At 38.8% G+C, this 68,805-nt stretch overlaps 9 protein-coding genes across 14 annotated transcripts; 6 read left to right on the top strand and 3 right to left on the bottom strand.

The window, feature by feature from the left end:
- Nucleotides 1-3,756: 3,756 nt before the first annotated feature.
- Nucleotides 3,757-8,980, top strand: LOC135614153 (uncharacterized). Its single transcript, XM_065111193.1, has 7 exons — nt 3,757-4,109; nt 6,040-6,175; nt 6,654-6,735; nt 7,376-7,551; nt 7,963-8,100; nt 8,215-8,354; nt 8,485-8,980. Exons 1-7 carry the CDS (start codon nt 3,992-3,994, stop codon nt 8,736-8,738), a joined length of 1,044 nt encoding a protein of 347 aa, XP_064967265.1. The 5' UTR covers nt 3,757-3,991; the 3' UTR covers nt 8,739-8,980.
- Nucleotides 8,981-9,854: 874 nt separating this feature from the next.
- On the top strand, nt 9,855-13,808 carry LOC103986589 (uncharacterized protein At2g34160). The gene is made up of 5 exons (XM_009404617.2): nt 9,855-10,067; nt 10,405-10,453; nt 13,071-13,133; nt 13,251-13,315; nt 13,399-13,808. Exons 1-5 carry the CDS (start codon nt 9,945-9,947, stop codon nt 13,480-13,482), a joined length of 384 nt encoding a protein of 127 aa, XP_009402892.1. The 5' UTR covers nt 9,855-9,944; the 3' UTR covers nt 13,483-13,808.
- A 735-nt stretch (nt 13,809-14,543) lies between these two features.
- Nucleotides 14,544-22,524, top strand: LOC135614150 (peptide chain release factor 1, mitochondrial-like). 4 transcript variants are annotated; one of them, XM_065111191.1, is made up of 12 exons: nt 14,544-15,548; nt 16,347-16,566; nt 17,493-17,593; nt 18,078-18,176; nt 19,341-19,524; nt 19,650-19,698; nt 19,775-19,853; nt 19,961-20,035; nt 20,141-20,218; nt 21,238-21,396; nt 21,977-22,072; nt 22,141-22,524. In XM_065111191.1, the coding sequence occupies exons 2-12, from the start codon at nt 16,401-16,403 to the stop codon at nt 22,330-22,332; spliced, it is 1,278 nt and encodes a 425-aa protein (XP_064967263.1). In that variant the 5' UTR covers nt 14,544-15,548; nt 16,347-16,400; the 3' UTR covers nt 22,333-22,524. The 4 variants fall into 4 exon arrangements, with proteins under 4 accessions (XP_064967263.1, XP_064967261.1, XP_064967262.1 ...); XM_065111190.1 differs by having other exon boundaries at nt 14,545-15,548; nt 16,369-16,566; XM_065111189.1 differs by having other exon boundaries at nt 14,544-16,566.
- Nucleotides 22,525-28,560: 6,036 nt separating this feature from the next.
- On the top strand, nt 28,561-30,360 carry LOC103986743 (transcription factor HHO6-like). The gene is made up of 5 exons (XM_009404836.3): nt 28,561-28,839; nt 28,916-29,148; nt 29,232-29,628; nt 29,779-29,855; nt 29,943-30,360. Exons 1-5 carry the CDS (start codon nt 28,629-28,631, stop codon nt 30,162-30,164), a joined length of 1,140 nt encoding a protein of 379 aa, XP_009403111.2. The 5' UTR covers nt 28,561-28,628; the 3' UTR covers nt 30,165-30,360.
- Nucleotides 30,361-31,810: 1,450 nt separating this feature from the next.
- Nucleotides 31,811-34,120, top strand: LOC103986587 (LOB domain-containing protein 36-like). Its single transcript, XM_018827278.2, has 2 exons — nt 31,811-32,447; nt 32,557-34,120. Exon 2 carries the CDS (start codon nt 32,577-32,579, stop codon nt 33,441-33,443), a length of 867 nt encoding a protein of 288 aa, XP_018682823.2. The 5' UTR covers nt 31,811-32,447; nt 32,557-32,576; the 3' UTR covers nt 33,444-34,120.
- A 3,823-nt stretch (nt 34,121-37,943) lies between these two features.
- LOC135614148 (uncharacterized) lies at nt 37,944-45,332 on the top strand. Its single transcript, XM_065111186.1, has 3 exons — nt 37,944-38,616; nt 40,866-41,053; nt 44,390-45,332. The coding sequence occupies exons 1-3, from the start codon at nt 37,998-38,000 to the stop codon at nt 45,152-45,154; spliced, it is 1,572 nt and encodes a 523-aa protein (XP_064967258.1). The 5' UTR covers nt 37,944-37,997; the 3' UTR covers nt 45,155-45,332.
- Nucleotides 45,333-49,752: 4,420 nt separating this feature from the next.
- Nucleotides 49,753-52,469, bottom strand: LOC135614149 (tubulin alpha chain). Of its 2 annotated transcripts, XM_065111188.1 has the most exons (5): nt 52,188-52,469; nt 51,111-51,345; nt 50,654-51,024; nt 50,119-50,577; nt 49,753-50,030 (listed from the first exon to the last, which is right to left on the bottom strand). In XM_065111188.1, the coding sequence occupies exons 1-5, from the start codon at nt 52,278-52,280 to the stop codon at nt 49,917-49,919; spliced, it is 1,272 nt and encodes a 423-aa protein (XP_064967260.1). In that variant the 5' UTR covers nt 52,281-52,469; the 3' UTR covers nt 49,753-49,916. The 2 variants fall into 2 exon arrangements, with proteins under 2 accessions (XP_064967260.1, XP_064967259.1); XM_065111187.1 differs by having other exon boundaries at nt 49,753-50,577; nt 52,188-52,468.
- Nucleotides 52,470-53,392: 923 nt separating this feature from the next.
- Nucleotides 53,393-57,313, bottom strand: LOC135614147 (equilibrative nucleotide transporter 3-like). Its single transcript, XM_065111185.1, has 10 exons — nt 57,138-57,313; nt 55,632-55,695; nt 55,460-55,564; nt 55,063-55,218; nt 54,843-54,986; nt 54,628-54,733; nt 54,371-54,546; nt 54,086-54,246; nt 53,742-54,000; nt 53,393-53,668 (listed from the first exon to the last, which is right to left on the bottom strand). Exons 2-10 carry the CDS (start codon nt 55,671-55,673, stop codon nt 53,561-53,563), a joined length of 1,257 nt encoding a protein of 418 aa, XP_064967257.1. The 5' UTR covers nt 55,674-55,695; nt 57,138-57,313; the 3' UTR covers nt 53,393-53,560.
- A 6,281-nt stretch (nt 57,314-63,594) lies between these two features.
- LOC103986583 (receptor-like serine/threonine-protein kinase SD1-8) lies at nt 63,595-66,909 on the bottom strand. 2 transcript variants are annotated; one of them, XM_009404607.3, is made up of 8 exons: nt 65,558-66,909; nt 65,314-65,454; nt 65,072-65,235; nt 64,784-64,994; nt 64,463-64,700; nt 64,231-64,381; nt 63,847-64,147; nt 63,595-63,770 (listed from the first exon to the last, which is right to left on the bottom strand). In XM_009404607.3, exons 1-8 carry the CDS (start codon nt 66,837-66,839, stop codon nt 63,766-63,768), a joined length of 2,493 nt encoding a protein of 830 aa, XP_009402882.2. In that variant the 5' UTR covers nt 66,840-66,909; the 3' UTR covers nt 63,595-63,765. The 2 variants fall into 2 exon arrangements, with proteins under 2 accessions (XP_009402882.2, XP_009402881.2); XM_009404606.3 differs by having other exon boundaries at nt 63,595-64,147.
- Nucleotides 66,910-68,805: the final 1,896 nt, after the last annotated feature.

The following is a 68,805-nucleotide window of genomic DNA, read 5'->3' as shown; positions in this document are numbered from 1 at the left end:
TGTGCATCTCTTTGAAGCTTTTCTTTTGTGATCTATTAAATGCAGGACACATCCTCTATTATCAGTCCTAGATATATTACTAAAATCTAAAGCATTTACAATTGTCTATGAACAGTAGAGTCCATCCTGAACCAAACCAATGTAATGGTTAGTACTTAATAACTGTTATCTTTATTTAAGGGAATTATAAATTATAGTGCATTTTATAATGGTATCATGGCTTACATCACAACAATAACACAAAACAAGAGACGTGCTTACACTTATCTTCGATTTTATTTCAACTAGGGCTTGACTTTGTGTTTAAGTACCATCATCTCCTGGATCATATTAAATTTGTGGATGTGTAGCCTGAGAAAACTGAAAGGGATGTTTTTGATACTCACAGTTTCTGCTAGAAGATGCATAATTTCTTACTTTTTTCTGCATGATATGAGAGTGGGAAGGTCTTAATCAGAATCATCTATAGACCATGCGATAATAACATATTGATTCTGATTTTTTATTTGTGTGATTTAGTCGATCATAATACTCAATATGTCATGACCCAATTTGATAGGATAATTGACCCATTAACTTAGTAGGTCTGAATCACTGACACAAGTTAATAATAACAGACACTTTGATCCCATACACCAACTTAAATATCCTTTTATGTTGATGTGGGTCTAAACCAAAGTAATATGAAGCCTAAAATGTCTACCGGTTGCTCCATGCTGTCGAACCAATAGGCTTAAGTTTAAGTCAATACTTGTTTAGATCCACTGTATCCTATAAATCAACTGAGACCTCCATTCACATTCATTATGAGATAAATCGGGGAATAACATAACAAATACCCTATCTATGTCTAAAGAATTCTTGATGCAACTGATGAAAGCGAAGTATTCTTGCTCTACAGATGCAATTTTATTGCCTTCACGAACTATAGATATCAAGAGCCATGTTATATCAAGTGTTCCACCCATTCTTCGAATGTGAGAATCATTTACTTATGGCCTTTGAATTTTCTTGTTATCTGTTATATTGATTGCTATTGAATTTGTTTATCTTGGCCAATACCTAAAAATAAAATGTTATTATTTGATTTATTTATTGTTTATAGTAAAATTTTATTATGTTATTATGAACCAGAAAGTCCGACTTGATCTCTCGTTAACAAGGAATTTTTCTGGTAGCTGGTGGTTAAGCTGGTGATGACATGAAGCTCTCCAGGAATTGAATTGATTCCTTCATGCTTTCTTTAGCCCTCAAAGCTCTCTCCAAGCTGCATCCTCTTCTTATCCTTCTTCCTCGTCTTTGCTTGTCTCGTATGGGCCACCTTACATTCATGAGTCTGCTCATTAATTATAATCTCTGTTACAACAATTTGCCAATTTTCTTCTGTCATTCGTTCATCCCAGCCACTTGCTATGGCGGAGGCACGAGCTCGATTCCTGCAAACAACTCATTTGTGATTATTTGTGATGACAGGCGAAGCAACATGGATAGTGGCTCAACTGGCAAAGAGATTACTATGGAATGATGGAGAAAGAGGATAATAGTCTTAAATCTTTCAATAGGACTATTCATCTTTACCAAAATATACATAGATTTTCTGAAATGACAATCTTATTTTCGTTCTAAAATGGTTGCATCACCATCTATGCATACTGGTCAAAAGACTCAGATTCATTCAGCCAAATCAACGGCATGTGTTGCACTCCAAGTCAAAGTCAATGAGCATGCTAAACTCAGTGCTCTCCACGGATGACATGACAATGACCCCATCAAATGCTGAAATCCAATGAGTTCAAGTCCACCATCCATGTCAAATTCATATGGTATGTGTTTTCTTGCTTCTACTCATGTTCTTCGTCGCAATTCATGGATATGAAGGGTAGACGATTATTTTCTGTTTGCTTTGACAACGTCAGCTATTGCATATTCCTTGTTTGGTTCCTTACTTGGTCAGCTTCTATTCATTATTTGTCAGGATTGACAAATTTTTCTGGAAATTATTAATTAAATATATGTATACTTGTATAAAGATTTGAAAGACAAGTTTGCTTGTATGATTAGAAATTCAAATTTGTAGAGGTTGCTACTGGAAAAAGAAATAAGGATTGGTTATTCTATAAATACATTATATAACATAACATCAAATAACATTTTGATGGTAGTATGAAAGATCTAGACTTTTCTTTAGTAGATATAGAGAGGTGAAAGAGATTTTTTCCTTCTTTGAGGATTATGTGAGAGTGCACATGAGTTTTTGGACTTGAGTTGGAAACAGGGTATGTATGGTCATCAAGTGTACAATACAATGCAAGAAAGTTTACTCTCACTCATGCCAAGGAAACTCTTGAAGGGCAAGGCCTTCGATTGTTGGTACAAGAAGGAAATTGCCAAATTGACTGCCAAATATTTGACATTACAAACTGCATCTTCCAGCAAGCAAAGTTCATAGTATTGCTATCAGAGATTCCAGTAGCCTTGGGGGTGTCAACAAGCCATCTCAAGATTTGTGATGTCAAGGCCTTTTGCATGGCATTGTTAAGAGCGTCTTATATGTAGTTTAGCATATAAATTGGTTGCATACATGCTGTTTTGGTGGGAGATGATAGATAGACTTCTTTGCATATGAATAGGTTGCATACACTCTGTTACGGTGGAAGATAATATACTTCTTTAATATAATAGAATTCTTTGCATATGAATATGCATACATTCTGTTTTGGTGGGTTTATTTTATTTTGAATTGTTAGCTCACAATTCTTCTAGAAAGTACTTTTTAAATTCTTATTTTACAAAAAGAGCCCCTTATACTTATTTTAAGTTTTGTCCTTTGACATTAGTGCAACCAAACCACTCGGTCCAATAAAGTCATTAAGCTTAATTTTGTAAATAATAGTTTCTTTACGATTCATACTTTCTCAAAACCCATGTCGTTTTCGATATCTCCTCATGTGCTAGTATTACATTTGCTCCGCGGCTAATTGTATCCAATAGATTCATTTATCCAGTAATTTATATATAATGTTCAAGGTATTAAGGATAAGTTTGTCTGTTTCATTACACCATTAGAACCTTTCCCTTTGAATCTGAGACTAATCGAGATACATAATCTTCCCCACTTTGAGAGATAGGTATTGGGTGTATAGTACGAAGTCAATGACCGCTCTATCTCATTTGCAAATGAAATATCCAAAATGTCCAATAAAGTAAAATTACGAAAATGCAGTCAAATAATCGATATAAGCATGATTAAATGTATTGCGTTTAATTTCTTTATCCATTTCAAACCCGTTTAATGAATATAAATGTATTATATTTAGTTTTTGCAAGGTTATTATAGTGATTAACGTACTCGATAGATTGCACGTTCGAAGCATGCAAGTGTGTCTTATAAGTAACTTAATATGATGAATGAAAATTGATTTAAATATCATATGTAGGTATAATTATATAGAAGACTTCTTTCTGTTCTGGTGGAATCAGCCTTGAAAATTTTCCGAGTGGTGTGTCCCTCGGGCCCCAGCCCTCCGCATCAATTATTAGAGAGACCATGTCACCCCGGAAATTTATCTCGGTGATTCGATCGATCTCAGGTAGCATTTTCCCGTTTCATATGTGGCAATGAGAGCAAGTAAAGTTATAATTATTGCGATCATGGTGCGATCGGTGGGCCGTTTAATGTAATCAAAGCCGTTAACATCCATCGGACGGCTGGTGTTTCATTCTGTTCTTTCTCTCGTCCCTCATAAATAAGAACACCCCATTCGCCGTCGCTCCTCCTCTCTTCTCTCACTCCGTTTAAGATTGGCGATGATGATGTAGATAAATACTGTTCTCGGTGGTCTTTATAGAGAGCATTGTTGTTGATTTCGATCTTCGTTTCTTTTTTCCATTTTTTGTGTCGGATTTCCGATTAGGGTTTGTTGGGATAGGATTAGGGTTTAGTGGTTGGTTGTGATTCTTGAGTGTGGACTCTCCTTGCGTTGTTGAATCGATGGACAAGAAGAAGGTGGCGGTTCCTCTTGTGTGCCACGGCCACTCCCGGCCGGTTGTCGATTTGTTCTACAGCCCCGTTACGCCGGACGGGTTTTTCCTCATCAGCGCGAGCAAGGGTGAGTGATTCTTCTTCTCTAATCTGATCTTATTCTTCTTCTATTTTTTTGTGTTACCCGATCTGTTGGTGTGCACTCAACTGCTATTTTGCTTTTATAACGAGAAGAGAAAAACTTAATTGTGAGAAAAGACTGTAAACTGTAAATTGATGTTGGTCATATGTTGTTTCGGAGATCCTGCCTAGCGGTGATTGGTGGAGAATTTCTCACTGAGACAAATCATCGTACAACAGAAAAATGCTACTGTTTCTCCATCTTTGCTTGGGATCTAAATCTACCATTATAAATTTATTAACTGATAGGAGAAATCATAGTTGCCTTGAAGCAGAAATATGGAATTTCATGTCTATGACGATGGAGATGGTGCTGCCATTTCTGAAGAAAGCATTGAAAAAAGAACATACTCCTTACAGTTGACATGTTTGCATAAACTGTTGCTCAGCTTCTTATTTTTGGTGATATTATCCTTCTTTGCACCCATTTGAGCATGGCCTCAAGTGAATGTAGCAGAAGTTTGTTTCACTGATTGGATTTTTCTAATATCCTCTGAAGAGAAAGGATGCCATAACGAGATTGTTGAATACTTGTATGTTCATTGTTTCATGTGAGTGGCCCGTTTTGATGTAATCTTTGTTTTCAGAAGCCCCAATAAGGCTTTGAGATCCAGTATTAAATGGGTTAGATGATTGTTCGGATTGGATTATACAATTAATGATATAAGTATGATCTAAAGGGTTAACCTTGCTGTTAAGAATAAGACAGTAAGATCAAGAAGTATATGGGGAAGATGGCAGAGTGGGAGTAGGGTTTAGTTCTGAATTATACCAGCAAATAGCATAAAATCAATCTTATTCTGCCTCACCCAATTATTTTAAATAATGAAAAGAATAATTTGATTATTTTACTGCATTACCATTTTTCATGCCAGATTGACTATCACTTTTCATGCTAAATTGATGAAGATAATAGGTGGCTTCTTTTATAACTTATAACATCATTGCTAAATCTGAGTTAAAAGCAATGGGCTATTGAATAATTCAAGATTGAAGGGACTCTAATGGTACAAATAAGCCTAATTTTACGTGTGGCACAAATTAGAATGGTCTCGAGAACATGATAATTTCAAGGTTGATTGTCACATTTGTTTTCAAAACATTGATTCTCTTTCAACAAAAAAAGAGAGAGTAATTGATTCTCTTTAATTATATTCACTTCTTGCTTTTGAGTACAAGAGTTCTTATAATGCACAATGTCTCTTGGAACAAATAATTTTAATGTGCTTTGATTTTGTGCTATTAAAGTATTTAAGATAATGGTCCATCTTTTGTTGGTTCTAGTAAAGACTTTATATGGAACTGCTTCAAGTTATGTTTCCATCTTCTAACATTTAATAATTGGAGTCTCATTGTCTATCCTTTTATTCTCCTTTTGTTTTTAATATTTCTGCAATCTGCAACGATTCTTATTAATTTTCTTCCGTGGAACAAATCTTCTTTCCTACCATTTGATCCCAAATTTCAATCCAAAATTTTGTTTTGTACCTTGATGTTATTATTTCTTTGGATTCATAACCACTCTAGTTCTTGAAGAGAATTCTTAAAGCTCGTAAATATATTCATTCACATTTGAAATTAAACTTTGACTACATATGAGCCTCTAAATTAGGTCTATTTACAATTTAACTCCTGTCTTATTGCTCTTTACACAATGGCAGGTTATAATTTTCTTTTCCCTGGATAGGTTTGATTAGAAATGCATTTGTCATGTGTTGATCCTATTAAAGAGGAGTTATTGAATAAAGTCTTTGTCCCTCTGCGGTTAAACAACTTATAAAGTTTGGAGGAAACTATATATTAATCTCTTTTTCTTTGAATTTTCTAAAACTTTTAGCAAGATATTTTAGATTGTTAATTAACTTTTAAATATGTAGATGCAAGTCCAATGCTGAGAAATGGTGAGACTGGAGATTGGATTGGAACTTTTGAAGGGCACAAAGGTGCAGTCTGGAGCTGTTGCCTCGATACCAATGCTTTACGTGCTGCTAGTGGATCAGCTGATTTTTCAGCGTATGCCATCTTATTCTAGAATCTGTTCGTTTATCATAGTTTATTTTTCAAAATGTATGAAAATTGTAACAATTTAGGCTGGCCTTTTTTACGTTGTGCACAATGAAGCTACTGTGTCCTATAATATTTTGTTATTGTATATTTGCATGGTAGTTTGGTCCTCTAGTTAATAGCTTGGGAGGCTGTTCAAAAGAAGTATCCCAATTTTTTCCCTTGCCATTACAGTTTCATGACCGAGTATTTCCATGACTTTTAAACCTATGATATTAATTGTACAGCCATTTTCCAGGTCAAACTACAGGATGCTTTTTTAATGTGTTGCTACATCAGATTCTGGATGCAATACTTATATGAACATAGGCATTGAGATTTAAGAATATGTCTTCGGTCTAGTGTTAAGCAGCTTTCCTTGCTCTTATTATCTTCTTTTGTACTTAGTAGATTGTCATGATATGTGATTATATTTCACGTTTTGCAGAAAAGTATGGGATGCCATAATTGGGACTGAATTGCACTCCTTTGAGCATAAGCACATAGTCCGAGCATGTGCTTTCTCTGAGGTAATTGAGTATCTTGCTTCTTGTCCTTAAGTAATTTTTTAATCCACTTTGCACATATGGCTTGATTTATCATTAATTATGCATTGTTTTACTTTACCTAATCTGCCAAGTGTCTTGTGGTGATTTCTTGACTGACTGTAGCATTCAAGTAACAAAGCCTCTCTTTCTATGTGCTAGGTGTAAAAGTATGTTTAAGTATGAATTTATGTTGTAAGATGCAGCAAATTTGTAACTGTTATAACTGTTAATGTGGTTCAGTATCCTGTTAAACAAGAAGACATTTGTTTGCCATATGACACAATTACAGCTAATATTACACAAATCTGATAATAATGAGTGCTACAGATGGGTCAAATTTGCATAGTTTTGGCCCTTTTTAGCTTCCACATACAACAACATTCATGTATAAACTTTGCATGCTTGAATCCTTAAAACAGGAAAGGAACTGAATTAAGTAGTTCTACACACACACACACACACACACACACACTTTTGGGTGGTTGTCGATCTATGTTCTTGGTATGTATATAGTGCTTTGTTTTGTCAGGTTTTGCTAGTGGTTTCTTTAGTAGACTATGCACGTGATTCTGTATCTTAGTCTTCTGGCATAGTCTAAGACAGGCAACAATGTTTTTTCCAGGATACACACCTGTTGCTGACAGGTGGGATTGAGAAAATTTTACGAACATTTGATTTGAACCGTCCAGATGCACCTCCACGAGAAATTGATAAGTCACCTGGCTCGATTAGAACTGTCGCTTGGCTTCATAGCGACCAGACAATTTTAAGTTCCTGCACTGATATCGGAGGTGTGAGGTTTGTTTCTGTTTATCCCTTGTACTTTTTTATTTGACTACTGTATCCTTCATTTAAGGCATGACACTGCAACATAAAGTGGTAGACTGATTATTCCTTGCGTCCTTTTTGCTTGTAGCTTGTGCTTAGGTGTGCTTCTGGATGCATGTTGTTCTAAAAATATGACAAGTTTATTATATTAATGAAATAAAAGCATACTGTTAGGATTTAGAAGACTGTGTAAAAGATATTATTTTTTATTTTAGTATAAGATGGACCGTCGAGTGTATTACATATAAGTTTCCATGTTCTAATTCGCTTGTTTCATGAAGATCTTCTACACTTTTATTTGACATTTTTGCATCTATGAAGATTAATTAAGTTTCTTTTTAAGTTTTTTTTTTCATTTTTCTGCCAAAAATTATCACACAGGTTGTGGGATGTAAGAAGTGGAAAAATTGTGCAAACACTTGAAACCAAGTCACCTGTTACCAGTGCTGAAGTTAGTCAAGATGGTCGTTACATTACTACTGCTGATGGCTCTAGTGTCAAATTCTGGGATGCAAATCAGTAAGCTAGTCTGCAATGCATTTGGAATTATCTTAGCTCATCCATTCAAATATCCTGCAATTGCTTGAGAAATCATTTTATAATGGAAGCCATATCTTGATACTTGTTCTCCAGTTTTGGACTTGTAAAGAGCTACAACATGCCATGCACTGTGGAATCAGCATCCCTGGAACCCAAGGATGGGAACAAATTCGTTGCTGGAGGAGAGGACATGTGGGTTCACGTCTTTGATTTCCACACTGGCATAGAAATCGGTGAGGCTTTGGGTCTTAATTTAATCGGCATCAATTGAATGCACTTTGTTTGAATATTTATCTCTTGCATTAATGGTTTTGATCACATATATATATATGTTATCATGGGGATTATTTTTTCCATATGCAGCTTGTAACAAAGGTCACCATGGACCGGTTCACTGTGTGCGCTTCTCCCCGGGTGGTGAGTCATATGCCTCTGGATCCGAGGATGGGACCATCAGAATTTGGCAGATGGGTCCAACCGCAACAGATGATAATGAGCCTTATGGCACAAATGGGCCAACCGGGAAAGCAAAAGTTGGGGTCAACGAGGTTTCTCACAAGATTGAGGGCTTCCACATCACCAAGGATGGTCCCAGCGAGAAATCAACAGTTACCTGAAGTGCCTTATTCCACTGGGTACGTTTACATGCTATGGTTTATCCACTGGTTCGCATTATCTAAGTGCCTTATTCCACTGGCTCTGATGCGTCAAGCATGATGGGATTTTTAGGTTAAGCAGCCCCTACGAGATAACTGATATCTTTCGCTTTTGATATAAATTTGTTGATTTATGTGGTGATGTTCTGTCTGGATAACTCTGTACCTCCTCTTTTACGTTGTCAAGAAGCTTACTTTGTTAGCGTCGTCTGTGCCCAGTGTTTTAACCTGATAGTTAATTCGAGAGCAAACAGTAAAATGTTCCTGATTTAACGAGAGATATCATGGATATTGTTGACCGTTATTATCTATCAATTTGTATGATAAACCATAGTACTTATAAGAATTGAATAATTATGGATTAGTTTCTGAGGCATAATCGTTGCAGAATATTACGATTTATTATTGTCGTTATAGAAAATCGCCACATTGGGGTTTCTCGTCTCTCCCATCCACAAGTGGTAAATATATTTGACGTATAGATGTTTCTCGATTTCAATCGTTCTTCTCATATGCGATTTTTTGTGTTTGGGAAAGTGAAAACTAGGCGTTTTTTGAATAATGTTTCATGAAATTTTAACGATCCAAAAAATAAATCACCTAAGTTGATTTTTTTAAAATCAAATCGAACCAATTAATTTGTTAAGATTATATATATATATATATATATATATATATATATATATATATATATATATATATAATAGAAGAAAAATATGACTATGCATTTCTATGTATTTCCCTTCTGAGTGACTTGATAAATACAAACATATGATAAAAGAGATTTATTGTGTTTGAAGAAATGCATGCGAAAAAAGTTGAAATAATTTTAATTTTTAACAGAAAATGATTCGATCATAATTTATTATAACCCCACTTAGCTTACGAGCATTTTTTACCTTGTCCTTTATTAGACAGAAGGATTCAACTTATAACGGGCCCCAAGGAAACTCCGTGGTTTTGCCAATCACAGAGCAGGTATGTGATTTGAGTTTTTATTATTTTTTCGTGGCCCATGTCGAGTTCTTTGGTGCAACCCGCTTCTTATAAATGCTTCGGAACACCCCCCCGCCCGCCCGTGTCTTCTTGTCTTTGGCTCGGCGCCGCGAAGGTAGAGGGTCTTTCGAGGACTAGGGTTAGGGTTTCGGCTGCTCTTTTTCTCTTGCGATGGAGGAGATCGCGGAGGGTGTGAACAACCTCCACATCGCTGCCCCCGATTCCTACAAGAACAACAGGATACAGGTGTCGAACACCAAGAAGCCCCTCTTCTTCTACGTCAACCTCGCCAAGGTACGGAACCCTCTTGAACTGTAGCCCTTTGGTGTCCGGTGGAACAGCCACGATTTGCTTCTTGTATTTGAATCGGAAGCTCGTTTTTCTGTTTTCCTTCTCCCTTTTTGGTTTTCATTTTGGTTTCCTTTACCTTGCGTTTGTTAGTATATAGGCTTTCTGGCGGAGACAGAATAAATTTTTTTAATGCGACTTTCATCTTTCAGTTGATTCCTTTCGGCTTCAAGTCCGAGTTCTAGGTGTCCTTTCTTTTTTACCTGTAATTTTATTCATATTTCTTTGTTATTTAATTTTGAATTTATTGACGATGCTGCTATATTAAAACTTTGGAATGCAGAGGTATATGCAGCAACACAATGAAGTTGAACTGTCAGCTCTTGGAATGGGTACTGTTTCTCCTTTGCTTTGTGTACTTGACTTCTTTTATCATGTGAACGTATTCTCCTTTACGCTTGATCATCACTTATGCTTGTTGTTTATGGCTGTCTCAATCAATCCTCTCTGAGAGCTAACATTGACAAACGTTCGTTAACATTAATTACACAGTTGTGCATATATCTGAATAGTGAAATCCTTCAGAATTCACATTGTTGTTTGCAAGCAACCAATCATACTGTTAAACCGAGTCATCGTGACTTTGATTTTCTTCAATACCAACTTTACCAAAAATGGGTGTGGAATATGTTTCATTACTCTTGACCTTTCTCTTCAGCATGTACTCCTCCCCTAAAAATTTGCACTCTTAAAGGAGGAGGTTGCTTAGGTCAATAAATTCCACATTTTGGGATTTTTTTTCCCTGTAGATCATGAGTCCAAAATGTATGAATTATTTAGAAACTTCCTCTTATAACTTCTTTATTGCATCATTGTGTTATCAACACTTTTGTTTACTTTCTAAATTCTCATAACTAATCAGTTGTTGACTAATCGAATTTGCAATAACAAAGATGAAGGTGAACAAAAAGGAAACATGGATGAGACGGAAAAAGATAGAAGAGAAAGTAGTTGAATGGCTATTTTTTGTGTCTTTATTGTATTTAATCCCGGCATTTGTAAACTTTATAGATTAAAACTTTTGAGGTTGTGTGTACTACTATTTTTTTAAATTATTTACGTTATAAAAGGCCCATAGACAAAACAAATTTATGTTGTTGCAAGCTGTTATATTTTTGTAACTCATGCTCTTGCATATAAGGATACTGTGAACACTTCAACGAAAAGGGCTAGAGTTAGTTGTTATGATGATCAGTTGGTAGGTTTTAGTATATTGGATTTACTCTTCAAAATGAAGGGAGACTGGTGAAGATGTTATCCATAAAATCAAAATATGTTGTCTTAGTAGAGAGGAGAAAGTGTCATGTGATTGTTATGTGCCTTTTGGAGTAAAAGAAGATATCTGCAAGGTAAATCTATGATAAGCTATGCTTTATGGATTAAAATGTTGAACAGTTGGCAAATAACTTGTATAACACTGAGTAGATGAAGTGATGATGTTGAGATGAATATGAGTTTACTAGATAAGGATAGGGTAGATAATATCTTCATTCATGAACAATTACGATACAAAAAGCATATGCTAGTTAAATGAGGTGAATGATTTAGGATTAATTGCAGAGGGAGTTGTAGATGAAACCTAGAAAAACTTTGTTAGAAACAATGTAAAGGGTTCTGTTGGTTCTTAATTTGACTAGTGAGAATGTCCTCGGTTGAGCTCATTGGCGAGAAGAGATCCATGTAGCTCATCCTAAATTGTTGGGACCTTACAGCATTCTCCAGATGGCTTTCCAGGTTATGCCTATGTGAAGCTTGGAGAGGGCATATCCTAAACGGGAACCCAGTGCAAGTCACTGGGGGAGTTTCAGTTATGTTATAGACTTCATTACTTTTTGGAGTAAATTATTTGCTTGAACATTCTAGAGCTAGCAAGTAGGAGATTGTAGATGGCAGACATAATAATTTTGGGCTGCCTTTCATTTTTCCTTTTCATTCTCCTTAATGGTGAATTGCATAAATGTTGAATTCTTGATGTGGTGATGCCAAAGGAATTTGATAAGCAGTTAAGGCTGTGTTTGGTTTGGGATTACTATCCTGTTAAAATTTCCGAACCCATAACTTCACCTTTTCCGTTTTAGATCTTTGGGATGAGTTATCTGGATTAGTATAGAAAATGAGAGGGGGGTTATTTTAACCATTTAGATGGAGTTGTTTCATCCCATGTTTTCCAAATTAAAATACTTTTTGATGGGTTATTTTAACTTAACTCTATAGTGTTTGATAGGTTAAGTTAATGACTACCACCTGAATCCTCCTTAACCCAAAGAAAATGCAGCCTGAAGGTTCCTTTTTGACATAAGAATCATAAGCAGTGGAATTTGAGAAACTCAAACAAAGTTTACCCCTTTTTTTGCTTTTCAATATCCAACAAAGTGCCACCATAGTGTACCCAGAAAGACTGATTCCTTTACTTGGAAATGATGAACTTGAACGAAGTGCAGCCTTAAGGATTCTTTCTGGCATGAGAATTGTAAGCAATGGAATTAGATGATCAACAACATCTACCCTATTTTGCCACCATAAATACCTAGAAAGAAGGCTCTGAATCATCTACTGATTGATAATGATTAGGGAAGCATACAAATTTTTTGAACTTATGGAACCATACAACGAATCTGCACAGGTTGTCATCGTTATGGTTAGGTCAAATACCAGCATGAGAAGTAAAAAAATGAAACATTGCAACAATTGACAATTCTATATGCTTTGACATTGAACACTCAGCTTGCCTTTAATCTGGTTCCTTTGGTGGCTGTAGGTGCGTCTATACTCTCTGCTGCTTTCAAATTGTATATCATGTTATAAATAATTGCTCGAGCACGTTTTCCCATCTTTTTAAAAGCTTTGTTTACATGTTCCTGAAGACTTGCTGTTCCGAGTTAACATTTAAAACTCATAATAGTTTAAGCATATTCACAATCATTTGTTCTAATATGTTGAACTTTTCAGCAATTGCAACTGTTGTCACCATTGCGGAAATTCTGAAAAACAATGGTCTTGCTGTTGAGAAGAGTAAGATTCTAGGATCTTCTATGCTTTGCCCTTTTTAGATGAGACAATGTTTGTTTTCTTTTCCCTTCTCAAGTTAAAAATTGGGCCTTAATTTATTTGATGAACAATTTTGTGCAGAGATTACAACGTCCACAGTTGATGTGAAGGATGAATCCAGGGGCTGGCCCATCCAAAAAGCAAAGGTAACAGTTAAGTGGTTATCTATTCATTGATTTGAGCCTTGTTTATGTGGTTATCTATTCATTGATTTGAGCCTTGTATTCAGATCGAGATATTGCTGGGAAAGACTGAAAACTTCGATGAATTAATGGCTGCAGCAGCTGAGGGGGATAATAAGGAACAAAGCTGAGAAAACGTCAGTTTTTTATTACATATCATTTCATCATGTCCCTGCTAAGTATACAGTAGATCGCTGTGGAGTCGAAACATTGCTTGCATGCTTTCTCCTAGTTTGCGGATTTGGTGAGTGGTAGATTGCATTGTAGTGCTTACCAATAATGTTTTAGAATTTAAGCTAACCTCCTTTTATTCGGCCGAGGTGGCATATTGGTGTGACATGATTAATCGTTTGAGGTGTCATGTTGGATCCTCTATTAGGAAGCTTCACTGTAGAAATTGAGTTACATGTGGGTGCTGCATCTTTGATCCAGTATGATTGCGTTGTGCTTTCTTTCATCCCTTCATCCCCATGGATTTTGGATGTGCTTAGATTATTTTTGCCCAGAATCCTGTGGGTTATAAAGCAGCTTGTTAACCACAGTCCATTTGTGTTGCAACAGGGATTGTGTTCTCTCAATTTGGTACTTGGAAGGTTTGACAAAAACACTAGCCATGTGGAATCATTATTCTCTCAATCCAATTGAGAATATTCTTAATTAGACCATTATAACGATGCAAAATGTCAGTCATATGTTTTATATAACTGTATTTAAAAGGTTATCAACTTTAACTTGGATTAATTTTATCCTTTGATCTTTTAAGTATTTTGGTTTTTAAATTTAAAAGATATATATTAAAATTAAAATATTTAATTTTATTTATTCTAATGTTGTTGGTTTTATATACGAAAATAATAGATAAAAAGATAATTTTAATATTGTAATCATGATTTTTTATTATGTCTTAATTAAAATGTTTTAGCCGATTGTTGTGGTAGTAATGTGGAATCATTATGCTCTGCTTTATATTTGTGGCTTTGGCTTTTGCTTTGTATTGTCCTGCTCAAATATCATAAATGATATTTGATTTTTGCATGCATAAACAGGTAAGGACAAATAAATTGCATACAAATAAATAGTATAAATGGTATTTGCTTTGCATTGTCTCTTGGTATTGCACGTGCTTTTCTTAAAGTCAGGGAGAACCACAGGGCTTCTGTGAGGAAAGAATGTCTTTTGACAAGAGACTCTCGAGTCGTTGAAAGGAAGAAAGTTTGTCTTAAATTGGCTCGAAAAGCTCTTCAATATCCGAAGCATTGAAGCTCTAAAATTTGGCCAACTTTTGGTAACTGAACTTTGTTTCTTGTAAATATTCTTGCTTACTACTTAATGTAACCTACCTACCTAGTCGACACAAGCTTCCATGTCGCATTATTTAAATTTTGGATTGAAATCTAATTCTTGATAAGAAACTGATTTCTTCTTGATAAAGCAAGTAAGTAATCTTGGTTAAAATAAAATTATGCATTTTAACTTTATTCTGCTCTAAGAGTAGACACCATCCAGGAAATCAATTGGTGACATCCGGCTTGGCTCTGGTCCGACTCTGATAACTATACTGCCATGTCATGCATGTTTCCTTGTACTCTTAACTTGATGCCTCTATATGTACTCCCCAAAGGAAAGCACTCCCGGCGGCAGAACCGCGGCGAAGGATCGGGCGGTGCATGGCGGAGGCCGAGGAACGACAGACTCCCTGTTGCTGCCTTTTAGCCCTTTAAAGGAGCTCAGGCCGTGAATGTGGGTCACACTGGGCGTGGAGGAGTTCAGGCTGGAACATGACACTGCAGCTGCCGCTGAGATTCCTGTTGCCATTGGGATATATGAGACCCCACAATTCACATTTCCATCGTCTTCCCGATCCGAGCAAGATGACGAATGGAACTTGACAAGAGTTGCAAACTTGGCACAAGTATACTTACTCTCTCGTTGTCGTTTACTCCATATACCATTTGATTACGAAATCGACGACGAACTCAGCCGGGTTTTGGTCGAAAGTGGTCCGGTTCACGAGGAAGGTGACTCCGGCTCGCTTCGGTTCGGATGTGAGCTACACTTTAATAACCCAACCCGGAGTTCGGCTTTGTCTCGATCTCATACGTTGTCGACTCCCCGTCTCCGCTTCGCCCAAACGCCGTTGAGGCGTCGACAGGTTTCCGTCTCTTCCGCGAACGAAGCAAGCGACCGTCAAGAGAGGGTAATTGTTCGTCCTCCTCCTCTTCCATCTTCTTCCGCTCCTTTTGCTTCGCGTCCCGTTTGGGTTGCTGCCGAAAGAGGGAGGATGTAGTTGATGCCTACTATGTGTTCGACTTCTGTTCTGTTTGGAAGTACCGTGAGCAAAAGGAGAAACGTTTTGCTGATCCACGTTTCATTTTGAGAATCTTAATGATGGTCCGTTTTCTTTTTATTATATTACGGGGCCGTACTTTGGGCCAGTCTCTAATTCTTGCGATGAAATATATGAATGGATCAACTCAGTAGCTATCCTTTGAAGATAGGCATTATTTGAAGTATGTATAATATTCTTCTGTTCTCATCTTAGTGGTTTGGTTTGATGAGCATTATCCATCTTCTAGAGTTTATAAAGTACCAGATGTTAACAAAAGATCTGGAAGCATCGTAAAAATAGCTACTCATCCTTTTGAATAACTTCATCTTTTCAATTTCCACATCGCTTTAATCTTTGTGTTTGAAGGATTTGAACGTGATCCTAATACTGCAATTTGACATGCATAAGATGTATCAATGTATTGTTGCTTTGGGCTTTAACTAACACATTATTTAAAGCGAACCATCCAACATGCATTCATCCTGTTTTATCTGTGACAGAATGCACGGAAGTATGTTGTTTGGAACATGACAAATGGTTTTTCTTTCGCTGTTTCAGAATTGTTGCTTATCATTTTGTGGTCGGACTAATTGACCATGTTAATTGGACTAATAGCCCATAAAACTAACCCTTGGTAGGGTCATAACTTAGATTTAGTCCTTGTAGCTTCGTTTTTTTTGCTGTTCAGATAAGGTGAAGGCTCACTGAAGGGAAACAGAGATGAGAAACTTGGGTTTCCAATGGGGAAGGAACCTTGTTCGAAGGTACTACCAGAGATATGATTTTCTCATCTCCTCTTCTTCAATCCCGGTTCTCCGCTTGCATCCTTTGCAACCTTCTATATCCAGAGGGTTATTTCTATCAGCTCAACAAGCATACTCCACTGGTACAGTCTGCTTTCGTCCTCTTTTTATCATTTTCGTGTTATTTTTTCACTGCTTCTGGTCTTGTATATCTTCATCAAGAGAAAATCTTTTAATACAGAAACTAGTTGAGTAAACTACCTGTCTAGTTGTTTCTCGGTAAATGGTAATAAAAACTTTACTACTAAGCTGTACACCTCAATGCCTCTTTTACCGAAGTTGTTGACAAGTGTAGTGATAACTAGTAATCTAAAGCTGTGGTATTTTCACAAAAAATAACGGGAAAGCAGGATTACTCTGAAATAAGTGGGACTCTTTCTTGTTTATACTGGTTATTCAGATGGTCCTGTCCATCACACATAAATTGTTTAAAAAGATTAGATAGTTATATTCTCTAACGCTGCTGATTGTGGCTTTATTTAATCATTTATTGGCATTTCCTATTGTTATATAGGTTTGATATGTCAAATACTCTGAACATGACAGAACATGTTATTGAGGCCTACTTAATTTAATGTCCAAGTTAATCATGTATATTCATGTTTAGTTCTAATTGTTGTGGATATTCATGGCAGAAAGATAGTTTTGTTGATTATGCTTAACCTATTATGGCAGAAAGATAGGTTAATTTATGCTTAACCTATTATATAGTCTACTTTATTTAATGTCCAAGTTAATCATGTATATTCATGTTTAGTTCTAATTGTCGTGGATATTCATGGCAGAAAGACGGTTTTGTTGATTAATGTATGCTTAACCTATTATATAAAGATGTACCATAATGTGATTCAGTCATTGGATCCCACTCCAATCTTAGGCCTATGATATGAAATTATCTGACAAACACTCAAAACCATTGCTATAATTTCTGATATGCCCAGATAAGTTCACCTTTTTTTGTGTAATCCATCTAGATGAGTCTTATGATGATGCTCCTTTCAATTGATAGAATCACATTCTGAGCTTCCAGTTGACCTCCTGAGGATTATGGAACAGAGAATGATAGCAATTGAACAGAGAAGTTCCTACCTTCAAGAGCAAATTAACCAGGTAAAGAAATAAGTTCTCACATTATCATCATTATGGAAAGACATTCCTGGCTGCAGACGAGTCACGTGGTTTCAGTCTAATTAACATTACATGTTCCTGAACTGTCAAGTTCAATATTCCTACTTCAATGATTCTTTTTCCATGGAGTTTCCACCTTATGTAATTGTTATACTGTTGTTAAGGAGTGTATTATTCTTACTATTGTTTCTTTCCAAGTTTTTAACAGTCTCATGGGCTTTTCTTCAGTTCTGAGTATTCAGTAATCCCTGAGTTTTCAAGAATGCATAAACTAACACTTACTATTGCTTTTCCATTTTGGAGGTTCCAGGTTATCTTTTTGAAAATGATCCTTAACAAGCTGTTTGCACATTTCCAGTGCTCCCATGGTTCACATGATGCTTTAATTCTTATGATGATGATACTATCTGGACATCCAGAAACTTAGCTAATTGCTGTTTGTGTTGTTTTTCATGTGTGAAGACAGGCAACGGTCTCGGCAGTTGATTATTCAAGAGCTAATAAAGAGCTTCGAAAACTTGGAAGCTCGATGGAATTAATAAAGGAGCTAAGGACCAAAGAGAAGGTTTTAATAAAACTATGTCCTTTTGTGATAAATGTTTTTGTTATTAAAATTCATAACCTGAATCTGAACATGCATGGGTTTGTTTCATGCTTGATTTTCCCCAGTTTGCTTCATTTCCGAGACAGCAATCTGATTGTTTATGATATACACGGAGGTATTGCATGACAGTAGTGCACAAGTGGCAAACAGCTACGTAAAAAGAAATGTGTATGTACCATGACCATCTCTACATTAGTCAGCTTCATGTTGCCTTATCATTGCACCTTTAACAAACTACCTAAGGTTGCAGCAGTTTATGGCTAACATTTTTGGAGGCCTGTTGGTTGTCCCTTCCAGCTAATTTGTAGTTACCCTGCCTTCTTTCCCATTTGCATGCCTATTGTTTTAGTGAGTATGTCTTTCTCTCTTTCACCCTTAAATGAAGTAGCGGTAGGCCACTTGTTAGTCCTACAACATTATATCTCTAAAATTTTTCCATCTACCATCAATATGAGAAACAATCTCTGAGAAGTTATTTTCATACCTCTATTATGACCATGTAACCTTATTTTGTCTGCTTCATTTTGTACTTATGGATCTTACTGACAAATAAAACAAATTTAATGTGCCAATGATGTCTGTAGAAGCTCTTTTGGATCCTTTGTTGCCCCCGTCTATTGATTTTAAATGTGGTCTCCACTTTTGCCCATTCTCAAGTACCTGCAATTCTCAAGTCAAGCATTTCCGTTGTCTCTTGGTAATAAATTTCAACTAGCATCTTGTTTTAAACAATTTATGTTCCTAGTATGGTCCTTAAGTTTCCTTTATAGTTTAAATCTCTTCATTTCAGTCAGCAATATACCAATGCTTAACATTGATAAGAGAATATGACATATGCTTCTCTTTTAATCACTAGATATTAGCAACAAAGGCCTTTAGTAGTTTTGTGCTGTAACTTATATATTTGATTCCCCATATATTTGTGGTCTTGCTTTATTATATATTTGCATATTTCTTACAACATGTATAAATTCAAGACTTGTAGGATTCTTGCTTGTTTATCTGACATTCTGAATATCTGTCATTTTGATGCTAAAATAAGAGTTTTAAATGTGATTATTTATTTTATAAATTGTAGCTTCTGATTTGTAGATTTAGTTGGGGGAATAATGATTTAGTTAACAGGAGATTGATGGTCTTAAATCAGTGATGTCTGACTGTGTTGAAGACAAAGACATGTGGAACATGGCTGATGAGGAATTAGCTCAAGCTTTAGTGGAGGAGAGAAGATTGCAACATTTACTTCTTAAATCATTGCTTCCAAAGGATGATGCTGATGAGAGAGATTGCATATTGGAGGTGAGAGCAGGTAACATGGCTTTAATATTGTTTTGGTAGAACTTGTTTGTGCACCTTGGGGTTCCCTCGTTCCCAAGTTCATTTATGCCTTTCCGCTTGGTTAATTTGTTTCATAGTTATGATGTTATGTGGCAGGGACTGGTGGTGAAGAAGCCTCATTGTTTGCAATGGACATATTCAAAATGTGTGTTCTTTCCCTAATTGTTCAGACTCTTAAATTGTGATTGGTTCGTTAGTGAAAAAAGGGGTCTGTGTGACAGGTATGAAAAATACTCGCAAAAGAGGGGCTGGAAATTTGATGTTATAGACATTATGGAGTCTGATTTAAAAGGATATAAGGTAATTCTTCTTTGCTCTATAACTAGTAAAAGATTATGGTTGGATCTTCAATAACTGAGAAAGGGAAATAAGATTCCTTTCACTAATGCTTTTAATCTGTCATATAGGAAGCTAGTGGAACAATATCTGGACCTGGTGCATATGGTAGACTGAAATTTGAGAGTGGGGTTCACAGAGTTCAGGTTTAAGAAAGATTGTTGTTGCCTCTATTATATTTTGTTGGCAAAGATTTTAAAGTAATTTATTTGAGTGCTTCCAAAAGTAATATTTTGCTGATGTTTTAACAGAGAGTTCCAGTGACAGAGAAATCTGGTCGTGTGCATACGAGTGCAGTATCCATTGCTATACTTCCTCAGGCTGATGAGGTGGCTATCATTTCATGCAATCCTGCTGAGATTTTCCTAAGGAAGTTGTATATTAGTTGGATCTGAACTACCTTAATTTTAGCATATCTGTAGTTGAGGGCACTACTTTCTTTTCAAAGAAAAATATGATCTATATCGCTTACCCGTTGGTGGTAGAAGATGAAGTTCCAGATACCAAAAAATGAGCTGTCATCAGCTCCCCGAGAGTGGGAACATTCTGTACTCTCCCAAAATTACCAAAAAGATGTGCCAAAATAGTTGCATTCTGGTTAGTACAAGAAAATTTAATAAAGTTGAGCTGTCATGCCTTAAATTCAATGGTTTCCACTATGGCTTTCCGGCTCCAAGGAATGCCACTTGTTCCATTTAGCCCATTTACCACTTCTTGAGCATCCGAATGAACCCACAGCTTCTTTGGTCCATCCTCCGCAGATCTTTTAGGTCCTTCAAGGCTTTCGGCAACCTTGACGCTATTCACCTGTGCAAGAGCAGCCAGCAGCAACCACCCTCCGATGTCTGTCTCTGATGACAGACCCTGTTCCTGCACAAACATAATTGTTCTGTGACGAGCCATCACACTCTATAGAATAGGCATGATCTACACTAGTATCTGCTGGAATATCTGCTCCTCAAAGATAAGCCCTCAATTTGAAGAGTTTTGGCACAGTAATCTGTGCCAGCAGCACACCATCAGGAGTACAATTTGATGGCTTCGCTTCTTTGATCAAGTTTGTTGATAATTCTTGTTGAGTGCAGCTTCTTATAGTTGTACTGCCAATATCATGATGGAACAGTGTTGTTATGTTCCAACCACATCAGTTAGCTACAAATTCAACAAAGTGGTGGCTCTGTCTGGCTTCAATTTTTGAAGCATTCATAAACTCTGGTAACTTAGGCAGGCTGTTAACTGCTCCTAAGTTCTAATAATTGGTGATAAGGCCTTGTTTTCTTATAATTTTTTTATTTAATTTCAACAGGAAGTTTTATTCATATGATCTGTTTCTTTGGTTTGTCTGCAGGTCGATGTCCAGCTTCGAAATGAAGACTTGAAGATTGATACTTATAGATCTGGTGGTTCTGGAGGTCAATCTGTAAACACCACAAACAGTGCCGTCAGGATTATGCATATTCCAACAGGAATTACTGTTGCAATACAAGATGAAAGATCACAACACATGGTATGGTTGCACATGTCATGTTATTTCCTCATCAACTTGAGAAAAGAAAGTTTTCAATATGACTCTATATAAGTAATCAATCAGGGATTTCATATATATTTACTTATGTTTTTGGATCTGAGACTGTCCATGTGAAAACAACTCCCAAATAGAAAATCAGTTTTTTCAGCAATTTAAATTTACTGCAAAACAATTCTTAAGTTGCAAGAAATTTGTATACATCAGAATCGGTGTCACAGGGATAACCCATGTGCCAACAGGAATGACGGTTCTGGTAGAAGATAAAACATTGCATCAGATGGTATGGATTCGTCTCTTACAATAATCACCTTATGATAAAACACAAAAGATTGCATCAGGTGGTATTGAAGCAGATGTTGCGGATCTCATCTTGAAAGTTATTGTTTGTTCACACTATGCTTGATCATGTGAAATGGTCTTGAATTATTTAATCAATATTATCTTCTGTCTCATGGAATTCTTATTGCTGTTATCATGTGACACATCTGAGTTGTAAATGAGTTCATAGTGTTTGCTGCTCAGCTCTTAAATTTTTTTGTTTTTTATCTTTCTTTTACAGAACAAAGCGAAAGCGCTCAAAGTATTGCGCGCAAGGCTGTATGAAATGGAGAGGTCTAGACTTCAAAGGAGCAGATCAAAACTTCGGGCAGAGCAGGTGGCCGGTCATATTTGCACTTTCAGTATCTTTTAACCCCTAACAAGTATTCTAACACCTCTCGACAGATTGGAAGTGGTGACAGGTCTGAGCGGATCCGGACATATAATTTTCCTCAGGGTCGAGTCACCGATCACCGTGTTGGGATCACCCATCACTCGATAGAGGATGTCATGGAGGGAGAGAGCCTAGACATGTTCGTCGATGCTCTTCTTTTGCAAGAGGAGATGGATGCCATTGCCTCGTTTGGCACTCAGTGATTCAGATATGGTTTTTTTAGCTGCTTCCAGAAATCCAAAGAATGCTTGTAGGTTTCGGCTGCAGTCGATTCTGTAAATTTAGGTGGCTGAAGTAAGAAAAAGTACTGTGTTGCAATCAACATTAGACCTTATCTTTTATTTGTGAATCTACAAGCAAACTTTTATATTTATTTATGAATTTTAATTTCTTGATATCCTCCTCCTCCTATTCCGGAAGTTTATGATCACCATCCGTTTCTCACTGTTAGTGAGAACGGAGCAGCCCATACGCACTACAGCATCCAACCCACCAAGAAAATGAATGATACATACATATTCCATGTTGTCGTAGGATTATTCCCTATGTCGAAGGGCACCCAATTAATGTTCGTCCAGGGAGGACGCCCAATGGATAGGCAGCTTTTTGCGTACGCTTTGCCGTCTTCCAACCTAAGGATGTTAGTCTTTTCAGACATTTCAGAAAAATACATAATCAAATTGGATTGGAGTGGAGTTCTGAGAGTCATTATTAGGATTTTGGGTGTCCTATGCACCCGAATCGAATCATATTAAGTAATTCATATTTCACAGTTTCTCTTCTTACTTTGAATTATGAATGGACGGACTGTCATGAGTGACAGCGTAGCGAATTATGAGTCGGTACAAAGTTCATAAAGACAGCAGAGGAGGCAAGGAAGGAGACCTTTCAGACCATCTCGTTACCAAAGGAATCCTATATGACCATAAGCCTTCTTCTTCGTCTTTGGCATCCAAACAAAAGCTATGTTGTCTTCTTCCATCCTTTCAACAAAATCCTGCAAGCATATTACATTACCACCTTTTGGCCCCCACCTCCACCTGGAATTCTTATCTCCATTATCCCAAATTCTTTACGTTTGTGTAGAACACCAAATGATTAGATACTTGATGGTGACAGTAAACGTTCATTAAATAAATGCTTTACATGTGCCTTTTCCAAGAGCTGGCGGCAATGGCGGACAGTAACTTGCAAGAACGAAAGAGAATCCATCCAAGCTTGCGAAGTCATGCACAGTCATCATCCTAGAATGTCATCGAGAAGGTCCACCACAAACATCAAACCTGTATGTTGCTCCGTCTCTTCAAATCCTTGTCTCGTTACAGTGACCTGATCCCTGATCATGCTGGAATTCTGCTGTGGACATCGTAGTAGCCTAAAAATTCTTATTTAGATTAAGAATCAAACCATATATGATTCTTTACACAATAATGTGGGGGCAATCAGTAACCCAAATTTATCTCTCTCTCGCACATGAACTTTTTCCTCACCAAAAATTTCCAAGAAGATATGCATGGAATTGTATTTCTTCTTCTGTATAAACATTCTGGACAACCTTGCAATAGTGATCTGGTACTTGTACCGACTGCCACAATCTCAGATCTCAACGGAGGGTGTTCTCTCTCTCTCTCTCTCTCTCTCTCTCTCTCTCTGATTAGCCAACCTTACAAAGGTCGGTGACGAGGGATGGTTGGATGTGCATAGTTATTATGATTAAGTTATTTAATTAGATAAAATATATTATATATATGATTAGATTTTAATTATGATTATCGATAAAAAAAAATTTAATTATCGTAAACCCTAATCCATTACTTAGAATATTACCTCGATAGGAGATATTCTGTTACTTATAAACCCTTTACTCATCACTTATATAAATATTATTAATAATATTTAGACTTCGTTACTGTATATAATTGACATACCAAAATATTTAAAGATCAATTTATCGGGAAAGGTATAAGTGTATATTTCCAATCAAACATTATAAATATATTTTTTTAATACTTGGAGAATTAATTATGATACTTCAACGTTACCAATAATAAAGACTTAACTTATCATGGAAACTAAAAGAGAATGAAATGTTCATTATTATAAGGAATAATCTTAATGTGATAGTAGTTGCTACTTGTCGTATATGCTTAGAAATAATTCATTTGATGGATCTTAAGAATATATGTTATGTTGTTATAATTCTAGAAATTTAAGGTAATTAGTTGAAATTATTAAGATATTATTTTTCTTTTATTGGTTGTAAACTCAATAAATTTATAATTTAATAAAGTTAACTTTTAAATTCTGTATAATGGTTTATACAAAATTAATATGAGTATTGAGTTTACAATAACGTTATAATCAAACATTAAAATGAAACATAATTTTATGAACTTCTTAAGATTATATACATGCTTACATTTGTGGGTCACTTTATGTTTTTATTTTAGTGAAGAAAGATATTTTATCACCTTTATATATAATTTATTGAGATATGATTTTATATATATATCTAAATCGTATGGTCTCATACTATCAACATCTTTAGGTATATATAAATAAAATCAAAAGATAATTATATAGAAAAGTCAAAATTATCAAATCTGAAAGAAATGATAAATTTTATACTAGTTATGATGAATCCGATTATAATTTTAGTTCTTTTTGTTATATTTCTAGAAAAATAATGTATTTGTGCTTAGTATATTATACTAAATATGTCATAGTAGAATAAAATTATTAAAAGATAAAATTGTACTATTATAAAAGCTTGATAAGTTATTCTCTGTATTCGAATCAATATGAGGAGAAGCTTTAAGAATATGTATATTTTAAATAATGTTCTAATAAGTCAATTACATCAATTTTTTTCCTTATGGATTGATGAAAACCTCATAGACATTTAGATATTTAGGATCACCTTATAGAGAGATAAAGATCCTCAAATCACATAAAAATAAATTAGATTTAAGAACTATTTTAGATATTTTATTAGTTTTCTAAAAAAATTCAAAGATGTATAGATTTTATTGCTCTAATCATAATATAAAAATAGTTAGATCTTGTAATACAGGATTCATACATAATAGTGAATCAGTAGGAGTAAAAAATCTTAAAATTTAATTTTAATATTAATCAAATATAAGTTGATATTATTTTATTATTTTATATTCAAGAAATTATTATTTCTCAACTCATTAAATGATTTGATAAAGGTGACAACAAAACAATATTAATAAACTCTCATATAAAATTGATATCATTACTGATGAACTTGTAAAATAATCACAATCGACAGTTTCGAGAATATTTCAAATAAAAATAAGATATTTTATTTTTTATTATTATGTAGTATATCTACAAGAATCAAATTAGGATATAGGAATTAAAAAGATCTCTCATTGTTTATACATGTTACTGAAAATAATGATTTTAAAAAGTAATATGATATAATAAAAGAAGAGTTAAATTCAATGAATGAGAATGGTATTTAAGAACTCGTCGAATTACCCAATAATTGTAAAAGATTCTATTACATAAACAGAAATCAAATGACAATAACGAATGATATAAAAATTAGACTTATAATCAAATATTTTACTCATAAATAATACATTAACCATAATGAGATATTTTAAAAAAAATTTAAATAAACTTATTAATAATCATTATGATATTAGTGCTCATTATAATCTTGAGTTACACTATATGAATGTAAAAATAAGTTTTATTAATGAGAATTTAGATTTATATAGGTTAACCTAATGAAAATAAAAAATATATATAATTTAGTATAAAAATTTAGGAAATTCATTCATGATACTAAATAAGCTTGATATGCATAGTTTCTTTATATCAATACTTTCTGCAAATTTAAGAAAAATACTATTAATCAATATCTATATGAAGATCGGTAAGAGCAAGTTTATTATATTGGTCTTATATATGAATAATATTTTGTTTGCCAGTAGTAATCTTAGTTGATTATATTAAACCAAAAAATTCTTACTGAGAATTTTAAAATGGTTGATGTGAATGATTCATGTTATTAATATTGAGATATTTAAGGATAGATCTTAAGGATTATTAGGACTATCTCAAAGAGTATATATTGACCGAGTTTTGGAGAGATTTAGTATAAAATTTTGTTCAACAAATGATAAAAGTAAAAAATCTTAATTAAAATAATTATTTTTAAAATATTTTTTTTAAAAAATTTAGATAAATAAAAATATTCTTTATGTATGTGTAGATAGAAATCTAGTATACACTTATGCTTGTACCAAATTAGATATCAATTTTATAGTTAAAATACTGGATAGATATTAAAGTTACATAGGAATAAAAATACTAAATGACTAAAAAAAAAATTAGAAGGGACAAAAAATTATATGCTTATATATATATATATATATATATATATATATATATATATATATATATATATATATATATATATATATATATATATATATGAAATTAGATAAGCTTGAAATGAAGGTACTTTTGATTCTATAAATTATCTCGATAATAGAAAATTCATTTTATGATTTATATCCGTATCAGTTGGAGTGACAATTTATAGGAAAAAAATAAAAAATATATATATAATATTATATTATTAACAATATAAGCTGGTGACATGTTTTGAGGCCATTAATCAAGCTTTATGCTTATAAAATTTTATCATAGTATAATCAAATTCAATTACAAAGTTGATGAAGATACTTTATGATATATCATATTAGATTTCTTCTCTAAGAATAACAAATACTATTATAGCACTATGTATTATAATATAAAATACTTAATAGTTAGAGAAAATAATTAATATTAATTAAGAACTTAAGTTTTACTATATTTATTACTAATCTATTTACTTGAGATTTATAGCTTATAGTGTTTGAAATAATGATTATTGGATTTCTGAGTAATCTATCAAATATATAGTTATATATGCTTCAATGGATATTATAATTGATATTCTTATTTATGAACTTAAAGTTATTTATTTCTGTTATCCTATTTATATTTATGTATATATATATATATATATTATAATTAAAAATAATGACTGGATCTTATAGGATAGATTTGCCCTGATAGAAAAAAGGATTTAATCATCCTATCAAACTTACTGAACAAAATTAATCCTTAAAGCATTATTATAGGTCGTTTTGTTTTTGTAAATTAAGTAAACTGTTTCAAAACTCCAACTTCAATTATTCATATTGTAAAAGAACAACTCGTCGCTTATTATTTTGTACATAGTTTTTGCACACTCTAAAAGTTGGAGAGGGGATTTGAGCTAAGCATATCTTTGTAGAAATCCAATTGACAACATTTCTCAAGAAATGTTTCAAATTATATTTATGAAATCAACAACATTATTATTATTATTATTATTATTATTATTATTATTATTATTGACAAATAATAAGTGATGTAAACGAAATTTAACCTCAAGATTTTAAGATATATGATATGATAAAACTGAGATAAGCTAACTAACAATATTAATATTTTATCATAATTAATGCGACTCTATGTATTATGTTTATGGCATACTAGTATATTTATAAGAGTTGTGTGAATTGATCCTCGCTCATGCATCGATGGCAACCTCGTATGCAAATTATTTAACCTTCTTCCAAAAATACTGGCGTGCAATTTGGTGATGTGATAGACTACCTCTATTTAACCATGCATGTAGTTACTCATAGTATCTCACATTTGAGAAAAGTCGCATGACAAGAAATCTAGCATATCTACACTGTCAAATAGACGACAAGGAATCCATAAAGGCATTAGCGTTAACTAGAAAGTTGGTTCTTGTCCATCACCACTATAGATAGCACCATGATCTTTAGAGATACGCTTGTCTCATCAATGGTCAATGCATTGTATCGAGAAGAATCAATTCCATCATCACCCATCAACAAGAAACAATAATGTTTTTGAATCAAAATTCTATTTATAGTTGCTAATTGAATCACCCATCATTCACAGTAGCTCGAATTTGACTTGGCTTCCTGCTCAAGGTTGACTCTTCCTGATCTCATTTTACAGGTGTTGATTGAGACAACAAAATTGATGAATGTGTTTTTAAAAGCAGGAAAAAAAAACAGAAAACATGAAGCAAAACATAGAATGGGAGAATATTAAATGCACTTAGTATCTATACCACTGTCTTACCCATCCCAGGTGGCTTTCCTACGATCGAGATTCCTGTCCCCACCTTCAGGCTTCGTGGAGGATCAGACGTCGTTGGGGAGGAACCTTACGTACCGTTATGGGGCCTAACCTTTTCCGCGATGCGTTACGCGACGGCTCGTCCTCGCGAGTTCCCGGTCCATTTGCGCCTGCCCGGTTCACTCCAACCGGACCGCTCCACCGTACTTCCTCTATATAATGGACAGCCCACTCTGCTGTATTTACTTCTGGTTGTTGTCCTCGCACGGAGGGCGAGAGATCTGAGCGAGAGGAAGGCGGAGAGAAGATGGGCTCGGCGGCGGCAGATGCCAGTTTGGAATTGAGGCTGTTCGCCGCAAGAAGCGTCACCCGTTCACTGAAGGAGGCGCCGGCGATTGAGAAGGGGGATGGGAGGAAGGCGAAGCTGGAGGAGTATGTAACGAGGTTGGAGGAAGAGAAGAGGAAGATCGAAGCTTTCCAACGGGAGCTTCCTCACTCCATGCATCTGCTCACCGATGGTCGGTCGGTTTCCCGTTTATTGAGATGCTTTTCACGGAAAAGTTGGATTTTTGACTGGTTTATTGCTGGTTGCAGTGATCGATGGGTTGAAGAAGGAGCTCGGGCAATGCAAGATGGGCGAGAGTTGTGCGCGCGTCTTAGGAGAATTCATGCCCAAAAAGAGCAAATTCGAAGAGAAGGGAGGGGTAAATCCGGAAGCAGACTGCAAGGAGAAGAGGAATTGGATGAGTTCCGCCCAGCTCTGGAGCGATAACTCCAACAGAAGCAATTACGAGGAGAATGAAAATGAGAAGGAAGTCCTGGGAGAGGTATAAAGGAGAGATTTTTCAGATAGTTCCTGTGAAAAGAGATATCTTTTCTCTGAAATGGATTATCACCATTCCGATCGCAGAGAGGCGAGGAGCTCAGTCGCCCAAGGAAGAAGGAGAGCTTGCACTTGGAGTCCAAGAGCCTGAGTGGTGGCAGCGCATTTGTGCCGTTCAAAGCCCCGCCGGCCCTGTCAGCCAGCACAAAGAAGCAGGAGAAGCCTTCCATCACTCTGCCAGACCTGCTGCTTCAGGCGTCTGCCATGGACAACGGAAATCTCACTCCTACTGCCGTCGCTGAGGGCCGCCTCGTCGGTGACCCAGTCTCAGAGGGCATCGGCAGAGCCCCAGCTCTGGCGACGGCCAACGACCGCATAAGCTCGCAGACCCAGCAGCAGCAGCCGAGAAAAGTGAGGCGGTGCTGGTCACCGGATCTGCATCGCCGATTCCTCGTCGCTCTTCGGCTGCTGGGCGGTGCTCATGGTCAGATCAAAATCCTACCTTTACTCTCAAACATTACAGTCCGAGTAGATAGCTTGAGCAGAAAAGCGTTTGTAGCTTTTGGGCAGTGAACAGTCTTGACATGTCGCTATAGATTGATGTGGCCTTCGTTCCGCTTTCTTCGTGCTGCAGTGGCTACTCCCAGGCAGATCAGAGGACTGATGGAGGAGGATGGCCTCACCAATGATGAAGTGAAAAGCCATCTCCAGGTGGGTACTGAGTTCGACGGCAAGCATTTCCTTCCTCGCTCTCCTATTTCTCATCTTCTCACTCGAAACCCCAATTTTCTGTTTCAGAAATATCGACTGCGGATGACTAGTTCTTCGAATGCTAAGAATCGACCCGCTGCAATAGGAGGAGGTGGATGGGTTCACGAAGAGCAACATAGCGCTTCCTTGCAGCAGAGCGTTCCTCAGTCTGGTTCTCCAGAGAGTCCTCTTCGGCTACCTGTGGCTTCGACTACTGGAGATAGCTGCGAGGAAGAAGATAGGAAATCGGAGAGCCATAATTGCGTCTGAGAAAACATGACAGGAGAGGTGAAACCGGGAAATAATGTACAGAAAGTTCTCGAGAGTTTTGTTGATAGAATAGCCGAAAGGACTAATGTGTTTGAAGCAGGATGACATGATGTTACATAGTAAAAGCGGGGCATAGCTCATGCTGGGCACGGAAATGATTGAGCTCCAGAAGACATACTTCGAGCAGGATTCTGAACTTATCCTTCGCTCTTCCATTCCTCAATCGGAAACTATAGCTTCAGTGTGAGCGAAACCGTGCTAAGGTCAGCGACTGCTGGTGAGTTCAAGAGTATTGTTCTTCGGTGCTATCTGCTAACCGTTGCATGCATGAACTGCAAACAACTATGGACTCCACCGGCGGCCCCGAGTGAGATTTCGTTTCCAACTTCATGCTTGTGTGATTCATAGATCTCTTCTTTCCTATTTTTCCCTCATAATTATTTCTTGCTCATCGTCCATGATTCGGATCCCATCGCCATAGCTTGGTGGAACAGTATCATCTTCGTAGCCGCATCTCTTTCTTGGTCATCAAGAAATGATGAGGTTTATTTTCAGAAAAAAAAAAAAACGATTACCGGAAAAGAGCACAAAATACTGGAGATCTCAACCTGCCAATGCCCCAACACAGTAACCTTAAATTCATCAAAATGTGTTTACAATCAACTCCATCGAATCCCTCCCTATCACAGCCTAAAGTGGAGGTTCATGGAAGAAACCTGTATCCAGAAAAACCGCAAATACCATCAGAATGATGTGTCAAAAACCTGGTCCGATCCTGCTCAGGTGTTTTCCATCTGACATGTATGACTGAGCCCGTAAGCTAAAAGGCCTCAATTTGTATGATCGTAGAAGGTTTTATTATGAGTCGGGAACAAAAATTCCTGAGGATTATTAACCCAAGCAATAAATGAAGGCTGCAGCTTTCTGCTGCAGCAACACATGCCGCACTGACTCGTCCGTATGGAACAACTGAAATCAAAACTCTTCTTTTACTATTTTCCTTTTCGCAAAACGATGGCTTAAAATCATAATACATAAAAGGGATTTTTTGAGCTTCCAAGAAAATAGTGGTAAGATGCTAAGATTGTGTTTCCGATATCAACGAATTCCTATGCTCCATTCACCCACCAGCCCACTGAATCAGACGCGAAAGCTTCCCCATCAAGTATGTGTATGTACTACGGAGGTTTCGCACCACTTAAAATGGGGGAAATGGAAAAAAGACCACATCAATTCACAGCATGGGCGCCATATCAATGTTGAAAGCAACCATATCGATGCCTTGGTTTCCTTGAACTCTGCAGAAGACACCGAGTGCACTTATCATCCATCAAACAGAAAGAGGACCAAGAAAGTCTGATATGGACACACAAAGATCATGTCTCTCGAACTAGATATACTTTTGGCCTACAAGAACAAAATCTAGTATATGGGTAAGTTGAAATGTACGATGTATCTATCAATAAGGGGAAGTGAAACATCATTTAAGAACTCTGATTAATGGGAATAATAGTATGTATTATATTTCGCTTGAGCAGCAACAACCTTGGAACGAATATGCAGAGCATAATTATCGAAGCTAAATTGGATGGATGGATCGAACCATTTAAGGTCCATTTTTGTATGTGATCTATGAGTATAATCTTTGGAAAGATATGATGACATGGAACCTGCAGTGTGAGGACTTGTTGACCCATTGATTGGATGCAGGTGGGATGAGTCTGATATGGAGCCCCATTCTCACTAATTATTACTATCGTTTCTTCTTTTATTTTAAAGCTCATCTTGTTGTAGGCTTCTGTTGGGATCTGAAACCTCCTCTCCTCTCGAGAAGGCGCAAATCCATCCTACTAAAGCGGGCATCACACCTTGCTTCCATTTCTCTTTTTCTTGCCTTCAACTCGCAGTCTTTCTTCTTTTTGGTCTTTTCTTCTTCTTCTTCTTCTTCTTCTTCTTCTTCTTCTTCTTCTTCTTCTTCTTCTTCTTCAGAAGAGCATAATATGGGCATGTCAGATCTACTGATATCTCCTCCGACGGCCATCTTCCTTCCTACTTCGTAGAACGAAGAAAGGCTGAGGGGGGAGATAGAGGACTGTGAGATCTCGAAGCCTTGTACGGGAATATCTCGTCTTGGTTCTCGTTCTATTTATCTTCCTTGTCGGCTTGATCTGATCGAGAAGAACAGGAGATGAACCTTTAGGCTCGCGACGCGCTTCCACTCTCAAAGCCCTGAAGAGGAGACGACGAATTGAATGGGTGCTTCCTTTGCTGGAAGTCCGATGGGTATTCTATCGGATCTTTCTGAAGTTCTTTGCCGTAACCCTAATTCCGGTTGTTAGGCTTCGAGATTTGTGAATCGGTTGATGTCTTGGTGCTCTCCGGTGACGGGCAGATTGAGGAGAGGAGAAGTGGATGTCATCGAACTCGCCGTGCGCCGCGTGCAAGTTCTTGCGGCGGAAGTGCACGCCGGGATGCGTGTTTGCACCGTACTTTCCGCCGGACCAGCCGACGAAGTTCGTGTACGTGCACCGTGTGTTTGGGGCGAGCAACGTCGCAAAGCTTCTCAGTGAGCTGACGCCTGCGCAGCGGGAGGACGCGGCCAATTCGCTGGCCTATGAGGCGGAGGCGCGGTTGCGTGACCCGGTCTATGGCTGTGTAGGCTACATCTCTCTTCTCCAGCACAAGCTCAAGCAGGTCCAACATGATCTTTACAACGCCAAGAAAGATCTCGCCGCCTACATCGGCCCCGCTGCATTCGGCCCCTTCCTGCTCCCTCCCCACCACCCGCACCAGTACCAGCAGCAGCAGCACCTCCAAGGCCCCTCTCCCTCCTCCACGGCGACCTACGGCGCGCCGGGAATGGGGATGGGCATGGGGCTCGGCCTCGCTCCAACACAACCGAGCACGTCGCACCACCCGCAGATCTTGATGCGTGAACCGCAGCAGCAGTCGCCGCAGCAGATAGCGGAGGCGCAACAAATGGCCATGGCTGTGGCTGCAGCCAGGGAGCAGGAGATGATGAGGAACTACGACCAACAGCAGGAACTGGCGAGATTCAACGCCGGGTTTCCCGATGGTGGCAGAGATTACAACCAGATCGGTGATGGCACCATGGCCGCCATGCCGGTAGCTCCCTCTTCCGGGCTGGGCTTGGTTCCGGCACAGCCCTTCGATGGGTCATTCGCGGTCAACCAGATGCAGCCGCCGCCGCCGCAGCAGCAGCAGCACCAGAGAGCCAGGAGCGACGACGGGAGGAGTGGAATCGGTCCCTCGACTTGAAACAAAATCAAACAAAACAAGAAGAAAAGGACGAACGTTGGCATATTTCCATTTTCCCTCCTCCCTCGGAGGTACACGACTCGATTTCCTCATCCATAGACGGAGCTACAGAAGGCTAGGGATGTACCCTAATCAACACCTAGCTAGCCTCCCTTTATAAACATGATTGCTTGGGTTGGCTAGACCTGAGATGGCACTCGAATCCTGTCACAGGCTGATCTGCTTTGCTCAGCATTTTGGAGAACACAAGGAATACGATAGATGCAAGGCTCATGGCTACTAGTAGTGGTGCAAACAAAGCATATCAGCAAAAGGAATGACGCAGGATTGCGGTGCAGAAGTGGCAGTCATAAGGAGTAGCTGAAATAAATTCGAAACCACCCCCCTATTTTGTTGACCATAAGGGGGTACACTACATTTACTTTGGGATCTCTCTCTCTTTGGTTTTCTTCTCCATCACTTTGGTTTTGTTGTTTCTTGGTTTGTTTGTTCCTTCCGCGTGACTGCGGGAGTAAGCAGCAGCATTTGTGTACAGGAGAAGGTCAATAAGTTACTGCTGCTATCTTTGATTTGCATTCTAAGTATCTGCAGTCGATGCAGTAAGTTTAATGTATCGCCCAGATTTCTTGAAGGAAGAAAGATAAGGGTGACTGAGAAGAGCTAAAGCTGGAGGGAGGGAGGGAGGGAGGGGAAAGGCGTCGGAAGTCGAAATCAGGTCATGTCTGCCTTTTGGAGTTCACTGAAAGCAAGAAACAATCAATCCATCCTTTCTTTTCCTGCGCATAGATTTTCGCACCAGATAGGTAGGTCAAATCTGCAACCGTCCTCTCCCTTCTCCTCTTTATCATATTGACTTTTCTTCTGAGTTCATGGAAATCTGTGCTTGGATGTGAACTGATATGAAGTGATTCCATGGCTTCCGTACCAGTGGAAGGATGGTGGGCAAGAAAGTGCGTTCAGAATATTAATTAAAATCATTTTTTTTATTTAATAGTTTAAATTTTAAATTATAATGATATTATAAAAATTAAGATTTTTAGAGGGATATATATATATTTTTTAAAAATAGATATTATTAGGTTGAGTCATCCGTCAATTACATGTCAAAAAAAAACAATCATATATATATATATATATATATATATATATATATATATATATATATATATATATATATATATATATATATATATATATATATATATATATATATATAGGTTTCTTATAAGATTAACATACAATCGTCATGAGAAAGTTAACTCAATGAAATTATTATTCTATAATTATAGTTCAAATGGCTCGATGCATAATCCAATAATTACATATTACACTATAAATTCGAGGGATTTTCTTCTTTCATATCTTAGCACTTAATCAAATTATCTGAAATTTTTTATTAAATTAAGCATCGAAGAGATCTTGTCGACGACTCCAACATCATTTTGTAATTTTTTAGTCAAAATCTCTTAAATTCAAAAGTGAATCATAGTTAGTTTCGAACTCAATTCATTAGTTGGACAACTACAATATGACTTAATAAGATATAATGACATTGATAAAAAAAAAAACAAGTGGAAGGATTATTGCTTAACACAAAGTTTATTCTAGGATAATAAATTTATTTTCTCTAAAAGTTTATATCATCGATGTCTTCTCGTCACAAGTTCATCAGTTAAGAGTCCAAAGTATCATTAGCTTTTTATTGTCAAATCACTTGGACGGTCTAATTCTCCCATGAATCACCGTAGAAGCGAAACAATGCATGATCGCAAGAGTTGGTATAAAAAAATTAAAGTAAGGCTTATGGATTGGGAACTTAGATTTGATGCGAGCTTTCAGCTCATGTGAACTGCCCACTTTTTAATCCATGCATGCAAACCGAGGCAAGAAAAAGAAATGCTTAGGAAGGTTGGAAGGAGCGGTAAAGTAATAAACTATGCCAACTAAGTTTCAATAGTTCTGTATTTCGATGCAGAAGTAGCTCCCAATTTCAAGAATGAGGGGGCATAGTGGCTGATATTTTATTCCTTTGACCTACTAGTCTCAAGTTTTTATTCCCAGCATCATTCATACTTAGTCTCCAATTATTACCAGAGGATCGTATTCTATCATGTGTATATATATATACATATGTATACATATGTATATATATACATATGTATGTATATATATACATATGTATGTATATATATACATATGTATGTATATATATACATATGTATGTATATATATACATATATACATACATATATATACTCGGGATTGTATAAATAAATATTTCAATAAATACTTGATAAATAATAAAAAAAAATATAAAAATAGACTTTATGAGTTTGATTATGCAACAAAGGATCCAATGTGTTCTGTCGTGATCAAAAGTCTCCACAAGTGTTCATATGACATTCCTAAATAATTAGATAGAGGAATCAACCCTAAACACTATCCCAAAGGTCTATTCTGTCACATGAATAACTTTAGGATTCTGATATAATTGACATTTTACACTGCTCTACATACCCAGAATACAGCCAAAATGACTATCTAGATATCTATTTTTTAGTAGCTTCAACTTTGTACGATAATTGCATACATTATGTATACAAGTCTGAAACGATTACAAAAGCCGACTAAATTAAGGTTGCAATACTACTACAAGTCTCTTATATGTTGTTTAAAGCATAAACAAAATCAAAAGATCCATCCAAAAACACAGATCTTTGCAAAATCGTAAGACCATGTACGGAGCTAATGCTTGCCTAGTGTTGAAAAGTCAAGGAAGTTGGTGACCTGATGATAGGGGAGCTGACGACCGAAGCCCGGGTGAATGGTGACTGTAACTATAATGGTCCTAAGGTAGTGAAATTCTTTGTCGGGTAAATTTCGACCCACACAAAAGGCATAACGATCTGGGCACTTTCTTAGAGCGAGGTTTGGTGAAATAGATATGTTTATGAAGATATAAACTACCTATACTTGAATAGGAAGACCCTATAAAACTTTATTATTCCTTGAGATTGGCTTTGGACCTTTCCTAGGCAGCTTAAGTGGAAGACAAAGAAGGCCTCCTTCAGAGGGGTCTAAGCCATTAGTAAGACACCACTCTAGAAAAGCTAGAATTCTAACCTTGTGTCAGGACTTATGGGCCAAGAGATAATCAGTCTCAAGTAGATAGTTCCTATAGGGCATAGGCCTCCCAAAAGGTAATGAAGGAGTGCAAAAGTTTCCTCGAGCCGAATGGTGATTGGCTCTTGAGTACAAAGGTAAAAGATAGCTTGACTGCAAGATTCACTCGTTGAGCAAGGACTAAAGTTAGTCTTAGTGATCTGACGGTGTTGAGTGGAAGGACATATAGAGTTTCAAATAACAAAAGAATCAAAATGAGGTTACAAGCCTCTTGTAAGCCCCTTACATATTGTTTAAATCATGAACAAATTCAAAAAACATGGACATATAGAAATATTATGTCGAACACCTTGCCTACAAGGTTCTCCTTAACAACCCATTGCCTCCGCCTCATCACCACCATGATGCCTCATTGCAATGAATGTCTTTCACCTCTACCCTATTGTAAGGCGACTAGCCTAGTCGACTACGATCTTAAGAACTAACTCGGTGCCAATAAGCTTCTCCCAAGGTGTTAGAGATATCATGGAGGAGGTCTGACCGTTCTCGTTAGAGGCTGGATTACTTGTCCTTTAATGCTTGAATCTTATAGGGAGCTCGATCACCACATCTTTATCCTTATTGACAACAACAACCTCCTCATTAGTTGTCCCATCATTGTCATTAGTAACAACCTCTTTACTGAACATAGAAGCAACGATACCTCACAAAGAGAAACGAGGCTCTCGAGATTTACAGAAGTAGTTAATGCTTCACAATGGTATCACAACAATAGAAGTGGCAGCAACAATGGTGACGAGGGACCTCTCTCAACGATAACAAATGGTTGTGAAAGATATTTACAAGATTAAAAAATAGAATCATCATTTGAAAAAAAATATAAATATGAATACTTTTCAAGAAAAATAGAAAAAGGATGAACATTTTCATGAAAATCACTCAAATATATAACTATGCAAAATAATATGAAATATTTTTAAATTATATAATTATTTGAAGAGTAATATAGATTAATAGTGAAGTGTGAGTCAAATTTTGATTTGGAAAGTATGCGTATGTTAAAATTTAAAGTATTAATAGAAGATCACTAATCTTGAAGGCATATATATATATATATATATATATATATATATATATATATATATATATATATATATATATATATATATATATATATATATATATATATATATATATATATATATGCGCGATGACGCCATGGTTGAAATGCCTTAACAAAAATAAAAATCGACCGTTCGATGGAACGGAGACTGTCCTGATTGGACTCGATAAACGGCAGATCTAATCCCGCATACAATAACTTCTATGCTAGCCAGTAGCAGCTATTGCCTTTCTCCATGGCAAAACCCCATCTGCTTCGCCCACCCAATAATTAAGCGCGGAGTTGCGAGACCGGAACGGAGAAAAAGGATGTCATGGTGGGCTCGGTCGCTGGTGAACTCCCTGAGGGGCGACGACGAAGAGGACGAAGAATCGGCGGATGAAGAAACGAGTAATGAGAAATCGCACATCGGATCCCGGTCAAGATCGCAAGAAGGTGAAATAGACGAGATAGAGGAGGTGGGGATTACGCCGACGCGGGGCGTTAAAGATGACCTCTCCGACCTCACCCAGACCCTCACCCGCCAGCTCTGGGGCGTCGCCTCCTTCCTTGCCCCCGCCCCTGTCGGGCCCGACGGCAGCGATCGGTCGGTTTCCGCAATGTCCGACGAGGCCGCCCTCCCTGCGGTGACGGCGGCGGAGTCGCCGAGGATCGCCGGAATTCGCAGCGATTTTGCGGCGATCGGTGGGACGTTCAAGATTGGGATATCGTCCGTGCTGTCGCACACAAAGGCGGTGGCGGAGATTTCTAAGATCGCGTCTTCGCTTTTGCCGTTTGGATCGGACGAGGAGGACGGGGAAGCTGATGGGGTTGGAATCGATGCGGTTGGTGTTAATGAGGAGGTTTTGGCTTTTGCGAGGAACATCACGATGCATCCGGAGACTTGGTTGGATTTCCCTTTGCCCCTTGGTGACGAAGACTCTGATGGTATGCTTTTGCCTGCCCTTATTTCGTTGTAATTCAGGGCATCGGATTTGGATAATTTATTGCTTAACTCATGATTTGGCATTAAGTCGTGTGTATCATTACGGATTCTTATTACATTATTCAACAGTTTGATCTAAATTATACAGTGCTGCCTAACAAATTTATTGCATTTTCCTATTTCCAGATATTTAGTAAAGTTAATGAGAACTTCACAGGTTTGATCTTAATAGTGTATTGGTGTCCTAGAAACCTATATCAGGATTTAATTTTTCTCATTCTTCTTGGAAATTTTCTTTATCTGATTTATTTAGGAATTCTGGCTAAAATTAATGATAATTTTGTAGATAGCATACATTGATTTGTCCATTAGGTATTATTCTATATGAACTAAGTTTTTCACTCAGGTGCCCAATCTTGATCATAAGGTAGTCTCAGAGAACTGCCAAGACTTTTTTAAATCTCTCGTCATTTTGTGTAACTGTCATTAAAGGTCAAAATTGTCATCCTCCTTGTTCCAATTTCTTCATTCTACTATTGGGTCTAGTGAAGTTGTGTTTCGATGGTAATTTGGCACAATAATTTTTCTGCAAGTCTTAAAGTTATGATGACTCTGCATAAGTGGTTGGCAAAAGAATTTGAATTTTGGGACTAATGCATTTTGCTGGAAGAGGTACAAATAGAAGCCATCATAAAAAATGTGTCATTTACAATAAGTCTTGATGAATATAGCCAACTCTTCTATAAATTGAGGTGCTAGTAGAGTGCAATTCATCAGGAGTTTCTGTATATTTTTTTGCCTTAGGTATGTTTTCTTAGATCCATGAGAAGATTAGGATGGTGGAACCCTTGCATATAAAATAAAAGAGATAGGCAAAGAGATTGCATTGATTGCCTCTAGATGTGGTGCTATGATGTTAATTACTCACATTTCGTGTAGAATAATTTTTCATTGCTGACTTAGCCTGGTTGGATGATTAAAGTTTAGTCATGTTGACTTTCAGCCATTCTCAGTTGAGAACCCAGCTTCACTTAGGTCGTCTTGTTATTTATAACCATGAACTTATTAGATAAGACATAGTTTGCTAAGAATATTCATGATGAATTGCCACAGGAATTTAGCTTTTTTTGGCATAACAATGAAAGTTTGGCAGTGTCATGCACAATCTGTCACATCAAGCTCTTGAAGACTGTCAGCACTTTATCATTTATTGTTAGTAATTTAATAATGGTCTTATTGGTTCATTGATGAAACTTAGGGGCTCATATTCTAATATCAAGCATGTTTGATTTGGTTTAGTTCTGTAACTTTGCCAGTGCAGGAGGTAATATTAGGTGTGCTTTCTAAGTTTCTCTGTTGTCCATCCATATGTTCAAATGATGACTATGTTTGCTTTTTTATTCAGACATTGTAAGGAAGGAGTTGACAGAAGACTTTGATCCCACACCTAATGTGTTTAGCTTTTTATGTGAAATGATAAATAAGCTTGCATCATTGATCATTAAGAACTGTTCCTGTTCTGTCTTTTGAGTACTTATCCTCAAAAGACACTGTATGTGTTAACATAATACCAGCATCATTTGCTTGCTTACATATGGATTACTACTAGTGTAGTCACTTTCAGACATTGTTCTATTACAGGGATTTACATATGTTCCTAAGCATGCATATATATTTATTTTTAAAGAAAAAACCCTTCAATTACTCAACCAGTTTGCAGACAAAATGATACAAAAATTGGAGGACTGTTGCTGGCAGAAACATCCCACAAAACAGCCTCCTCCCTATTGCGGCCAAGGTTTGCCGGCTTATGTACAATGATAAGGTGCTATCTAGATCATAAGTAAATTCAACTGAGTTGAAACTAGCAGCTAGCAGCTTTATATCATCGATTATAGTTTGCATGGGCCATGTTACTTGGTAACATGGCTGCTTCTCCTTCGGTCCCCTCCGTTGTGCTTCCTGCAATTTAGATCAAATATTTAGTTGAGTTGGTCCCCTCCGTTTCGCTTCCTGCAGAGCTGCAATCACTGCTTCCCCCTTGGTCTAAATTGGTGAAGTTGCGTTGCTAGTAGGACATCCGGCTGCCACCAACCACTGCTGTCCATCCCTCAAGGAATATCCAATACCTAAGCATGCATATTGCTCATGTGATTAATGTTGGCAATTTTTTCTTTTTTTTGTGGTCAAGTTGTGGGTTGGATTCATTCATCTTTGCTTTCTAATAGTCATTGCATTTTTTCTTTGCTAGATTTTGAAATGTCAGATGCCCAGCTAGAACATGCATTGGCTATTGAACGTCTTGCACCCGAATTTGCAGCTATGAAAGCTGAGCTTTGCCCTAGTCAAATGACTGAAGGGTGTTTCTGGAAGATCTATTTTGTGCTTTTGCATTCTAGACTCAATGTTCATGACGCCGAATTCCTGTCTACATCTCAGGTAAATCTAGTCTACACTCATTCTTTTTGTTTGTTCTGTTTTCCTTTTGGCTTTAGATCTCACTTTATGGATGAGAGTAGAATACCCAACTGACATAAGGATACATCAAATTTTTAATCTTTTGCTATTACAATCTTATGCTGTAGAGTTTTGTTATTCAAAAATATTATGTTGCATGATATTAACATAACATGACATTTTCTTGTATATTCTGTCATGGCTATGTGAATGTAGTTAACTATGTCAGTGCTGTGATATTCTTATGACAAATATACAGTTGTTCGTTCAATGTTCTTTTGTATAAGAAATGTCACATGCACATATTTTGTATAAGAATCTTCACATGTGCATATTTGGCTATTATTTGTCGTTTATAATATGGCAATAATGGCTTGTACCACACCAGTCTCTTGTAAAATTTGACCTACTTATTTAAGTCTTTCCTCAGAAATTTGCAAAGTGTGTTTGACTTGATTTTAGATGTCATTTTATCCAATTTATATGGACCTGCTAATTAGCACCTACCATGGACCCAGCGTATAGCTCACTCTAGTAGCTGGTAAGAATCCAAACTGCAATATAACACCGCTACACATATTGTGTAATGCCTAACATTACAAAGTACAATGATTGAACATCATGCCTATAGTGATTTGTTCTCATTTCATCATTGTTTTCCCCATTTCTCTATGACCTCACCCTCATCACTTCGGTTGGAATGCTCTAATTAGGTTTTTTGTCTTGTTAAACCCCTGACAAGATCTGTCAGCACAAGTTTTGACTTGATAACAATGGCCACCTTAATTGCAAACATAGATAAAGTAATCTATACTGGCTCATACTTTTGATTAACAAAATATAAAGGACTTGAATGATTGTATGATGACAATAACATTTATGTCACAAAGTGAATAAATCTTTACGGATAGCATACAAGATTTTGCAATTAGTCAACTTTTCACCATTATCTCAGTAGATGATCCCCAAAGACAACATAATTGACAACAACTACAATTTGAAAGAACACTGTTATTACATAATCCAAATGGAGAAACCAAATTAGATTATCTTAGTAAATAATAACTACAGTATCAAAGAAAATAAAAATCAAAAGAAGCCTATTTGATAAAAGATGAGAGGTAAAAATGAAATCCTAAATTATGGAAGAACTCAATTATGGAAGGTGAAACATTAAAGCCAGTGTCGAATAGTTGAAGTTGTCACAACTGGAAGTAAACTTACTATAATCACTTCTCAGGATTCTTAAAAAAAAAATTAAAACATTGTTGATCTTCTCATGTTTGTTATTTACCTCAAATAAAAAAACTTTTAAAAAGAAAATAATAAATCAACAGTCAACGATAGTACATAAATAATGAAGAGTAAGAAAAATTACTATAATCACTTTCCTTTCTTTCTTTTCTTTTTTGTCATCTATTAATGGAAAAGGCCAGTTCCCACCAAAACACCCCCATGCATCTTTCAAATGGCTTCTAAGGACACTAAATTTGCAGGTTCTAGCTGAGCAATGGGATATTGCTCTCATCATGGTCTCTGATTTTGTCAGAATCATTATGCACTGGATGGTATTTACCAGTTTTAAGTGTGAACTGGGATGTGCAGTTCAGATTTGGTATGGGGGTTATCATCCAATAATGCTTTAAATCAAATAGTAAACCCACCCAGTTGTTTTTTTCCCCCTTTAACAGAGACTCTCATCTTCTCCCACTCGCTTGCACTGTATGGTTTGGGTGAACAGAGTCACCCATTGCTCACCGTGTGATACTCCTCCCCTCCTCCTGCTCCTCTTCTCCTTCTCCTCCTCCGTTGCCCCTCACACCTTGTTGGTACTATGACACATGTTCAGATGAATTGTGACATACTAAGTCAAGACAAGGTTTAGTTAGGTAGGTCAAGTTTAGAAAAGTAGTGTTAACTTGGGTGTTTGTCACATGAGCTCATGCTTGGGTTTTTGGGGTGCTAAATCTCAGTCTTGATCCAGCTTGAGGTTCACTTGAGTTTTATTTCTTTATGAACTTGCAATACTCTAGCCTAGGCTAAGTTTTTCATGAGTTGGTCACTGGTGGGTTTGGGTCAACCTAACTTAATTGTTGTTTAGCAACATATTTGTCTTATTTAGACAATCTAAGAAATAATATTTCTCTTGCTTGCTAAATGAAGTTAATTTCTGTTAGGGTCAACCTACTAATTTGCTGCCCTAGCCAAATTTTTGTATTTTCTAGCCATTTTTAGAAATAGTATTTTCTGTTGCTTGCAAAATGAACTTAATTTTGTGTTGTACTGCAAAATCCGTTGGTAATAATTTTTTATTCCTCATGTAATGAAGTTGTATATCTATAACATTACAATCAAGTCTTGCATTAACTTGGTTGTAGATTTGTTTTATTCTAGATTTTAATATTTGACATCAGGAACATGATCAATCATTTAAGTGAAAAATGGGATTGGATTGAATTGATTAGATCAGATTCCATGGATCAGAGTATCTTCGGCAATTTTTTTTAATTGTTTAGTTCAAGTTTTATAATTATTGATTACTTATATAAAATTTCAAGTTTGAAGTTAAATATTCAATTTCTGGTTAGAGAATTTTTTATTTATGATAATGTGATTACTATGTAAAATGTCGTTTTCATGTATGCTATATTTCATGTTCTCATCAGAAGGTAAGATATTATATATATATATATATATATATATATATATATATATATATGGCTATTAGCTGTTACATATAGCTTAACATACACTTGTTGCATTTTGTTTGTATTATGTGATTGTATATGCTATTATGTAATATGTGGATAGTCTTGCATAATATTACATATTTTGGTAGCTGATCAAAGTTGGGACTTCGGAAATTCTGATTTTATCTTGGATCATTTTGTTTTGGCTATTGTTGATCCCTTATTGGCATCAACCAATTTTTATAGCTATGTTTTGAATGCTACCTTCAATCTGCATCTATTAAGGGCTATCTTTTTCCATACCAATTCATGAAAGATTTTCAGCTTGCTGGTCTTTTTATATCTTGTGTTGTTCTGAATCTCCTTCGTTGTAGATGCATATAAACCATCTAAATTAATTCCAATCACTGTCTTCAGTTGATGGTGTTTCTGCAGTTTAATTCATGTATATAATTTTCCTAATGTGCTCTGGATGTTTTCCTTTGTGTTGCACTGCACTTGTTATCCTTGGCTTGTTTATTATCACATTTGTGTGAATTGGCTTCTCAGAGGGATGATTATTTCTAGTTTTGATTTCCTTAAATCTATATGTGTTTCTTCATGTTGACGTATCCTTTTTATTTTGCAGATTGTGGAAGCTAGATCCATTCTTTTGCAGGATTTGCACGCATGGACAAAACCAGAATCTGAGAGGTTAGAAACAGAAGCATCCTATGGTAAATATGATTTTGCAACAGTTCCTGTTGAAGAGAATGTCATGGGATCATCAAGCGCTGTTAACGCTGCATCACCCGCAGCACTCTCATTTGGAGAACCAGCTTCTGATTCCATGAGAGACACTGAGACTGGAAAGCATCCAGTCCAAACTATAGCATCTGATTCCATGGAAGATGTCGCGACTGAAAAGCATCCCGTACAAATTATAGCTTCAGGTCTTGTGGTGGATTTTGAGACTGAAAAGCATCCAGTCCAAACAGATGAGGTGAAAATTGTTGACAAATCTGTCATTGAAGAAGAGTTGGCAAATCAAAGTAAGAGTAAGGAGATATCTAGCCAAACTTCTAGAGACCCGGTGGAGAGGTATGAAGAAGACGGTGATGAATGGTTGGAGGATGACACTGGTGAAACAAGCAAAGGAGGGGGTCTAACTATTCCATTAGGGCAGGAAGACGATGTATCCTTCAGTGATCTGGAGGATGATGATGATGGTGGTGGTGAAGCCCCAACGAACAGCTTGAAAACTGTGTCAGTTGATTCTCAAACAAAAGATACTGCAAGCTGGGTTCAGCTGAACAAAGGTTCTGGGGGTTCAATGGAAGGTGACAACTCCATCGGTCCAAAGACTAAGTTATCTAATGATTGGCTGGACGTTGAAGATTTTGATGTGGAATGACAAAAAGAACTGTTTCCTTGTAAAATTTTCACGGTGAAGAATCAATATGCCTTCGTATGCCAAAGATCTCACTCTCTCCAATGGCAGGTAGTATATGATTTGCTTGTGGTCTGTACATAAAAGTCAAGTCGCGTGCAGTATCTCTGAAATTTCAAAAATCTTGCAGATGCTTTCTGAATGGTTTGTTCATTGAAACATCCTCTCCGTTGTTCCGTTTTAGGGACAACATTGAGTACTTTTCTTGATATTATTCAGATGGTAGTCGAAAGAATTTGTGAAACATGTGAAATCGTGGTTAAAATGGGAATTCACTTGGTGCCTAGAGTTGCACGAGAAAGCATTTTTGTTGCCCAAGATCGTGTATAGGTGATGCTATCGAGAAAGCGTATGAGTGGCACACGGATGGCTGTGCAACCAAGGTGGTAGCTTTTTTTTTTTTCACACTTATTACGATTACCATTTAGACAAACGTCTTCTCCCTTCGGGAGACGACGATGATCTTTATATGATGCTACTATTGACACGCGACCCTCATGCTAGATTCATGTTTCCTTTTTTATTCTTTTGGTCTCAGTTGTATATAGATAATATCTCGAGAAGCATTATATTTTCACCTTGGATCTATCTTGGATTCATTTCAGAGTCATCTCGATGCTACTTCAAAGTCATCTCAAAATCATGATATTTTTACGTCATAGATATGTCAGATTTTTATGCACATGAGTTTGGACTAAGTTGGGCTAAACAAGACATCAACGACATTTTTATTTAACAATTTGATGTTAGAAAGAGGGCTAACCATTTCATCATAGTTGATGCGATGGTCTCCAGTAAGCACGAGGAGACGTGTAAAAGCTACGACTGAAGTGACCACTATTGGTCTTTACCCCAAAGTCATTAAAACAGAGAAGACTTCGTCGACTTAAGCTGCCCCATATGAGACCTGAGTTGACCCACCTTAACATGTCGAGAATTACGACTATAGACATAATATAGAGGACTATCGAGATATGAAAGAGCAAATCGAAGAGCTTATTCGTCGATGGCACATTGGGAAATTTATTCGAAGACCTTGATAATCTTCACCTCGACCTTGGAGGAGATAGCACCTCGATGTCATCATCGAAGGACTCGCTTGGGGAGGAGATAGTATCTTGGGCCGGAAAGCTTATACTTGAGCCACCATCGAGAAGTGCCCAAAATCAAAAGATGACGCGGAGATAACTTTCTAAAATGAGGAGACAAAGTACTTTGATCTGAACTATGATGACACCCTGGTGGTCTCTGTAAAAATGATCAATGCTTGAGTAAAAAAGGTCATAATCGACACAAGAAACTTAGTTAGCAATCTCTACTTTGACGCATTTCAAAAGCTCGGACTCTCAGCTAAGGATCTTACTCCAATAGCTTCTTTATTGATAGGGTTTACGGGTGACTTAATCTCCCCTCTTCGGACCATGAACTTGCTTATCACATTCGGTGATACAATCATAGGCTAACCCACACTCAACATATTAAGAGTTATCTCTTCTGTATCTAGAGCCAATGGAGCCATTGGTTAAGGAATCTCTTAACAAAGCTTGCCCTGACTAGGTTATCAAAGTTAGGGCGACATTACCTAAAGAGAAGTGGGTATAGCTTGTCAACTTTCTCCAAGAAAATATCGAGGTGTTCGCATGGACATCAAGAGATATATCGGGAATAGATCCCGACATTGCTTAACACCATCGGAATATTTTCCTGAAGCTCAGTCTATAAAGTAAAAGCATCTCAAGTTCACCCTCGAATGCTAGCAAGAAATTAGCGATAAAGTAGATAAACAATTGCCGGCAAGGTTCATCACCAAAGTACAATACTCTCAATGGCTTACTAACATTGTATTGGTTAAAAAGCCTAATGAAAATTAGAAAATATGTATTAATTACATTGATCTTAACAAAATATGTCCGAAAGAAAGTTACCATCTTCCTCGAATCAATTAATTAGTCAATATCATCTCAGGACATGAACTCCTCACCTTCATGAATGTCTTTTTAGGATACAACCAAATAAGTAAGTATGGTACATTGGGATTAGGAACACACTTTTATCATAGACTGAGGTATATATCACTATATAAATATATCGTTCAAATTAAAAAAATTATAAAAATAAGATAATAAATAAGATGTTCAAGTATTAAATTGGAAGGAATCTCGAAGTTTATGTGAATGACATTATAGTTAAAAGTAAAATAGCTGACTCACTCTTGTTAGACTTGGCTGAGACATATTAAGTTTTAAAGAAATATAACGTATGCCTTAATCTAGCCAAATGTGCCTTTAGAGTCAACTTGGGAAAATTTTTGTAGTTCATTGTTCATTAAAGAGGAATATATACAAATCTAGAAAAGATTCATGTCATATTCAAGATGCATCCATCTCGGTTGATGAAAGAAATCCAACAACTGATAAGACGAATAATGAAACTTAGCTAGTTTCTATCCTAGTCGACGACAAGTGCCTATCCTTTTTTTAGGCACTGGAAAAACCAAAAAAAAAAAAAATTGGACTGAGAAGTGCTCGAAGGCATTTGAAAAACTGAAGCACCACCTCGCCTAGTTGTCTTGGCTCTCTTCCTCTATCCCAAGTGAGCTAATATTGTCAACTCAGCTATGGTACAAAATGATTTGGGAGTTCAGAAACCTATCTACTCCATTAGTCATATATTAGGCGGAGTCGAGGAGCAATACCTCTCTCGTTGAAAGACTAGCATTTGCGCTAATATTGGCAACCAGAAAGCTTCGTCTATATTTTCAAGTGCACCCTATACAAGTAATCATCGATCAGCCACTTAGATTCTTTCAATATTTGATGTCACGAGACGAATGTTGAAGTAGTCAGTAGAATTAGGTGAGTTTTCCATCTAGTATATACCTAAGGTTGCCATCAAAGCTCAAGCGTTGGTAGATTTTATATCATAATGTAAGTTTAAAATGACAAGCACACCCCTTTAACATAGACCTTGTTCATAGATAGATTTGTCACTTTAAGAAGGGGCAGCATATAACTCATTCTAAAAGGTCCGAACAAGTAGATATATGAGCAAGCCTTACGGTTTGAATTCAAAATCTCCAATAACAAAGCCGAATACAAAACTCATCTCTCGAGGCTTCAACTTGCCCGAGAGCTTCAAATATAAAATTTGATAATATTCAATGACTCCCAACTCATCGTAAGCCAGGTCAATAGAAGCTATGAATCCTAAGACAAAATTATAATGAAACACCTTGTCAAGGTACAACTGTTAGCTTCAAGCTTCACCCAACTCAATGTGTTACAGGTACCTCGCATAGAGAATACTTAGGCCGATGCATTAGTCAAGTTAGCCTCCACTCAAGATCAATAGAAATGTTGGTCGTTAGTCAAGATGTTATTGACCCAAACCATCGAGGGGCATAACATAGCTATGATCGAGAGGAAGAAAGTTGGATCGATGAGAGCTTCTGTTATAAGAGATATGAGACACTCCCAATTAACCCTACAGTAGCTTGGAGAGTCAAGAACTATCAAACATTGTATTGCATAATAAATAATCACTTATACCGTGGGTCTTTTAGCTAACCCCTCCTTAGATGCCTCACACTATTAGAAGTTCAAAGGGCACTCATTGAGGTACATGAAGATATTTATGGAGAACACATAGGTGGATGAACCCTCACATTCAAGGTACTTCGATTGGGATTCTATTGGTCGATGTTGCATAAGGACGCAATTGCCTTGGTTCAGAGATACCACTAGTGCCAAAGTTGTGCTTGGATAAAAGCAATTCCTTTAAGCCCAATCGATTATGCTTGGCCCTTTGCCCAATAAGGCATAAACCTCTTAGGCCCTTTCCCACTTACCTCCGACCAAAGAAGATTCCTCGTAATGAGAGTAGAGTACTTCACAAAGTGAGTAAAAGTCAAGTTGCTAGTATTAATCATCGAGAAGCATGTCAAAAGATTTGTATGAAAAAAATCATTACTCGTTTCAGAATCTCAAATGCCCACATCACTAACAATGGGACTCTAATTTAATAATGCAAGATTTAAAAAGTTTTGTCGATCCTATGGGATCTTGTTGATGTTCAGCTCGATAGTTTATCCTCAAACTAATGATCTAGGTTATCAACCAAGCCATTTTTAAAGGACTAAAAAAAAGGATTATGAGGGCAAAAGGCACATGGATGGATAAACTATCAATAATTCTATGGGCCTCCCAGACAACACTAAAAATTGATTCTAATCGTCGTTCAGTTTGGCATTCGACATTGAAGCTATCCTATCACCCAAAATATGCTTCCTAATATCTTAGATTGAATACTACAACGAAGAAGCATTTGAAGAGGGACTTTGAGTTAGAACTCGACCTAATCAACAAACTTAAAATCGAAGCATATCTATGAACACTAAAATATAAAAAAGTAATGGCCAAACTCTACACCAAACTCTGCACATAGGTTGTAATGATATTTTCTACAAACAAAGTTTCAAACGCTAGTGTTTCTTCTAATGTAGAGACATCTAAAACTAATCCACATTCAAATAAATGATATAATAAAAAGATCACAAATACTGATACCAACAAAAGATCGACATATATTCCAAATGAAACATATCAACCAATGTATTTAACAATAGCATCGATTTGAAGTGCGGTGCTTACTGATTGCAACATCACAATGGCAAAAGAGCCTTGGGAACACCTAACAAGGAGGATCCTAAGGCCAAAAGCAAACACATTCACTTAATATTCATCCCCCTCATCACCATCCTCGCCCTCGGCAGACTCTGCGCCAACCTCCTCATAGTCCTTTTCGAGTGCAGCAAGATCCTCACGGGCCTCGGAGAACTCTCCTTCCTCCATGCCCTCGCCAACGTACCAGTGCACAAAGGCCCTCTTGGCGTACATGAGGTCGAACTTGTGGTCGATTCGTGAGAATACTTCGGCAACGCTGGTGGAGTTGGATATCATGCATACCGCCCGCTGCACCTTGGCCAGATCGCCGCCGGGCACGACGCTGGGCGGCTGGTAGTTGATGCCGCATTTGAAGCCAGTCGGACACCAGTCGACGAACTGGATGGTCCGCTTGGTCTTGATGGTCGCAACGGCAGCGTTGACGTCCTTGGGCACCACATCTCCACGGTACATGAGGCAGCAGGCCATGTATTTTCCATGGCGCGGGTCGCACTTTGCCATCATGGATGAAGGTTCAAAGGCGCTGTTAGTGATCTCAGCAACGGAGAGTTGCTCGTGGTAGGCCTTCTCCGCAGAGATGACAGGAGCATAGGATGAAAGCATGAAATGAATCCTCGGGTAAGGGACCAGGTTGGTCTGGAACTCGGTGACATCGACGTTCAGCGCACCATCAAACCTCAGCGATGCGGTCAACGAAGAAATCACCTGCACACGAACAACGCACGTCAAACTTTTAAGCCTTGGCTGGAAACATAGGAAGTGGGGTGATGATGGAAGATACCTGAGAAACCAGGCGGTTGAGATTGGTGTAGGTGGGGCGCTCGATGTCGAGAGATCTCCGGCAGATGTCATAGATCGCCTCGTTGTCAAGAAGAACAGCCACATCAGTGTGCTCCAGAAGAGAGTGGGTGGAGAGGACACTGTTGTAGGGCTCGACCACGGAGGTAGAGACCTGAGGCGACGGGTACACGGTGAACCCCAGCTTCGACTTCTTGCCGTAGTCCACGGAGAGACGCTCGAGGAGAAGGGAGCCAAGGCCAGAGCCAGTGCCTCCACCAACAGCATTGAAAACGAGGAATCCTTGAAGGCCAGTGCAGTTGTCCGCGAGCTTCCTGATACGATCAAGGCAGAGGTCGACGATTTCCTTGCCAACTGCAGGAACATCGATGTCATCATCATGCTTTGCACAAAGACATATATATAACAGAGGAGACGGAGGACAAGGATGAGGTGACTACTGGTGTAGTGGCCTCGGGCGAAGTTGTTAGCAGCATCTTCCTTGCCACTGATGAGTTGCTCCGGGTGGAAGAGCTGGCGGTAGGTTCCAGTTCTTACTTCATCGATGACGGTGGGTTCCAGATCGACGAAGACGGCACGAGGGACATGCTTCCCAGCGCCGGTCTCGCTGAAAAAGGTGTTGAATGCATCATCACCGCCTCCCACGGTTTTGTCGCCGGGCATTTGGCCATCAGGCTGCACACGAGAGAGCAGTGTCAATACTAGTAGGCAACACCGGGCCGTTTCCCCCTTGGGATCTGCTTGGACTAAGCGATCAGGTTTCTCTTGTTCGTGTTGTTTGATTTCCATTTCCCTACAGAGGTGTTTTGGTATATCTACGAAGTTCCGCACCCTCCCACCACTTTTTCCGTTCCTATTTCCAGTTACGTTCTATACGATCCCCGTTGCCCCAGCCGATGGTGACAACCCGCTCGCTGCCTCCTCGTGCTCCCGTCTCGTCGCCGACTCGCCCTCGTCTACGCCCCTCCGCAGAAGCCAACGTTACACGTAGATCTACACCCACTGGATAGCCTAAACCAGAGCTCTGATTCTGAATGCTTAGAGAACCAAATGACTTGTACGAGATAGGAAAATGAAGGGAATTAAAGGTGAAAAATGAAACGAATCATTGGCGCTTATTGATTGAAACTTGAACCCGTCAACTATAAGAACAGATCGAATGATAAACTATGACTAAAATAACAAAAATATCAAGAAAGGCATAACGATCAGATCAATCGAGAAAAAAAGCCAAAATCGAACCATAAAACTCGACTAGAAAACATAGATATACTGCTCGATAGACAAGATCAAGCGAATCAAAGCCAAATCGGCTGAAGCGAAGTTCGACTGCTTGATCCTGAGAGGAGTTCCAAATTTCTTCACCAGATTCACACATTAACAGAATAGGCTACAGATACGACCAGAAACCGCCTGAAATCCACAAATCTATGCGCTAAACGACATATCTAAACATCTGGCATCGATTATACCCAGAAAGAAAGTGACAAAAGAGAGATCGGACGAGGAAATCGTACCTGGATGCCATGCTCGAGGCAGTACAGCTCCCAGCAGGCGTTCCCCACCTGAATCCCGGCCTGCCCGATGTGGATCGAGATGCACTCTCTCATCTTCGCCGACCGAAACACACAATAGAAGGAGGGCAGAGATCAGACTAGGGAGACAGAGATGGGCACAAGAAGAACGGGGAAACCAGGCGTGTGCTAAGACGCCTTCGGATGCCTGGAAGACCTCGCTCCCCTGGTGTACCCTTTTTATGGGAAGGAGGACGAGGCAAGGTGGTTGGCGGAGCGCGATCGTCGGGCTTGGCGTTCTGAAAGAAACCGAACTAACCCGCGGTAAGCTTACCAATGTGAGATGACCTCTATTTTTGCCGCCAGGTTTCTATTTCGAATTCGAAATGGTGTCGCCGTGTAAGGACGCGAGGGAGTGCCATCTTGATGGAGTAATATCACTTCTTGTTCTACTCACCTTAACTTACCTAAACTTCTACCTGTCTCGTTATTGTTGGGTATAACGAAGTTGAGACGTACGACTTTTGTAGATTCGACGAATGATGCGTCGACAAGTGCTCTGTCTGAACGAGGCAGAGAACCCAATTCCATACCCATGTGGGACCCACAAGCGACCAATTAAAATGCCCAAGTAATAGTTTAGAAGAGAAAATTTGAATTCGCGTCACTTAAAATTTCGCTAATTATTATGAGATAATTTTACATATTTATCCCTTTCACATGTTTGAAATGACACGCTTACTTCTCCAAATTTAAATCCAACATATATTTATCCAAATAATTAAAACCTTACATCTATACCTTCGACTATTTAAAGCTTTTATATACGCTAGTCTTGTTATCAACGTTTTTGACTCCATTATTTTTAGACTTAAATTTAGAGGAACGAGTGCCTCTACTTGAAACATGAAAAGGTGTCCATGGATCATTCTTAGTCTTCACATTTCACATCCATTCGGTATAATATTCATTTCTATATGTTTTCAAATTATTTTTCAAGATAAAGAATTTTAATTTAAAATTAAATCCACTCGAAGAGAAATAAATAATAAAATAATCATAAACTCTAAATCTTAAATCCTCAAAAATTCTAAGTTTGAAACCTGAAACCTTAAATCCTAAATTCAATTTAAATAATTTTTAACAATATCTAATTTCATAGAATCAGTCCTAATAACAATGAGAATTTATGATGGCGCTGCACAAACTCAAATTAAACCCGAATTATTGATCGAGCTGCAATGACAGCAGATCTCGGATATAAATACCATAGGACAAGTAGCACAATCGTTGTACCAATAAATACACCAAAGTCCATCAGCTGTGTCTTTATTTGCACAAGTGCATCGGACATTGCCTGGTAGCCCACTGCAGCATCACCAGCCTTTACCGATCAGCCATAGCCAATCAAGCGCAACACCCGAGAATAGACCTGCTATGAGAAATGCTACCAGCAAATTCCCCAAGGCATTCTGCTCCGGTCCCTGCATCACAGAGAGAGGCCACAGAAGTTAGACTCGATGTAGAGATGTGTTGCTAAGACGATGCCTTACTTACCTTGTATCCGTTCGGTGCGTCCGTAAGAACACAAACAGTGAGATAGCCATTGGTGAGTCCTAAGACGGAGGTCAACATGATCATCCAACCTTCCGCTCCATACTTGGATGTGAAGTAAAATGCCGGAATAAATAGGAAGCGCGCCAGCGTTGCGGCCATGAGGCCTTTCCTCGATGTCAGCTTGAGGCACTTTATGAGAGGTACGTATCTACCGATGAGGTCCCATACGTTGTACATGGCGATCAGAACGAGTGCGTACCTGAAAGGAATGGAGGACGAAGTTAATGGATCGCACCAGCCAAGACTTGTTTCTATTTCATGTGGTTCATGTCGAGAACAATTACCATGATCCCAGGTTGTGGGAGCCCGTGTCCTCGGATAAGAATCCAGGGAAGATTGACAGTGTCAAGACATAGATCAAGTATATGTCAATTGCGTAATCTATGTTTTGTGCCAACAGCTGTTTGTTGCTTAGACGCTCCAGACGTTTGGGATCCTCCTCTGTCTGCAACAAATTCAACGATTGACATCAAATGATGCTTTTTTCTTGTCTTCTTCTTCTTCTTCTTCTTACAGAAGTAGATGATGATGATGATAGCATAGATGTGAGTCGCAGAGGGGAATCTTACGCCGGTGTCGGGGAGTGCTTCGATGCCAGCAGCAGCAAGGTCGGCAGCAACAGTTCGTGATCCTTCAGAAGCTGCTTTCGCTCGATAGTACTTAACGATTGGTAGTTTAGGGAAGACGAAAGCATAAAGGAAGACGCAAAGCAGCTCGAAGAACGCGGAAATTGCAAAGAACAATGCTGCAGGGAGAAGAAATAGCTTGAATTTAGATTAAATCCTTCATAAAATGGTTTGATATCACGTCACGTAATTTTACTTACTGGCTCCCTTGCGAAGACCATCTTGGGAGCCATCGAATGCTGCTTTGGTAATTAGTCTCAGTGCAGAGGTCAGGGTCCCGGATGCTGCAAGCCCAGCCATGAAAGACTTCGATGCAGCAAGAAAAGAACCTCTCGTGAGTGTCGCCAATACTGTTTACATGCCTATGACGAAAGGGGAAGTCGAAAATAGCACAACCATAAGATCGGCAGCTTACTTGAATGAATTCTGGGCACATCAAAGACAAATCACCAACCATCCCTCCTTGAACATGGCCATCGGCGGTACCAAACGCTGCACTCACAATACACACACCGATAAAGGTGCCGATCCCACCTTTGCCAGACGTTGCCACATCAAGCTGTATCGTAACATGCAGAACTTTATGCGCTTGGAATATGATGTCAAAACAACAAAACGATGATGCTGATACGTACCACAACCAGCGCCAACGAGCTTACGAAGAACAGTATATATCCAGCCAAGTTGCGGAGCCTGGTATTGGTTTTCGCTTCATGATATGCTAGTACGGCAGTGGTTACGAGGGCAAAAGGTTGGTAGACGAGAGTGAGTACTCTCGTGGGGTGGTATTTCTGAAACATTAGAAACACTTGAGATGATCACGAGAACTGAAATATAAACTATGATTCGAAAAATCATGTTTCTAGAGTTCATAATAAAAAGGCATAATGTTTGAATCAAAATGATTGATTTGTTCTGCTAAGGATTTTCTTCAGTGTCTTCCTACTAATTTGTGTATGAATGTTGCAGATGTCCGAATGGTGCAGAAGAAAATGCCCAAAAAAATGGTAAATCAAGGCAAAGAACACATACCGGAAAGAGATTGGCATAGTAATCCTCGATCGTCAGCATGCTGTTCCATGAGAACAGGGATCCATTTCCTAGAAGCCAGCTTATAAACAACGCAGTAAATTTCCCCTGTTGATGATTTCAAGAAGGCTTAGCTATTTCTTAAACGAAATGATCAACTCATAAAACGAAGGACCTGCTTTTCCATGGCTTGCCAGTTTGCGGTTCGAAAACTCATGACTGCTTCCCTCGAATGACTCCTGCCAGTGAAAAAATTGCATAGGAACACTTGAAGGAAATCTCCAAAGACACATATCGATTAAGCTACGGAAGTACAGGGAAAAACACATATATGTGATTTTAATTGCTATTGCTCCAACAGGCACAGGAAGATGATCATCGACCGAAGTGAGAAGATCCGAAAACAAACATTGCGGCGACAAAAGAATTCAAAGGATGGACCGCTCACCAAGCTCGGGAGGAAGAGAGGGGGGTGCTTGCTCACAGAAGAAACAGAGGAGCCACAAGTAGTGCAGTGGAAAGAAAAAGCGATCGGGACCTTATGAGCGAGCATGTGGTGGGGAGGAAGATTCTGCAAGCAAGGATTCCAAACTGATGTGAGATTCAGAGGTAGCTTCACATCTGACCGACCGTGCACCGGAGGCTTGAGTGGCTTCGAAGGATTCCGGATCCAAACGGGATCAAGAAAAAGTCAAAGATGCTGCGAGAGTCATTACTACTACTGATGCGGCCGATACTAAAGTTTCGGCGTCCTTTTATGATTGATGAGAAGTCCAACAAGCTTCAGATACGGTGTCCCGCCGATAGGGGCGGCTTTGACTCGATGTGTTCCCACGGCTCGCCGGTGCGTTCCCATTGGTTAGTCGACGTTAGCTTTTGCAAAAGAGTCAATGGATCAAAAACAAAGAACTCGCATTGATAATTAGATTTCCAGAGGTATGGAGGAGTGGAAAGTCATGTTTGGCATTGGATTCGAGGAGACTAAACCACATTCTGCGTCCATTTTAGTCCATTTCTTTGTGCGTTAATCCGCCGCATGCTATGATTGTTTATTCTTTCGGAGTCCACCGAACGGTTGGTGGAGAATAAAGATAGAAAAAAGAGAAAGACAGAGATGACCAAAAAAAAAAACAAATTTGTTCTTTGGACCAAATTATTTCTTCGTACATGAATGAATATAATCTCCCTATATGTGGAAACTAACAATCAACGCAAATAATTCGAAATGGTGAATGCGATTAGCATATTTGTTGGATCATGAGAGATAGAAAACCAGCTGTAGTGACATTAAAAGCAGCAAATCTCGAACCGAAACACAGTAGCACGGTCTGATGCAAAACCCAGAAAGAGGAAGAAGATGGGAGTTGAAGGAGTCGGAGGAGGAGAAAGGGGCTGGAAAGAGGGGTGTGGTCGTAACAGGTGTCGAGCGCTGATGTCGCCTCTTGGGAAATTGGGTCCTCGAAAGAAGGGGAACCCTGAATTCGGAGACCCATCCCCGACGACGGGGGAAGGAACGAAACAGGTGATATTGATCTGGAAATCGTCATCGGGGAAAGGGTCTTGACGCGGTTTGCAAGCATTACTCTTCCACGTCGGAGAAGACGAAGGAGAAGAGAAGACTATGATTAACGACGAAATAAGCATAAGATAAAAGAGATAAGAGAGGGAAGGAAATGCAAACCCGAAAGCGAGTGCGTGCGTCGGATGTTCTACTATGCGGAGATCAACGGTCACGGGGCATTCTGCTGCTGCCGCTGCCGCTGCTGCTGCTGCTGCTGTTGCTGCTGTTGCAGGAGGGCCGATGGCGGAGGCGTAGCGTGGCACGAGTGAGACGACGCCTAATACTTAATGACGACGGCCCTCTTCGGAGAAAGGGAGGAGTTTGGGAAAGGCTGCCTATTTTCTAAAAATGTGATGAAAAGCAAAGCAAAGATGGAAAAGGACTTTTCCAAATCAAGTAGGCATAAAAAATAGTGTTCTCGACTGATTGGGATTACATTGATTTACTTTGTTTTTTTTTATCTTTTGGAATCCGAGAAACAAATAAAATGACAGAAACGAGTGGATGGCACAGCTTTAATTGCACCACTTATACCTTTCCCGTATATGGGTATTAGATTTAAGACTTGCCATTTGTAATTTGTGATTCGTGCATAGGTCCGAAGAGTATGTTTCGGAGGTAAGACAAACTAGTGTTTAAACTATCCTAAAGTGTGAAGGACACACATTCTTCCGACACGTTTTGGGATATATTCTTTAATTATTTTTTTATTTAAATAATTTATGGGTCTCTTTTTCCTCTTCCATCTTTGTTACTTTTACTTTCTCTTCTTTCTTTAAAAGAGATCGAGTGATAATACAGAAAATATTATCCTGAGTAATTTACTACTATCTCTGTATGTCTGAATCATTATTTGCACACATACTAACTCAAGCATGAGAGATCTCATCCACTTAAATTAGATCAAATTTATGAAATTATCTTATAACATTTGTCAGAGAGAGTGTTATGGTTTCAAAATTATTCTCTCAACGACTTTCTTGTATGTCTATTTAAATATGTGATTTAGTGATCAGATATATTTTCTTTTAGTCTAAAAATGTATACAAGGTCTAATAAGAATTAAACAAAATTAATTTTTCTAGCTCTTTTTAAGAAAGGGATGACCTATCCATCTTGCTCGGGTTGCTTAATATGAAAAAAGAGAAAAATCATATGCAAGTGTGTATTTTTTTTATTAATAGAAGTAATAAGATACTATTAACCCAAGATCAAACAAAATAAAAAATGAAAAAATGAAGACGGAAGTAAAAATAAAAAATTATATTGATCTCAAAGGAAAAAATATATATTTATAGGATCTTGAATCCAATGTCATCATCAAGATAAGCAAGCAATACCTCGTAGGAAGCTAAACTCAATTTTGTGCCTTGGAGGTTAATTATTAGGGCTCCTTTATTTTTTTTATTTCATTTTTTCTTCAATATCTAACTTTGTCCATTACAAGTTGCAAACATAAATCTCGTAGGAAGACTATCGTATTATTGATAAGAAGAAAGTCGATGTATCGATCACCCCTCCATAACTTAGGAGGAAAAGTAGGTCTAACTTTGGACTAATCGAGAGAATTAATTTAACTATTCATATATAAATTTTGTCCTATTGAGCAAGATAAAATCATATGTGAAGTTTCGATTCGCTAAACCAAGCTCACAAAAGGCCTCTTAAACTGAAGGGGAGCTCCTAGCCAACAATCTTTTATGTAAGGTTTTATTATAAGTAATATAGTTAAGCAAGGGATTATGCACTCCAGACAAATATATGATATGTCTATAAGAAAATGATATTTATTTATTATCTTTGGCATAAATAAACTTTTATAGTCGACATGGGTAATAACTCAAATAAAGTGAGCAGTTAATATATAAGATAATTATATAAAATCAATAATAATTATTCAATCATAAATGCATATCTCAAACTATCGAATGTAAGTATAATCACAGCACGATGACTCATGTTTGGTATTAGTATTTGATGTCCAACCATAAGCATACCCCATATGGTATCCTGTATTTTCCTCAAATAGTTGTCTTCACTCCCGCGTTGGCATTGATGATTAAAGGAGTCACCGGTTATCGGCGATTGGACCTTCTGGCAACACCTATTGGCTCGCCCTCACTCCTCCTCCTCGCTGAAATGTCATTAATTGTAGCTATTGTTGGCGCTCTAATAACTCTGAAACTTACATAGATAGACACAGAGGCACTGCTGGGTTGGCATCCACTGTGCACGCAATGACACGTTCGAACCCCCTATATTTGGTACGTACGTACGTACCTATGAGCTGCTTCTTTCAGCTGCTATTTGTAAACACGTCAAAAAGACAAACTCTTGTTTTTGAAAACATGAGCGAATCTGGAAACACATAGCCTGTCTTTACCAATTTCGCTTCTGTCTTTCCAAGCTCCATCCCAGTCGCCGGCGGCCAGCCACCGATAAGAGTAATAATGCCGATAAGACTCGGGTGACATCAGTTACCCCAGATGATGCCTCGCGCCTCTGTTGACCTGACAGCACATGGTCAACACGGATCGGAATGCCGATCGAGACACATTAACATCCTGCCCAGGCTCGATCCCTCATGTCATGCCAACGTCGATGTCAGACGCTACCAGAAGTACGATCCTACTCCCTGCGAGCAGGCACATCAAACAACGGTAACCCTCACTATAAAAACCCTCACGCTTCGGAGGGAATGGAGGGAAAGGAAGAAGGGAGACAATAGAAAAAAAAAAAACCTCTTGCGACAATTCGCTAACTTGATCGTCGGAGGGGTCGGGCCGAGCTCTCCCGACCCGAACTGTGTGCAGGTGCGAAGACGAAAGCCTCCCACCAAACGCTCAGGCGAGGAGTTCCCTCCCGGAGGAAATGACGACCCCGTCCTAATCAGACCACCGCAGCCCGAGGCCACGGCTTAAAGTTGTTTACACCAACAGCCACCTTGCCTCAAGTACCAGCTCCCTCATGAGGACCTCGACGCACTCTTCTCGCTGCCGACGTATCACTGTTGCTTCTCCATCTCTGACGGCAAAAGAAAAAGCTTTCTACCATTGCTTTTCCATCGTCAGCCCATCGGTGCGACAAATCTTTCCTCTTCAGCGAACGGCAATTGTCTTCTCCACTGCCACTTTGCGCCAACATCCGTTCCCTTCATCTGCGGTGTCTCTAGTGCTGTGCTCACCAGCATTGCCCCACCTTTCTTCCTCGCTGTAGCTACCTCCTACCTCTTTTGCTGCAGCTTCCTCCTATGCTGTACCTCTACTGCACCTTCCTCCTATGTTGCAGCTTCCTCCTTTGTTGTAGTAGCATCACTGTAACATTACTGTAGATTTCTCCTCTGCCATCATCGCAGCCACAACCGTCGCCATCGTAGCCGCAACCGCTGCCGTCGCAATCGCAACCGCCACCGTCGTAATCGCAATCGTCGCCGTCGCAATCGTAACCGCTGCCATCGTAAACGCAACCATCATCGTCAAAACTATAGCAACAACAATAGCAGCAGCAATATGCTCTTGCCCTACTCATGAAGCCTCTCGCTTGTAAACCATCTTACGGGGGCATGATAGAAGTATTGAGGAAATCTTATCTATTCTGTTGAGGAAAATCTTCTATTCTATTGAGGAAAATCCTTCCTCCTAATCCCTATAAATAGAAGAGGGACATGCTAATGCATTAGCTAAAGCTAAAGTTACTTCAATAAAACTTCTTATCTTCTATTCTTTTTATCACGGAGGCGACACCACGCCCATTGAACCTAAGGTCGAACCGGCCTCTCAGCCATCGGTTCCCCCCGTCCTCGATCTCCCACCGGTCAAAACCAAGATGGACGTGGAGCAAGTCCAGAGCATCACGATCGAACCGATCGCGCAACACAAGGCAGAACTGGTGCCTCACCTGATGTTGTCCCGATGTGGTCTTATACTCCCGAGCCGGTCCCGGTCTTCTTCGTGCCGGCTTCGTTCCACGGCAGGGGCATAACGACGCAGCCGGTCCCGGTCCTGATGCCGGTCTAGTACATGCATCCGCTCGGTCCCATGCTGGCAGACAGGTGCCGATGTGGTTTCGACAGCCGTCCCCGGTCCAAGGCGCTCCGGTTTACATGGGTGGCCCTCCAATGTTACCAGGGGCCAGCATGGGTGGTGGATACGAGCATCCGGCGGGGGTGGGGACGGAGTCGTACGAGGTACCAGCGCGCAGCGTGCTGATTCCGGTAAATCAAGCCATTGGCGTACCTCTGGCAAGAGGAGCGGAACCGGCGGCGGAGAATCCAGAGAGGTGGTCTGGAAGAACGCCACAGTGAACCTCGTTCAAGAAAGGTGAGTACGGTTAGTTAGGTTGTTAGAGGCATTCGGTTACTCGGTGTCTACATCGTCTTGTTGATCCGTTTTGATTGGATGTTTGTAAGTTCCCACATGATGATTAATGGTGTACAGATGTATATATATATATATATATACATAACAAATATGAGGAATGAAATAAGATAAATCTTTATACTTTTTTTTTCTTGTTTTTGTTTTCATGATAAAACTCATCTATTTATAGGGTTATAGGTGAGTTATAAAACTCAATGATTAAGGATATATTTATATATTTTTTTTCTATGTAATATATCTAATTTACTAGCAATTTATTATTTTCATAACCAGATAATTTTTATCATGATGTAATCTCTTCGTTCTCACTAAATTGTAGAAATTATAATTGTTTTTACACATATGATTATGAGAAATATTTTAATCTTCTTTTTAAATTAAATTTAATTCTCTTAATACTCCTGAAACTTAATTCATTTTTATCACACATTACAATTGATGTCTTTGGAGAATATCTTTGAAGCAAATAAATCTCTTAGACTTATTTTACATAATTCATATGTTATTTTATATAAATCTCTTAAACTTGAGCTATCTTCTGTAAATGATTATTATGTAGAATAAAAAGATATTAGTAATGATGGTGGTGAAGATTGTAAAGTAATTTTAAACTCAGTTTATTTTCTTCTAATTTCATTTTTTTATTAAACTTCACATCCCTATTTATAACAATCTTTGAATTATTATGATTAAATAATTTATAGATCTTCAATTTAGCATCATAAAAATGAAAATGAGTTTGGAGCTCGTCCTCCAACTTGATTCTTATTTGATTAGTTACATGTGCATAATTCATGCACACAAATACCTTGAAATGTGAGATGCTTGATTTTTTTTTCGATCGTACCTCTTGTGAAATCTTATTCTTCAAGCTTAAAATACGGCATCGATTTTATCTATTATAAGTACTATAGATTTCTATTCAAGTTCACATGTAAAACATTATTTGGCTTGCATCTGAGGTGAGATTATCTATTATAAGCAACTTAGTTAGTGATGTAATGAGATGTTGATGGTTAACTTACTACCTAATAATTCAACTCGATTTATGTAAAGTGTTTGGTCTCACCTAATATCCTAATCTCTCGAGATGGTGCTCGTCCCGAGGTGTTCTTTTTATAGTAAGATCGATGTTTCGAGTGGATTCCTGATGATCTCTCTAACGCCTAAATTTGACTCCCGATGTAAGATTAGAGAATAAAAAAATAAAAATAAAATAGTCTAACTCTCATCTTTTATAGTCAGTCTCGTCGAGCTGATTCTTATTAGAAAAAGTAAATTATGTAGCAAAAACAATTTTTTATTTGAATGCTGTAGATATTTTTATTTTATTTTTATGACATGATTATCACGTGTCGGGGATGAATTTTCCTTGTATTAGGCAGCACGCAACATGGACCAGATGTAGTTCTTATCAGAGGAAGAGGAAGGTGAGTGTTGACCTTTGTGGCCTATTCTGATCTCTGCAACGCCAATAATTCACGGAACCCACCGAGGCTGCGGTCACTCTCTGGCGCGCGGAGCAGCTCCGGCAATGAGTAACATGCAGACGATTCCACATAAAGCAAGCATTCACAACCAATTATGTAGTACGAGAACAAACAAACTGATGCTTCCAACTCACCGTCTTCTCCTTTCTAAAATTTACAGCCATTTTTATCCTTTGCGATTCCAATCGAAAGAGTCCAAAGAAAGCTTCCTTCTTTCCCTTTCCCCTGTGGGCCAAAGGAACACGAAATGTATCCACGTGGCTTGCGCATTGTGGAATTTCCACGAGATGACGCCTCCATCGGTCACTTTGATACATTACATACACATTACCATATCGGTGGGTGCGCTGTGTCATCAGCGGTCCACCGGCCACGAGTTTCCTATCCGCTTCGACCAATGCGAACGAGCCGTCCGATAGCAGCCTTCCATGTAGATTCCGATGACTGCTGCGGACGACACAAACACAAACACCAAGCGGCTACAAAAAGGTTGACAGACAGATTCCAAATAAGTGAGCTTGTGGCAGCATAGAATGCATGTGACCTGTGGCAGCTCCCAACTTTGGTTGCCGGAAACTTTTCCTTCGGCACTTGCACGGACGTGACGCAGCTTTGTTCTTTCGAGTGTCTGTGCCATCGACTCCGACATGGCTTTCGGTCGTCACGACATTATCAAGTACAGCACAACACATTTAGGCACTGTTCATCTTAATCAAACACGATAACTATGTGTCGGTTCCAGATAAATCTTACAAACGAAGACATGTCAACTACGTACACGTCGTATCTATCTCGCTTCAGCTCCGGCTGAATCGATCGATGTTGGTGGCTCCTCCTCTCACGTTCGTGTGTCCGATACATGTTTATACGTACCGACCTTCACTCTACAACACCTTACAATTAAAAACCAACCTCCATATAATCTTAACACTATAGGTACGTTTTAGTTGATCTACCGACCTTCGAACATTGTGACCGATACGTTGTTTATGGACATCGACTCCTGCTTACTTATCGATGAATCCATTTCGATCGGGCACCTGGCGGACACAAAACCTGGGTGAGCGGGTTGCGGCAGGAGAGCACTGTCGCTCCCCAACATCAACGCCACTGAAGACATCGTCGGTCTGTCTTCTGGCATCTCTTGAACACATAAAAGCCCGACCTTTATGCACCTCAAGACTTCATCCGTGGGGAAGGACTCCCCGATCGATTCGTCCACCATTTCCAGCACTCTGTCTTCTTTCCAGAGACTCCACGTCTAAGATCAATCGCAAGTATCGATGGCATCATCACCATAAAGGGAATCAATCGTATGTAAAGATTATAATTTCTTCTACTTACGTATGCCAGAAGATTTAGGTGGCGACCGGAGTAATAAACGCCGCGGTTCTTTTTGCCGCTTACGATCTCGAGCACCAGCACGCCGAAGCTGAACACGTCAGATTTCACCGAGAAGATTCCGTCCATGGCGTATTCAGGCGACATGTAACCACTGCATTCGATGGAAGAGACTATCAATCGATGGATATCATGCGCGCGAAACAAACGACGGAGGATGAAAGCCGATGCTTACTATGTTCCCACCACTCTCATGGTATTTACTTCCGTCTCATCCCCTCCAAATATTCTGGCCATGCCGAAGTCCGAAATCTTAGGATTCATGTCCTTGTCGAGAAGAATGTTGCTGGCCTTGAGATCCCTGTGGATGATCCTTAGCCTGGAATCTTCATGGAGGTAGAGGAGGCCTCGGGCGATCCCCACGATGATGGTGTACCGGCTTCGCCAGTTCAATAATTCACCTTTAACTTTATCTGAGCACGAGATCAGATAGCGGTGTCACAACATCCGAATCCAAAGTCTGATCGATTGGAATGGAAAAGATGTCGAAACCCACCGAATAGGAAGGCGTCCAAGCTTCCATTGGGCATGTACTCGTAGATCAACACCCTTTCCCCTGCTTGAATGCAGCAGCCAAGAAGCCGAACGAGGTTTCGGTGTTGCAACTTAGCGATCACAGTCACCTCGTTCTTGAACTCGTCCAGGCCTTGCATCGACGTCTTGGATAGCCTCTTTATGGCCACTTCTTGTTCCTCCTCCAGTTTGCCCTGCATGCCATCACCCACTTCCGGTGTCAGGACCAACCGGATGGCGGGTTGACGGTGAAACCAAAGGTCATACATACCTTGTACACCGGACCATATCCACCCTCGCCGAGCTTGTTATGAATGGAGAAGTTGTCGGTGGCATCCGCGATCGTGCCCAAATCAAACAGTGGTAGGTCCAAGTCCTTGCCTTCTGCTCCGTCGTCGATATGGTGCCCCGACAGTGATTTGGTACCGGACGTAGCTGTTTGCGAGATACGTCACGTAAAAGATCGGTTCCCGATCAGTAGTAACACGACAAACGAAGAAGCAAATACTGTACCTCCCCTCATCATTATCATCTTCTTCCTCCCAACGCAGCAAGCCACACAAGCTGCGAGTAGAATCGCCGGAGCAAGGACGGCGACGACGATCACGAACACGCGAGTCCGGTGAGAATGTTTTGTTTCCGAGTCCGATTGATCTGTGGGAAGACGGACAAAAATAAGATTTCCTTTTGGACCAGAATGACAGATCTTGGGAGACTAATCACGACTCTCAAGCATGTAGCTCGGAAGGGGACGTACCTAAATCGGCGGCTGCTACCCTGACATAGAGATCCTGTCCGCCACTGACATACACCCTGAGATCGGTGAGATGGGTCGTCCACATGATGCAGCCATTCCAAATCCCGCTGGAGTTGAAGCTGGCAGCGGCATAGCCTGTGCACGAGCAATTCCTCGAACACGCATCCCTGCACTGTTGCAGGTTCAGGCTCCTGTTGACCACTGCTCTCGACGTGTCCGGGAGCTTGGCGTTGCTCAGCTGGTTGAACCCATCGGTCCCGTTCCGGCAGTCCAATGCCGTCTCCCTCACGCAGCCGTCAGATCCGTCCCTGAGATCCCAGTTGGCGGGGTTCTTGGGTCGGAAACCATGGAGGCACTCGCATATGGGCGAGTTATTGGAATCGCAGACGCCGTTGGGACCACACGGCGAAACATAGTCGCATTGGTCCCTGGGCGCGAACCAGAACACGCTCCATAGCTTGCTGTGTTCGATCCAAACCAGCCGCTGCAGGATTCCCGACGGCAACACCGTCAACCTTGAGATGATGGAGTCGTCGTGCACGAAGAAGGAGTAGAAGACCTCGTCGGGTCGGATGATGAACTCGAAGGAGAACTGGCTGTAGGTCTTCATATCCGGGATGCCGCTGAACTGGATCCCGTTCCACGACCCCGCCCGCCACTGCTTGCTATCTCTGGACCATAGGAATCCTTGCGGATCGCCGTCCACGTCCACGCCCATGGTGTAGTTGCCGATTGCAGGATCGCTGAGGCTCGCCCAGGAGGTGAGGTTGCGGTTGAGCCCGCTGGTGAGATTCCAACCCAGTTTCATGCTCGGGAGGAGCGTGTCGGTGGGGAAGTCGAAGCCCTGCCATGCAAAGCTGTTGGGGTCTTTGCTGCTGCTGCCGGACTCCATAACGACGAGGTTACCGTCGTCGAGGAGCTGCGCCACGGGGTTGGCGAGGGCGGGCGAGCCGGAGGACCAGACGACGGTGGAGTTGTCGGTAACGAAGAGTGTTCCGTTGGCGGCCAAGGAAAGGCTCCCGGTTCGACCGGCCACCGGGCGCTGGCGGTTGGCGACCCATATGACGGTTTGCAGTGAGACCTTGTGGAACCATATGCCGACGTAGCGGTTGTCGGAGCCGACGGGGCTGAAGAAGCCCAGCTCGAAGGCACCGCCGGCCGAGATCAGGGTCGTGCCGTCGTCGAGGATGGGTCGGTTGGGAGTCAAGACGTCACCACCGGTGGCAATGGAAGAAGAGAAGAGAGTGACCGCGAGGAGGCAGAGAAGGATGGAAGCTCTCATGATTCGGTGGCCTCAGAAACCCAAGTATGGGATGGGATGGGATGAGATGGGCTTCACGGGGAAGATGTGCTCTACCCTTTTCTCTACCTCTTAAACCGTAGTAACAAAACCTCAATCATTGATACCTGATGCTGCACGTGCCGCTCATCCGCTGCGGGGGCCACCGCCACATGTCCTCTAGTACCCTATCGCTCCACCGTCAACATCGTGGGCGAAGAGAGGCGGACGGGCCAAACAAAAACAATTCGAAGCAGACATAGTTTGGGGGGTCGGCGGTGGCTTTAACGGTAGGATGGGTTTGGGCAGGTAGAAAAGAAGGGAATAGATGCAGCCCACGTGGAATGTTCTTGGCATCAAACACTCGATTAACTGATGGGAGGGGGGGAATAATTCTTGCTTTGGAGCTAAGCACCGTCATTAGCGGTAGCTTTAAGACTACTGGCAGGCAACAAAAACGGCACCATCTCGCTGCTGCTGCTGCTGCTGCTGCTGCGTACACACACCAACCGCAATAGAAACGGAAGGAATGAATTCGCCGTGCACTAATTTGATCCACGTGATATTGGAGTGCAATATCATTACTTGCTCCCTCTGGACGCATCTGAATGTGGACTCTAACCATCAACTCACCCACCACTAAAGTCTCACTCGTCCCTTCGGCGCATCAATCAACGTTCAATGTTTCATTCAAACCAATTTAAACTCGTAATATAGTATAATGAAAGTTTAACCGTACACATTAATTAATACTCATAAATATGATATATATTTTTAATTAAAAAAAATAAATAAATAATAATAAAGATGAGATTCCAACCTATAACCTTAGATTATACTATCTTATCCATCAAATTGATTGATGCCTTCTAGATTGTTTATTCTTTTTTTTATATAAATAATTATTTTGACTCGCTTAAGTTAGATTAAGATAGTTGTTAATTAGGTGGTGAACTGTATGAACATAAAAAAAAATCCATGTACGATTAGGTACAAGAATACATGGGTCATTGGTTGGTTTCATAGACGAATATAATAAAAATTAGATATATATATATATATATATATATATAATTTATTTAAGGAGTACATTGTGATTAAATGGTTCTCAACAATATCTCTGAGAACTCAAAGATGATTGATAAGGAGATTTAAATATTTATTAAAAAATTAAATTATAAAAGATTAGAGTCAATGCGATGGTCGATCTAATTCCTATAATGAACGAATAGTACAAGAGTTTTATAATAGTAAATTAATAAATTTAAAATAATTTATGCTTCAAAAAAATATTTGATAATATAGATAGAATATTTTAGATTTTGGTAGCTATCAATTATTTTAGAGTGAATTCTCCTCCTATAAATATGCATTAATTTTATAATTCTTTTACAGAAAAATATATATATATATATGTATGTAGGAAAAAACCTTGAAAAAATTATAAATGCGGCCTAAAATTGATTCCTAGTTAGATGTGGTACACATGAGGTGCAATATTATATTTGAATATCCACGAAATTGATTAATTATTTGATGTTTGCATTTGTTTTTGATAAGAAATATATTTCCAACATGCAAATGTCACCTCATCACCACTTGCATTTCCAATCGAAAGATAGATGCATCCAACAACTAAAGAATATGATGGTACATGTAATTTAGCTTCGGAATACGATTCCTTATCTCACCGTAAAAAACATAAAAGAAAGAAGAAAATAGCAATCGAAGAGGTGGCGTTGTGATATCGCTCTCCGCCATAAGCATAACGTGCGATACGATGACGGGTCCAAGTCAAATTTACATGTGAGAGGTGATCGTTGGCGCAGGCGACCGGGAATCGAAGGCGGCATTACTGGTGCAGGAGGACAACGTGCGAGAAGACAGTGGCATTGCTTTGACTCCCAAGAAGAGACTCTTCGCCCGATTCACCACACGAACATGCTTCGGTTTGTTGGATTGTCACAAG

Source organism: Musa acuminata, chromosome BXJ2-6 (genome assembly GCF_036884655.1).
Source record: "Musa acuminata AAA Group cultivar baxijiao chromosome BXJ2-6, Cavendish_Baxijiao_AAA, whole genome shotgun sequence".
NCBI classification, from domain to species: domain Eukaryota; kingdom Viridiplantae; phylum Streptophyta; class Magnoliopsida; order Zingiberales; family Musaceae; genus Musa; species Musa acuminata.
Note: the sequence above shows the minus strand (reverse complement) of the source record. Positions and strands in the feature narration are given on the sequence as shown.

What these genes read in the sequence shown, in the direction of transcription:
- LOC135614153 (XM_065111193.1), top strand. Translation starts at nt 3,992, where the DNA reads ATGGACAAGAAGAAGGTGGCGGTTCCTCTTGTGTGCCACGGCCACTCC. An exon ending in GGATCAGCTGATTTTTCAGC is followed by an intron (nt 6,176 to 6,653) that starts GTATGCCATCTT and finishes CACGTTTTGCAG; the next exon opens with AAAAGTATGGGATGCCATAA. An exon ending in AAATTCTGGGATGCAAATCA is followed by an intron (nt 8,101 to 8,214) that starts GTAAGCTAGTCT and finishes CTTGTTCTCCAG; the next exon opens with TTTTGGACTTGTAAAGAGCT.
- LOC103986589 (XM_009404617.2), top strand. Translation starts at nt 9,945, where the DNA reads ATGGAGGAGATCGCGGAGGGTGTGAACAACCTCCACATCGCTGCCCCC. An exon ending in TCTACGTCAACCTCGCCAAG is followed by an intron (nt 10,068 to 10,404) that starts GTACGGAACCCT and finishes TTTGGAATGCAG; the next exon opens with AGGTATATGCAGCAACACAA. An exon ending in TGGTCTTGCTGTTGAGAAGA is followed by an intron (nt 13,134 to 13,250) that starts GTAAGATTCTAG and finishes AATTTTGTGCAG; the next exon opens with AGATTACAACGTCCACAGTT.
- LOC135614150 (XM_065111191.1), top strand. Translation starts at nt 16,401, where the DNA reads ATGAGAAACTTGGGTTTCCAATGGGGAAGGAACCTTGTTCGAAGGTAC. An exon ending in GCAATGGACATATTCAAAAT is followed by an intron (nt 19,699 to 19,774) that starts GTGTGTTCTTTC and finishes TCTGTGTGACAG; the next exon opens with GTATGAAAAATACTCGCAAA. An exon ending in CTGATTTAAAAGGATATAAG is followed by an intron (nt 19,854 to 19,960) that starts GTAATTCTTCTT and finishes TCTGTCATATAG; the next exon opens with GAAGCTAGTGGAACAATATC.
- LOC103986743 (XM_009404836.3), top strand. Translation starts at nt 28,629, where the DNA reads ATGGGCTCGGCGGCGGCAGATGCCAGTTTGGAATTGAGGCTGTTCGCC. An exon ending in CATGCATCTGCTCACCGATG is followed by an intron (nt 28,840 to 28,915) that starts GTCGGTCGGTTT and finishes TGCTGGTTGCAG; the next exon opens with TGATCGATGGGTTGAAGAAG. An exon ending in AGAAGGAAGTCCTGGGAGAG is followed by an intron (nt 29,149 to 29,231) that starts GTATAAAGGAGA and finishes TTCCGATCGCAG; the next exon opens with AGAGGCGAGGAGCTCAGTCG.
- LOC103986587 (XM_018827278.2), top strand. Translation starts at nt 32,577, where the DNA reads ATGTCATCGAACTCGCCGTGCGCCGCGTGCAAGTTCTTGCGGCGGAAG.
- LOC135614148 (XM_065111186.1), top strand. Translation starts at nt 37,998, where the DNA reads ATGTCATGGTGGGCTCGGTCGCTGGTGAACTCCCTGAGGGGCGACGAC. An exon ending in TGGTGACGAAGACTCTGATG is followed by an intron (nt 38,617 to 40,865) that starts GTATGCTTTTGC and finishes TTTCTTTGCTAG; the next exon opens with ATTTTGAAATGTCAGATGCC. An exon ending in AATTCCTGTCTACATCTCAG is followed by an intron (nt 41,054 to 44,389) that starts GTAAATCTAGTC and finishes TTTATTTTGCAG; the next exon opens with ATTGTGGAAGCTAGATCCAT.
- LOC135614149 (XM_065111187.1), bottom strand. Translation starts at nt 52,280, where the DNA reads ATGAGAGAGTGCATCTCGATCCACATCGGGCAGGCCGGGATTCAGGTG. An exon ending in GCCTCGAGCATGGCATCCAG is followed by an intron (nt 51,346 to 52,187) that starts GTACGATTTCCT and finishes TCTCGTGTGCAG; the next exon opens with CCTGATGGCCAAATGCCCGG. An exon ending in TCAACCGCCTGGTTTCTCAG is followed by an intron (nt 50,578 to 50,653) that starts GTATCTTCCATC and finishes GTTCGTGTGCAG; the next exon opens with GTGATTTCTTCGTTGACCGC.
- LOC135614147 (XM_065111185.1), bottom strand. Translation starts at nt 55,673, where the DNA reads ATGAGTTTTCGAACCGCAAACTGGCAAGCCATGGAAAAGCAG. An exon ending in TGGTCTTCGCAAGGGAGCCA is followed by an intron (nt 54,547 to 54,627) that starts GTAAGTAAAATT and finishes TTCTCCCTGCAG; the next exon opens with CATTGTTCTTTGCAATTTCC. An exon ending in ACGCACCGAACGGATACAAG is followed by an intron (nt 53,669 to 53,741) that starts GTAAGTAAGGCA and finishes TCTGTGATGCAG; the next exon opens with GGACCGGAGCAGAATGCCTT.
- LOC103986583 (XM_009404606.3), bottom strand. Translation starts at nt 66,839, where the DNA reads ATGAGAGCTTCCATCCTTCTCTGCCTCCTCGCGGTCACTCTCTTCTCT. An exon ending in GATATGGTCCGGTGTACAAG is followed by an intron (nt 64,995 to 65,071) that starts GTATGTATGACC and finishes GATGGCATGCAG; the next exon opens with GGCAAACTGGAGGAGGAACA. An exon ending in ATGAGAGTGGTGGGAACATA is followed by an intron (nt 64,382 to 64,462) that starts GTAAGCATCGGC and finishes CATCGAATGCAG; the next exon opens with TGGTTACATGTCGCCTGAAT.